The sequence below is a fragment of the Solanum lycopersicum genome, chromosome 5 (genome assembly GCF_036512215.1).
Source record: "Solanum lycopersicum chromosome 5, SLM_r2.1".
NCBI classification, from domain to species: domain Eukaryota; kingdom Viridiplantae; phylum Streptophyta; class Magnoliopsida; order Solanales; family Solanaceae; genus Solanum; species Solanum lycopersicum.
Window position 1 is genome coordinate 12,018,692 of NC_090804.1, and position 72,089 is coordinate 12,090,780.

The window sequence follows — 72,089 nt, forward strand, 5'->3', positions numbered from 1 at the left end:
AAACATTACATTACCAACACTTATCAACATATATACTGTAAAATGCAACTACAAAATTCAAAATCTTCCTTGTCAACAATTAACTGAATATCATAAACGACTCATAAGAATTTCATCTTCTAGAACACAATTGGGCATTAATCATACGGATCTAACCTATAGGCCTCATTCGATATTATCCAATAACATAAAACCTACACATAAAGATTAGTTAGCACCACATACCAACAACATACTCGAGATACATATACATACTATTAGAATCGAAAACAAGGATAACTAAGGAGATGGACGTTCAACAATGTCATTGGGAACAACCCTAGTTTTGATATTCTTGAATTCATAAAACGTTTGAAAAGCCTCTTGGGGAAAGGAATACAAGAGAGAAAACCCATACATTATGTAGAATTTAGTCTACTAAGATCACCTTGCACGAAACCTTGAAGAAAACCTTGACAACGCCTAAAAGAATCGAGAGAAACTTTTCTGTTTTTCGTTCATTAGCTTACTATTTTACGTCATGAATTTTTCTAGTGTTTGAACGTGAGTCTAAGACTTAAGAACTGATCATGACTCATTCAACTTAGCCTAAATTGACTAATTATATGAGAACATTTGACTAAACCAAATCTGGAAATTAGCTAAGGTCTCGGTCAAATTTTGACATTTTTATTAATTAATTAAATTTTGAATTTGATTAATTAAGGGACATATGGTAATTACTGTCACGACCCAAAACGGGGCCGCGACTGGCACCCACACTTACCCTCCTATGTGAGCAAACCAACCAATCTAAACCTTAACATTTCAATGTAATATCAACATAAAGTAATGCGGAAGACTTAAACTCATTAATAGAATCAATAATCAACTTCTATAACTCAAAACTTATCATTATCCCCAAAATCTGGAAGTCATCACCACAAGAACATCTATGATCAAATGACTAAACTAAGAGTATTCTAAAAGCTAAAACAAGTAAAAGATAGTCCATGCCGGAACTTCGAGGCATCAAGACAGGAGGAAGAAAGTCCAGTCCAAGCTAGAAGCATTAGCTCACCCTGAAGATCCGGTGTGACGAAGACTGGCTAGAATTACTGTTGAGTTGAAGACGACGGCACGTTTGCTGCACTCCACAAATAACAAAGAAGAAAACATAAAAGTAGGGGGTCAGTACAACCACAAGTACTGAGTAAGTATCATCAGCCAACTCAAAATAGAAAAACAGTATATATCAGACAATATCATAAAATCAACTAATATCCTTAGCATGCAGCATTTACAGTTACCATAACCCTTGGTTACAACACCAAGCACATCAATGAGGACTCACGCCTCCTCATCATACTCATTTGGGAATTAGGTTCATTAGATTTGAATATATTATCAACTTTCAAGATTCATTATCTTTATTCCCCTCGTGTCGGTACGTGACACTCCGCTCCTCATATACTATCCTGGTGTCGGAACGTGACACTCCGATCCTCATTCTATCTTGGTGTCGGAACGTGACACCCGATCCATATTCTATCCTGGTACCGGAACGTGGCACCCGATCCATATACTATCCTGGTGTCGGAACGTGACACACCGATCCTCATATTATATCCTGGTATCGGAACGTGGCACCCGATCCATATACTATCCTGGTGTCGGAACGTGACACTCCGATCCTCATTCTATCCTGGTACCGGAACGTGGCACCCGATCCTCTATTTCTATCCTGGTACCGGAACGTGGCACCCGATCCCCTAATTCATCAAGCCTTCTGTTATTCCAAGGCATCATCAATCTCATTATATAATTTATCAAGCCTTCTTTTATACCAAGGCATCATCATTAACATGTGAATTAGGGTTTCTTTCAAGATTTTGGATTCAATAACTTCGTCATGCTTATTTTATCACAATCGCATAATCATATTCATGCAAGCATACAACTAAGCATATAGAAGGGTTTACAATACTACCAACACATATCATTCGCTATTAAGAGTTTACTATAAGATAGCATAAAAACCATAACCTACCTCCACCGAAGATTCGTGATCAAGCAAGCAATTTCCCAAGCTTTGTGTTTTTCCTCTCATTCGATCCTCTCTCTATCGTTTCTCTTTCCTTCTCTTTGTTCTTCTATTTTCTTTATTCCAACCCTCTTTCTTTTACCCTAATTAGTATATAATTAAGAATAAAAGATGGCAATAATACCCACTAATTAACTTAAGGTTACCTCTTTTAACCCCCAAGTAATTAGACTTATTAACATTAACCCACTAACTTTATAATTAAAGCAGGAATAGTCAAAAAACGTCCCTTAAAACGTATCAAGAAATCCGACCCAGACTGGGATTACGCAACCTGCGACGGCCCGTCGTGCCTGCGACGGTCCGTCCTGCAGGTCGTCGCAAGGTTCAGAGACTGGATTTCCACTGAAGACTCTGTGACGGTCCGTCACGCCTGTGACGGTCCGTCCTGCCATTCCATCACGAAGTGCAGAGAGTCGATTTTCAGTACCCAATTTTCAGATTTTCTAAGTGTTTTGAAACGAGACCCTGCGACGGTCCGTCGTGCCCATGATGGTCCATCGTGGGGTCCGTCGCCTCAGCCTGTTTTTCCCAGAAATAAAATCTGCTGTTCAAAACGACTAAACAGGTCGTTACAATAGATACCAATTTACCCATCGTTCGTCCCCGAACGATCACAAGAAGGAAAACAAGGGCGAAAAAGAGTACCTGAATCTGTAAACAGATGTGGGTATCTTTCTCGCATGTCTGTCTCCTTCTCCCAAGTGGCTTCTTCAACGGGTCGATTCTTCCATTGAACTTTGATGGATGCAATCTCCCTTGATCTCAACTTGCGAATTTCTCTATCTAGAATGGCAACAGGTTCCTCCTCATAAGACAAGTTCTCATCAAGCAAAACTGAATCCCAACGGATAATGTAGTTTCCATCCCCATGATATCTTTTCAACATCGACACATGGAATACCGGATGCACTCCGGACAGCCCTGGAGGCAAGGCTAACTCATAAGCCACCTCCCCTACTCGCTTAAGTACTTCAAATGGACCAATATACCTTGGGCTAAGTTTACCTCGCTTACCAAACCGCATCACCCCTTTCATGGGTGAAACCTTCAGCAAAACTTGTTCACCCTCCATAAACTCCAAGTCTCTAACCTTTCAATCTGCATACTCTTTCTGTCTACTTTGAGCCGCTAACAACTTTTCTTGAATAAATTTCACTTTATCTAACGATTCTCTCAGAAGGTCAGTACCCCAAGGTCTAACCTCAAATGCATCAAACCACCCAATGGGAGACCTACATCTTCTCCCATATAGTGCCTCGAATGGGGCCATATCAATGCTTGAGTGATAGCTATTGTTGTAGGAGAACTCTGCTAAGGGTAAGAAGTTATCCCACTGACCACCAAATTCTATCACACATGCACGAAGCATATCCTCCAACACTTGAATTGTTCGCTCAGACTGACCATCGGTCTGAGGATGGAACGCAGTACTAAGGTCCAACCTAGTACCCAATTCCGCATGCAATGTTTTCCAAAACTTAGAAGTAAACTACGTACCTCTATCTGATATAATGGAGAGTTGAACCCCATGCAATCGCACCACTTCTGAGATGTAAAGTTTGGCTAACTTCTCTGCATTGTAAGTCACCTTGACCGGAATGAAGTGAGCAGACTTAGTTAACCTATCAACAATTACCCAAATGGAATCAAACTTTCCCAATGTCTTTGGAAGACCAACCACGAAATCCATTGCAATCCTTTCCCACTTCCATTCGGGAATGGGCATTCTCTGAAGTGTTCCTCCGGGCCTTTGGTGTTCATACTTTACCTGTTGACAGTTTGGACATTTGGCAATAAAATCCACAATATCACGCTTCATTCTACTCCACCAAAAGTGTTGTTTTAGGTCACGGTACATCTTGGTTGCACCCGGATGTATCGAATACCTTGAACTATGAGCCTCTGTCAGAATAGTGTTGATTAAATCATCGACACGGGGTACACATACCCTTCCCTTGATTCTCAAAACACCTTCCTCATTGATTTGTGCTTCCTTAGCCTCTCCTCGCAATACCTTATCTTAGATTCTACTTAGTTTCTCATCATCAAACTGTTTTCCCTTAATCTTGTCAAGAAAGGAAGATCTTGCCTCCACACAAGCTAAAAATCCTCCCTTCTCATTTACTTCTAATCTCATAAGGTCGTTAGCCAGAATCTGAACTTCTCTAGCCAATGGGCATCTAGAAGCTTGCAAGTGAGCTAGACTTCTCATGCTTCCCGCCTTTCTACTTAAAGCATCCGCTACAACATTCGCCTTCCCCAGATGATACAAAATAGTGATGTCGTAGTCCTTCAGTAGTTCCATCCATCTCCTCTGTCTCAAGTTCAAATCTTTCTGAGTAAAGACATACTGTAGGCTACGATGATCCGTATAGACCTCACACTTAACCCCATATAAATAGTGTCTCCATTGCTTTAATGCAAACACTACCACGGCCAATTCCAAATCATGAGTTGGATAGTTACGTTCATGCACTTTTAATTGTCTTGAGGCATAAGCAATCACATTCTTCTCTTGCATTAGCACTGCACCCAAACCCGAATAGGATGCATCACAATAAACAATGAAATTCTTACCTTCCACTGGCAGGGTAAGGATTGGTGCAGTAGTCAACAAGGTCTTGAGCTTTTGAAAGCTTTCTGCACATTCATCCGACCATACAAATGGAACATTTTGCTTAGTCAAGTTCGTCAGTTGGGAAGCAATAGAAGAGAATCCCTTGACAAATCGGCGGTAGTAGCTAGCTAACCCAACAAAGCTCCTTATTTCTGACAACTTAGTAGGTCTTACCCAATTCTTCACTGTCTCGATTTTAGAAGGATCCACCATCACTCCATCCTTAGAAACCAGGTGCCCCAAGAAGGACACTGCATCTAGCCAAAACTCACACTTAGAGAACTTGGCATAAAGCTTTTTCTCCCTCAACATTTCCAATACCATTCTCAAATGCTCCTCATGTTCCTCCTTACTTTTAGAGTATATCAGTATATCATCAATAAATACGATCACAAAGAGATCCAAATATGGCTTAAAAATCCCGTTCATCAAACTCATGAACGCAGCAGGGGCATTCGTAAGACCAAAAGACATCACTACAAATTCGTAATGCCCATACCTGGTTCTAAAAGCGGTCTTTGGCACATCCGTTGCCCGTATTTTTAATTGATGATAGCCGGATCTCAAGTCAATCTTAGAGAAGACACAAGCACCTTGTAACTGATCGAACAAGTCATCAATGCGAGGAAGAGGATACTTGTTCTTTATGGTTACCTTGTTCAACTGCCGGTAGTCTATGCACATCCGAAAACTCCCATCCTTCTTCTTTACAAACAAAATCGGAGCACCCCAAGGAGATGCACTTGGTCTAATGAAGACTTTGTTCAACAACTCTTGAAGTTGGGCTTTTAACTCTCTTAACTCCGCGGGAGCCATTCTATAAGGGGGTATAGAAATGGGGTGAGTACCCGGTTCAAGATCAATACAGAAGTCAATATCTCTATCCGGTGGCACGCCTGGATAATGCACGAAACTTAGCCTCATATGCAGTAACCGACATCCTACCTTGCTCTAGGCTCAAGAAATCATCTCTTTTCCTATCCCTCAAAGTCCGGGGAATATACTTCTACATAAACAAGCTAGAGAATGATGCCCAAGTCATAGGTGGCGCCTCTGTTGGTTGACACTCATCATGTGACCGCCACCACATTTTGGCGTTCCCTTGAAACTGATAAGTCACAAACTCCACACCAAACCGTTCTACTATACCCATCTTGTGTAGTAGCTCATGACAGTCAACCAGAAAATCGTAAGCATCCTCAGATTCAGCACCCTTGAAGACTGGAGGTTTCAATTTCAAGAACTTACTGAAAAGTTCATGCTGATCATTTGTCATTACAGGCCCTGTAGTCAGACGAGGAAATGTGCCTATTTCTAATGAGGCATCCATGCGGGGAGCCACAGTAGCCGCATGTTGTACCTCCGGAGCCTGAGGTGCTGGTGCAGAAAACACTGGAGGTGTCTGACCTTGATCAGATAACCCACTAAGATAAGCAAGAACCTGATTGATCATCTCTGTGGTAGGTTGGGGAGGCAATCCCTCATTCTGTACTTGTTCAGTTTCCCCTTCCTCACCCTCTCTTACTACTTCTTCAGTCGGTGGAGGAGTCACTGCCCTAGTATCAGAAGGGCTAGGTGCTCGTCCTCTTCCTCTAGAGGACGTCCTCCCACGACCTCTACCACGGCCTCTTGCCGCTACTCTTCCTCGAGCTACAGCCCCAATGGCTGGCTCAGATGCTTCTTGTCTTGCCGATGTTGATGTTGGCGCAGTCGCTGCTCTAGTTCTAACCATCCGCGAAATAGAGTGAAGATGGTCGGATACCAATTTGTATCACCTAGATACCAATTGGATCCAAGTAATAGCACGAAAGAAAGAAAGAATGGAATTTTCCTAAAGTCTTATAGCCTCTCAAAGAAAAGTAAAGGCGTCCCCCTACCGTTCCTTAAGACTCTACTAGACTCGTTCTTGTGTGATGAGACCAACGAACCTAATGCTCTGATACCAAGTTTGCCACGACCCAAAACGGGGCCGCGACTGGCACCCACACTTACCCTCCTATGTGAGCAAACCAACCAATCTAAACCTTAACATTTCAATGTAATATCAACATAAAGTAATGCGGAAGACTTAAACTCATTAATAGAATCAATAATCAACTTCTATAACTCAAAACTTATCATTATCCCCAAAATCTGGAAGTCATCACCACAAGAACATCTATGATCAAATGACTAAACTAAGAGTATTCTAAAAGCTAAAACAAGTAAAAGCTAGTCCATGTCGGAACTTCGGGGCATCAAGACAGGAGGAAGAAAGTCCAGTCCAAGCTAGAAGCATTAGCTCACCCTGAAGATCCGGTGTGACGAAGACTGGCTAGAATTACTGTTGAGTTGAAGACGACGGCACGTTTGCTGCACTCCACAAATAACAAAGAAGAAAACATAAAAGTAGGGGGTCAGTACAACCACAAGTACTGAGTAAGTATCATCGGCCAACTCAAAATAGAAAACAGTAAATATCAGACAATATCATAAAATCAACTAATATCCTTAGCATGCAGCATTTACAGTTACCATAACCCTTGGTTACAACACCAAGCACATCAATGATGACTCACGCCTCCTCATCATACTCATTTGGGAATTAGGTTCATTAGATTTGAATATATTATCATCTTTCAAGATTCATTATCTTTATTCCCCTCGTGTCGGTACGTGACACTCCACTCCTCATATACTATCCTGGTGTCGAAACGTGACACTCCGATCCTCATTCTATCTTGGTGTCGGAACGTGAAACCCGATCCATATTCTATCCTGGTACCGAAACGTGGCACCCGATCCATATACTATCCTGGTGTCGGAATGTGACACTCTGATCCTCATATTCTATCCTGGTACCGAAACGTGGCACCCGATCCATATACTATCCTGGTGTCGGAACGTGACACTCCGATCCTCATTCTATCCTTGTACCGGAACGTGGCACCCGATCCTCTATTTCTATCCTGGTATCGGAACGTGGCACCCGATCCCCTAATTCAACAAGCCTTCTTTTATTCCAAGGCATCATCAATCTCATTATATAATTTATCAAGCCTTCTTTTATACCAAGGCATCATCATTAACATGTGAATTAGGGTTTCTTTCAAGATTTTGGATTCAATAACTTCGTCATGCTTATTTTATCACAATCGCATAATCATATTCATGCAAGCATACAATTAAGCATATAGAAGGGTTTACAATACTACCAACACATATCATTCGCTATTAAGAGTTTACTATAAGATAGCATAAAAACCATAACCTACCTCCACCGAAGATTCGTGGACAAGCAAACAATTTCCCAAGCTTTGTGTTTTTCCTCTCGTTCGATCCTCTCTCTATCGTTTCTCTTTCCTTCTCTTTGTTCTTCTATTTTCTTTATTCCAACCCTCTTTCTTTTAACCTAATTAGTATATAATTAAGAATAAAAGATGGCAATAATAACCCACTAATTAACTTAAGGTTACCTCTTTTAACCCCCAAGTAATTAGACTTATTAACATTAACCCACTAACTTTATAATTAAAGCAGGAATAGTCAAAAAACGTCCCTTAAAACGTATCAAGAAATCCGACCCAGACTAGGATTACGTAACCTGCGACGGCCCGTCGCGCCTGCGACGGTCCGTCCTGCAGGTCGTCGCAAGGTTCAGAGACTGGATTTCCACTGAAGACTCTGTGACGGTCCGTCACGCCTGTGACGGTCCGTCCTGCCATTCCGTCACGAAGTTCAGAGAGTCGATTTTCAGTACCCAATTTTCAGATTTTCTAAGTGTTTTGAAAATGAGACCCTGCGACGGTCCGTCGTGCCCATGACGGTCCGTCGTGGGGTCCGTCGCCTCAGCCTGTTTTTCCCAGAAATAAAATCTGCTGTTCAAAACGACTAAACAGGTCGTTACAATTACTAAAGTACCCCTAAGTCTTTGGAACCATAACTAACCCTTTTGGACCATCCTAGGTTATGTACTAGGTTGTCTCTTTAACTAGTTACTAGGTTAGTGTCACCCAGTTAAGTCTTAGGTTGTCGGGTGCACTAATTGCTTTATTTCGGTAAGTCCTAGGATAATTAGCTAGTTAGGTCAGTTAGTTAGAGTCTAGAGTTTGTTAGGGAGTTAGTCCCCACGTGGAGGAACCCTTGCACACGCCTCCCCCCTAACTACCCTAACCGAATTCGGTTAGGGTGGTCCCCTCCCTTGGCCTTTTCTTCACATGTGCTTGCACATGTACTTCTTGTAATTTCCTAACTAACATTTCATGATGGTTCATTTGGAATGTTTACTTATTGTCCCAAGGATCCTCACTATGTCCTTGAGAACTACTTAATCTACATATCTATTTTAATTGGTCATGTGCCATGGTGCCTAGACTTAACACATGGATGCCTCATATCTATTATGAAAATACTATGAAACATATGTTTTTACCTTAGGGTCTTTATTGCAGGTTCATTTCTTAAACAAGCTCATTAATACTTAAAAATTGGGCTAACACCCTTTAAGTCAAATATTTTCTACTATGCCCAATATTTCTAAATTTTGGGCATTGGGATGCCTATTTACCCCCATTACCTATTCTTAAAACTTACCTATTATTAAAAATTAATAGGCTCATCACTAGACAAGTATATTTTTCTGGAATGTTACATACATGGCTGCAAACAAGACACCTATAGGAACTTCTCCCTACCACATCGTATTTGGAAAATCATTCCACCTACAGACAGAACAGGAGAATCAAGCTTATTGAGATACAAAGAAGTTAAACTTGGACCAAGAGTTAGCTGACAAAAAGAGAGTGAATCATCTCCATGAACTTGAAGAGTTTCGGCTCCACACCTATGAGAATGCCAAGGTTTATAAAGAGAGGTTAAGAGGTGGCATGACAAGCACATAGTAGCTCGTATCTTTAATATAGGAGATAAGGTATTACTCTTTAACTCGCGACTAAAGTTGTTCCTCGGAAAACTCAAATCGAAGTGGTATGGTCCTTTCGAAGTGGTGAGAACATGGTGCAGTTGAACTGCAAGGTAAAAATGGCCTCACATTCTTAGTCAATGGGCAAAGAGTGAAACACTATTTTTGTGATGATTCGGATATTGATCGAGAGGCTCTTGAGCTAAATGATGAATGATCCAAGTTGTGTCGTGCCGCGACATTACATCAAGCGCTACATGGGAGACAACCCATGAATACTATGTAATATATAGGTAGTTTGTTTTTCAATTTTAGAAATTGTGTGTTTTAGCTTAGTCTAGATTTTTAGATTATAGGTTAGCTTGAGTAACTTGGAAAGTATTCATTAATTGTAACTTAGTAAAAAAAATGGGAAAAGAAATCAAAGGCAAATATGGAGCAATAAAGAGGTGTTAAGTCATGAATTGTGTCCTAGATAAAAAGATTAGTATGAAGGATGGTGTTCGCTAAATGATAACATATGCATAAGGGAAGAGTAGTCACTATAATGAATTCCAAAATTCCCTCCATTACCTAAAGCAGACAGTACACCAAATGAAATTCCTCTTGATTCCTTGAGAAGTACAATTTGAAAATTGAATTACACTATTGGCAAGCATATGGCATGTTGAGGAAAGTAAGAACTTTACTTGTGAGCGTGAGTTGATCAGGTTGAAAAAAATAGGCCTTCTGATTTTGACTCTGCTTGAGTGAAGGCTGTATAAAAAACATAGACAAGTGAAGGCATCTATAATATGTAGGAGTATCCAGTTGATGTATTGGTATGAGTTTGCATTAACCCAGAAAAAATAATAATAAATAGTCATTCTTTGAGGATGTGTTTTACTTGGCATATATGTGGAATAGTGTTCCATCCAATGTGAACTACACAATCATGATTAAAAAGGTTTGGTTAATTTTAAGATGAGTTGATAAAGCCAAGGTTATAAAAAAGAGTTGATGGTCTAAAGATTGTTTGAGGATAAACAAAAGTCTAAGTGTGGGGTGGTGATCTTAGACATATTTATATGCCTAAGTAGTCGATATTTGCCCTTATTTTGGAGGTGTTAAAGGGCAATCTTTTGTTTATTAGCTTGATTTTATGGTTGTTTGTGGTGATTATTCACTTACATACATGATTAGTGATTTTAGGAACTCTCGAAGAAAGTGGAGTTTGAACGAAGAATAAAAGAACAAAGACGAACGTGAAAATGGCTAAGTATGAAAGCACCTAGGCGAGGCGCGCCACGCCAAGGCCTTACACGGAGAGCTAGGTCGAGGTGTTTTGCTAGGCGCGCCGCGCCAAGACTAGACGCTCAGAGGATGTTCCCAGACGCGATGGTGGCATGTCGCGCCATGTAGTACCTGAATACCATATGTTGTTAGGCGCGATGGAGGCACGCCGCCCCAACCCATTTACGACTTTTCAAAGTTTTAAACATCAACTAGGAGTTCTAATTTGAGTAGAATTTGTTCTTAACTTTATCCACCATTATAAATAGATCCTAGGGCTGCCATTGTTAGGGTTCAACTTTTGTTTAGTGTGAAGGGTAAGAATCAAGTTTGTAATTCTCTTAACTCTTCTACTTTTTGAATTTGTTTGTGAACAATTATCTTTTCTTGATTACTAAGAGCATGAGTATATAAACGCCCTAGTTCTGGTTGTAGCTATGAATGGATTGTTGAATATTTGAGGCTTTATGAATTATTTTTCGGTTGTCAATTCAAATTACTTTTATATTCTCGCTTTACTATTTTATGATTGCGTATCATAAAATAAACCCTGTCTAGTCTTGAATTTACCATAGGAGAGATTACATAGACTAGAAAATATAGAGAGCTCGGTCCATCCATTAAATTGAGGAGATTAGTGTTCAAGAGTAACGCCCAAAGACAAACTCCTTGCTTGGTTACAAAATAGGATGAAATATAAATGCTCGTCAGTTAGTCTATTTATCACCGCTTAACTATGTAGTTAGATAGTTAACTGGGGCAGACAACAAGAGGTGTGTAACCCGGATCATACTATTAACCCTATAAACCAGTAACTTGACAACTGAAGTTAGTTCGAAGCAAATAATATGATGCATGATGTTCATTTTATGTAGCAGTCCTGAAATTGCTTTTAATCTTGCTTGAAACATTATATCAAAGTCGTTCCCATTGTTTAGTTTAGATTAATGCTTATTAGTCGTAGTTAACCATAAATCATAATCTCTTGAAGTAGTTACTTTTCTCTTTAATTGTGTAATGAAGTGTGGATATAAGTTGATCATAAGTCCCTTGGGAATGATAAATCGTTTCTAAAAAACTATATTACTTGGGCGACCACGTACACTTGCTTATGAATTTGGGAGCAACACCCATCGATTTCTTTTAGTTTATCAATTGTCTTTGTAGATACATACAAATCATGGATGAACAAACTTCTTCCAAGAGTATCACTCGAGGTATACAAATGCATACACACAAATTGGATGGTTTTCCTTTCTTTTTTTTGGTTTGTGTCTAACACAAGAATTCCAAGAAACTTGTGGATCTCTTGCTAGACTTAGAGTTAATCAACAAGAACTTAGATCTAAGCACCGCAATGACCCAAATAAAATGCAACAACTTATGCATGTTCTTAAACATCTGAAGAATAAGATGTTGATTCTAGGTTAGTGGACCGAGATGATGGTGAAGATATTGAGTTATTTATCTAATTTATTTTGTATATTTTATAATTTGTATTTCTATCAATGAATTTCACATTGGACTTAGTGTATCAGTGTTTATTGAGATTCTATTACTTTGTTAGACGATCGTATTTGTATAATTTCAACAATTATATACACTTACATCTTTTCTATTTCTATATTATCAAACAAGTATATGTTCCAACTATTATTTGTATAATTTCAGCATTATTGAGAAATCTGAAAATTTATTTTGTATGTTTTTTTATGATTTGTATTTCTATCAATACATTTACCTATTTAGACCATATTATGTTTTCAAAAATTATAGAGAATTACTTCTATTGTATTTGTATGTTATCTTCAAGTAAAAGTTCTTGCTATTATTTTTATAGTTTTAACATTTATATACATTGTATATTTTAAACAATTGTATTGATTCAGAATTATAGAAAGAACGAAATGAATTGATTGTATCATGTGCACTTGTATAATACGCAAGTTTATGAATGGATTGATATATATATATAAAACTCTTTGTTAACACATAGTGTTCTCTGATTCTCCACGCTTAACTTGGTTTCTCATGTTATCATCTCCTCTTTAGGTCTGAAATTGACACTTTAAGAGGATAGATCTATTTTATCATCTCTAAACTGGTCTACATTCTCTTTACTCTAATACTCGGGAAATGCTACTCTTATTGCTACTAAACATTCCACATGCAGGCACTAAATAAAGGTGAGCATATAATTTTTTGGGTTTGCACTAATTAGTACTTATATGTTAGTCATGACTCATGATAGAGATCAATGTATCAATTCTGCATGTTCCCTGCAAAAGAGTAGCTGATATGCAGACCACTTGTATCAATCATCACTATAAGACAAACTCTAGTTAGTTTTCTTATAATGGAGTTAAGTTTTGGTGAAAATATCAAATCCTACAATGTTTACCAGTTGTGGATAATTGGTGATTGTACACAGTGGTGGAGCCACATATAGTTAACGGGTGTCAGATCGTCAGAAAATTACAATGTGTAACTAGGATAAAAATTATTTTTTATGTATATATATTGCATATTGACACTTTTTGGCTTCTACACAATTTTATTTCTTAATATTATGACACCCCTTAGATAAAATTCTAGCTCGCCAATGACTGTACAGTTAGGATCATGATCCAGAATGTACACTTTATGCCTATTTAATGCACACTAACTTGTCAGCCAATAACTTCAACTCAGTATATACATGGTGAAAAAGCAGTCTTCCCCGGTGTGCTCAAGACTGTACGGATTTGTGTCTTCAACAAGAAGGAAATATATAATTAAATTTTAAATAAAACGTAATTTTTGGAAGTAATAAATAATAGGAATAATTAAAAAAATCTCACCTTTTAATTTATGTTTTACCATTATCTCCTATAAGTTTCACAAATCTCCAAAATCCCTCATTTTTCTCTTTTGAGACAAAAATGTCATTAATGTATCCGCCCTCTTTTTAATGTATCAGCGCATGTATCATACCCTTTTTTTAATGTATCAACGCTTTGATTTTTTGGCCATTAATGTATCCGACCCTCTTTTTAATGTATCAACGTATGTATTCGGCCCTCTTTTTAATGTATATGCGCTTTGATTTTTTAGCCATTAATATCCAGACCCTCCGTTAATGTATCCGTTCGAGGAATTTCTGTAATTATAAAATTCAAGGGATAGATTGTAATTTTCTCTTAAAATATATATGATTTCTGTAATTTGCCCATAATATTTTGACGGATATTTGCCACTAATTTTTATTTTAATATATTCGTTCATATAATTAAATTTCAAATGGAAAGTAGCAATAAAAATATGACAGCGAAATGAAACTGCCACTAATTTCTTTTTTAGAAAAAAAAAACATAAAATTATGTTGTAGCGGTCGAAAACTTTCATATAATTTTTTTAAAAAAAATTAAAATTATGTTGTTGAGTTTTATAGACCCCCCACAATTTTTTTTTTGGTAAAATTATGATATATTGTGGGAGTTTAAAAACTCTCGCACGATATTTTTTGAAACATCAATATCATGTCGCGAGTGTTCTAAACTGTCATTGATTAATTTTAAGACCCCCACAAATTCAAAATTCATTTTGTGGCATATGTCATAGAAGTTGGCAAAACCATTGTCTGCCCATGGCAAGGCAAATTGTGGCACTTTTAAAAACCGCCATAATTCTTTTTGTTGCAGTCAACAAACGTCACAACTTGAAAAAAAAATTAACCACAATTTAATAGTTTTTTGATAGTGTGTGATTAGGATATGTAGGATCTTTCAAGGATTAATGGAGCTTTAGGGGCTAATACAAAGAGGAGAACGTAGTCACAATTCAAAGAAACACGTTTGAAAAGAAGCATGGAAAAAAGTACATGGAAACCCTGGTGCACTGGCTAACGTTAGGTGCCAAGCCCAAACTACGGAGCTAAAGTCCTGGCGCGCGCCACCCCCTTACCTAGAAAGCGTGACGATTTTAGAATTGAATGATTCATCCTAAACTCTTCTTGATTCTCAAACCCAACAGAATTTCTCAACAGGATTTACCAAAGATCCACAACACAAGAACTCACAATCTTCATTGTTAAAGAATTGAACCAAATTAAGAATTATTGAAAAATCCTTTCGATACAAAAATTTTGCGGATAAATTAGATGTATGGCGTGAGAATGATCAAGTACATCACTGTGGAAAGTCTTACATTCAAGGAAAGAACAATTTTCTTGGCTAAAATTGACGGGATCTTGACGAACGCTCAAACCCTAGCTAATTAATACTTAATTAGAATTCTTTTTCATCACAAATTGATACTTAATTATAATTCTTTTCATCACAAATTAATACTTAATTAGAATTCCTTTTCTAAAAAAGGGATATTAACGTGTTTATCTTTAAATATAATTGAGCAACTTTAACATATATTAACAAATATAAAAATCTTATTTATATGTTATTGTTATAGTTTGCATAATTGCGCTCCGTAGCAAACTTTATGTTTGCTATGAAACTTTTGATTTGTATAATTCACTAGATACATTTAATTTTATACAAATTGCTCGGTTTTGTATAAATTCAGTTATATATTGTAATTTGTATAATTATAAGTGTATAGGACAAAATATATATATATATATATATATATATATATATATATATATATATATATATATATATATATATTTGTATTTTATATACACTTTTCTCTCACTTTATATAAACACAAATGCGTTTTATACATTTTATATCGAAATGTATAAAATGACTAATTATATATCGAAAATGGCTAATTGTATACCGAATCAGATGGCAAAAAATAAGATGATTGCTGCGAATTTTAAACAAAATAAACTATCGCTATGAATTTTAATTTGAATTAATACTTTGTTATTTCATACAATTTTCCCTAAATTTCAATAGTGAATTTCTTATTTTATTGTTAAAAAAATAAAAGAAGAACAATCTAAAGAATATTTTAGAACTTTGAATAAACAACTCAAATCTTCATATTAATAAACTTCTCTATAAAACGCAAAGAATTGTCTCTAAAAGTAGCACTAGATTGAGAAGAATTATGTTTACTAAAGAATCTATCCATCTCATATCACAAGAATCAACAACAAATTATTGCAAAAAAAAATACTCTTAAAAAGAAGAACTTAACAATTTATGCAGAGATAATAGGAATGGGACTTTAATATGCAGTGAAGAATTAATACTTGTAAGTTGTAGATTTTCTAGCAGACTTATATTTTGTTTAGAATTGTACTAGGAAAAATTAGTTTTATATTTTGTTTAGAATTGTACGAGGGTTTTTATTTAATTTTTTAAATTCAATTAAGAAAGGGACGTGATTGGATGGCAAAAAAGGGTGGTTAAGAAAGAGGGTGGGGACAGATGAGGTAGCAAAAAATGAGTTTTAATAAAAGCAATTTTTAAAAAAAATTAAGCGGTAAAGTTGAATATAAAATTAAAAAAGGTTAACTTCGGCATGAAAGGATGTGCGACTGCAATCGCGCTGTGAGTTGGTAAATTCAACCAGTGCACCACCAACAACTTTTGATTGTTAGAGTGCATAATTAAATATATTATCATTGCACTGAGGAATACTTATCTCAGTACTAAGATGTATGTATGTATATATATGTGTGTGTGTGTGTGTGTGTGTATATATATATATATATATAAAATCTCTAGAAAGTCATTTATTTACTTTAAAATTAAAATTATCTTTAACATATACATATAAGAATTCTGTAAAAACGCTTAGAGAAATTATTAGACAAAAACCAGAAACAAATTAGTGAAGAATTAAGTCAAATAGAATTTGAGATAAAAGAAGTAATTGAAAGAATTAAAACAATTAAAAATAATCCATATTATTATAATTTTATAGGATAATATATGAGAAGACCACGTAAAAATACTAAAGAATATAAAAAAGTTAAAAAAGAATTACAAGAATTATATGTAAAAGCAGATATATTACTTAAAGAGCTAAAAACAACTAGTTTTAAAAAGGAAATAACTAATAAATTAGATCATATATTTTTCGAAGCTAGAAATTTAGAACAGAAGTTAATAAAACATCTTAGATCAAGAAATATCCCAATAAAACATACTTTATGAGAACACATCCATTTGCCTGGAGTATAAGATTTCATAACTGGATAAGATATAGACATATAGAAGATAAGAAAAGATTAATAAGAATAAAAAAATCTATAGAAGCTTACATATATATATACGAAAATGAATTTTTTACACCTAACTACATTTATTTCGAAAAAACAGTAAATAACGAAGAATATATAAATGCTTTAAAGTGGGAATTACAAGGACTTGAAGAAGAAATAAGCTATATAAGTAAAAGAATAAAACATTTTTATGAAGATTACAAACCAACAACTTTAGGATAAAACAAAAATAGCAAAAATAGCTTCATTAAAAAGTATAGAATATTTAGAATTACAAATCCGTATAGAAAAAAGATTTCAAAGGGTAAAACCAGACAATATTATTAAGTGTAATTTTGAGAACGGAAATCATAGCCTACATACTGAAGATGCTCAATATAATACTTTAATAGATTTGATAATCAATCTTAGTGAAAAGATAAAAGAATCAAACAATAGAATTATAAAAATATTAAGCGAACAAGAAGAAATACAAATTAAACAAAAACAACTCTTTAGTAAGATAGAAAATAACTTAGACTACCTTAAGGAACAAGGAATAGATTTAAACAAAAAATTAAACGAGTTAAAAAATAGATCTAAAGAAGAAATTAGTAATACATTAATAATAAAAATACAAGAAATAAAGACAGAAGTAGCATCAATAAAAGAGATAGTTCTTTCATGATAGATTTAATAGAATCAGAAACACATAGAGAAGCAATAAAATTAATAGAAAAAAAGAATAGTCCTCCCATTAGATTATAAAGAATTTAATCCACAATCAAAATCAGATCAAATTATTATACAACAGAATAATATCATAATAGCGCTTTTATTACAACTAAATAATAAGATAGATAAAAACATTAAAGAAAAGGTAGAAAGTAAGAATATAGATACAACAGGAATAGAAGAATTAATAGAAAAATTAAATAAAATAGAAATTACTTCTCAAAAAGAAAAAATAATTAAAAAACAGAAAAAATGGACATTTTTCCAACTAGATCAAGAGAAGAAAGACCAAGACCAAGTTACTCTAGGAATATGATAAGTAATAATTTTTTATCAAGAATATTAAATAAAAAGACAAAAGAAGAAAATAATCAACAACTAGAAGAAATAATAGATGCAGATAAAGATATACAAATCTTTCAACAAAATCAATTAAATTTATTAAATCCAAAAGTTCTATATAATACAAACTCAAAATCTCAACTATATAGACATTATAGAGAAGAACAATTATCAGTACTAGGGAAAACTTCTGTATCTCTACCACTTATAAACTCTGAATCTGTAAAAGAAATAATACATTTTAAAAAAGATTTAATGCATTTAGGATTAATTGTAATAGGAATTAAAGGATTAACCAGAAAAAACTTAGGAACAAAGACATTAATTACAATATATGATAATAGATGGTCAGACATAAAAAGGGCAATTATAGGACTAACAGAAGTAGATATGACTAATAATGGAGGAATTTTCTATATAAGTCCAGATTTTATGATGAATTTAGAAGAATTCGGAAACCAAATAAAGATAGGAATACAAACTAAAGGATACGAAGAAATGCATAGTGGAAAGAATTTATTAATGTGTGTAGGATTTTTAGGAAAAATGACAGATAATAGCAATACTAGATTTAAATTAAAAATAAAAGATGTAGTAGAAGTAATGGGAAATAAAAAATAAAAGATGTAGTAGAAGTAATGGGAAATAAAGGGATAAAACTAATAAAACCTATAAAAATAAGTCCTGAAGAATATGCAGGATTAGAATGGAAATTAGGAGATTTTAAAGAAAAAGAAGCATTAATACCAGATGCTCATTTAATATATACAAATTCCAAGGGAGAACCTTCAATTAGATTTACAGATTATAATTATGAAGCTCAAAAAGACTTTGAAAAAGAAAGTATGGTAGAAGAAATACCTTTACAAGGAATGAATATAGAAATAATATTAGAAGAAGATTTTGCAGTAGATTTAGCTATAGAAAAAGCTAAAGAAATAAGTAAAGATAATAAGAATAGACGATTTACATGTAAAGGATGTAAATTAAAAGACTTAAATATAGAACAAACAATATCTCATTTTAAGCTATGTGAACAAAGAACTGATAATAAAGGATATAGATTAGAAAAAAGTTTACAAGATAAATTAGAAAAAAGCAATAATATAATGACACAAATACAAGATAATAATAGTGAAATATCTGAGTTAGAATCTATACTAAGTCAAAAAGAATTAATGGAAACAGCAAGTTCTAGAAGTCCATTCCAAAGAACAAATGAACAAGGATATACTGCAGATAATAGCACAGGAAATATACCACGTAGAAGAGTATATAGACAAGGAGATACTCCAATAACAGAAGTTAAACCTATGGGAAAAAGAATGCCTATAGAAGAACCAATAATACTCCAAGAAGGAGGAAGTAAAGGAAAAATTCTAAACATAGCAGCACATGATCCCCAAAGATGGAATTCAGTAATAGACTTATGGAAAGGAATAGTAGTAGCAGACTTTATAAAAAATTATACAGAGACCGATGCTGAAACTATGTATAAATATTTAGAAACATTCTTAGGAGAATCAACTAAAGCTCTATGGGAAGCTTATAAAGTAGAATTCCCATCAGAATTTCAGTATTTAGTATCCTTAGGACCAAACTCATATAATTTTACAAATAAAATACATACATTAATAACAGGAGAAGACCCAAATAGTGGATTAGTAGCTCTACAACGAACTGCAGTGATAAAATTAGAACAATTAAGTATAAGTAATTGGTATTATATAAAGAAATTCTTAAATGATTATTTCTATTATTGTACAATTAGTGGAAACGCCTTTGACCAAGACCTAGGTAAAAAAAATTTTAACAAACTACCAGGAGCATTAGGAAGAGAAATAGAAGAAAGATGGATTAAAAGAGAAGGAGTAGCACAAAACCCTCAAGCTAAATGGTCAATAGGACATAGAATACAACATATAATGGAAATATTACAAGAAAAATGTACTAATCTACAAATACAAAAACAATTAAAGCAGAATGAAATGAATTTCTGTAAAGACATAATATATACAACCCAAAATTATGATAGAAGTCAATATAAAAAGAAAAAGTATAAAAAATATAACCCACAAAAGAGATATAATAAAAAAGGATATTTTCTTAGAAAATCTTCAGCTAGAAAACCATATTTGAATAGGGATAGACATGTTAGAAAATATAGAACAGATAGAAATTACAAAAATAAATTAGAATGTTTTACATGTGGAAGTATAGAACATTTAGCAAATACTTGTCCTAAAAGATATAATGCTAAGACTAGAAACGCTCAATTAGTAGAAGAATTCAATGAGGCATTATTAAATGTAGATGAATATATGTCAGATAATGAAAGTATTTATTCTATAGTAAGTATTGATATAGATGAAGGTAACAAAGAAGAAGACTCTTCTAACTCAGAAGGAGAAGAATTAATTAATGAAATAGGAAAAGAAAACTTAGACATAGATGAATTAAAGATAAATTTTATGAATATAATAGAATGTGAACATAATTTTGAAAAAGATACAGGATTAGATAGTAATCCATGTAATTGATGTAGATGGTATCCAAGTAAATACAAAAGAGCTAAATGTAATAAATGTTTTATAGAAGGATGTATAAGCTGTATAGAAACACAATTAGGAATAATAACTCAGAAAAAGAAGGAGCTACAAACAAATGAACCATTAATGAATTTAAAAGTATTAGTATTAGAAGCAAAAGTTAAAGAATTAGAAGAAAGAATAGTAAGATTAGAAAAAGGAAAGAATGTTGAACAAGATCTACAACTAGACAATCAAGAGTTAATGAATGAAGAATCTAGTACTTTAATATGTAATGAAGATAAAAATATTAATACTGTTAAAATATTAGCAAAACTCCAAATTGAAAAATATGAAATAGAGACATTAGTATTAATAGATTCAGGATGTACTAAAAGTATTTTAAATAAAAAAATTGTACCTCCAGAATTAATAAAGACTTTAGAAAAACCACTTGCAGCTATGCAAATGGATGGAACACATAACATATACAAACACTACATAGACAAAGCACAAATAAGTTTTCTAAATACTTGCTCAAGATTCTATAAACCTACCTATAAAATAGATAAAATATGGATAAGAGATTTAGATATAAGAGTAGATTTTGTGTTAGGGTTAGATTTTATACTAAGTAATAAAGGAGGAACTTTAATAACCAAAGATGGAATACTTTTTATGAAAAATATTACATATACTTCAGTTTTGACTAATAAAATTGATACTAAAGTAAGACATAAAGAAAAATGTTGTGAAAATTGTGAAAATAATACAGAATGTACTAAAAATAATTGTAATATATTATATGAAAATATACTAGAAATAGAAAAAGAAGACGAAATAATTGATAAAAACTATGTTTTAATAGAAATGGAAACAGAGCTATATAACTTTAAGACAGGAATTCAAAAAATAGGAGAAATAAAAAATCAGCAAGATCTAGATAATATAGTAAAAATTTTAGATCAAATAGAAATAATAGGAGAAAAGCCTTTAAAATATTGGGAAAATAATCATGAAGTATGTAAGTTAGATATAATAAACCCAGAATATATAATAAAGACAGCCTCAATAGAAGCTACAAATCAGGATCTAGAAGATTTTAGAATACAAATTAAAGAATTATTAGAATTAGGAGTAATAAGAAGATCTACTTCAAAACATAGATCAGCAGCCTTTATGGTTAGAAATCATAGTGAAATAATTAGAGGAAAAGCTAGAATGGTTATAAACTATAAAAGATTAAATGATAATACTAGAACAGACGGATATAAATTACCTGATAAAACAGAATTAATAAATAGAATACAAGGAAAAACAATCTTTAGCAAATTCGATTGTAAATCAGGATACTGGCAGATAAAGATGCATCCAGACAGTATAGAATGGACAGCTTTTAACTGCCCTGAAGGACATTTTGAATGGCTAGTCATGTCATTTGGGCTAAAAACAGCACCTCCAATTTTCCAAAGAAAAATGGATAAAATATTTGGAGAATATAAAAGATTTGTTTTAGTATATGTAGATGATATCCTAGTATTTAGTAAAAATATAAAAGAACACTTAGGACATTTACAAACAGTTTTTAGACTATTTGTTAATAATGGGATAATAATTAGCAAAAAGAAAATGGAACTATGTAAAAACTATATAAATTTTTTAGGAATTATTTTAGGAGAAGGAAAAGTCAAATTACAACCTCATATAGCTAGAAAAGCTCTAGATATGCCAGACAAATTAAATAATTTAAAGGATTTGCGAAAATTCTTAGGAATAATAAATTATGCTAGACCTTTTATTAAAGACTTAGGAAAAATAGCAGGACCTTTATATTCTAAGACAGGAACTAAAGGACAAAGAAATTTTAATATTGAAGATATAAAATTAGTACAAAAAATAAAAGAAAGAATAAAAAATATTCCTGATCTTAATATGCCACTAGAAACAGACTATTTAATAATAGAAACAGATGGAAGCTTTGAAGGTTGGGGTGCAGTATTAAAATCTCGACCACATAAATATAGTTCTAAACAAGAAGAAAAAATATGTGCCTATCAAAGTGGAAAATTTAAAGAAAAAGGTAATAAAGCTAGTATAGATGTCGAAATTTTAGCCGTAATATATGGTTTAAATAGTTTTAGAATCTATGTTCTAAATAAACCAGAAATATTAATAAGAACAGATTCTGAAGCCATAGTAAAATTTCATCAAAAAATTAATGATAAAACTAGTAGTAGAAGAAGATGGTTAAATTTTTTAGATACTATATCTATTTATCATTCTATAATCTTTGAACATATAAAAGGAAATGATAATAATATTGCAGATCAATTAAGTAGATTACTAATCAAAGTTTAAATTTTACAGAATGAGACCTCTACTACCAGACAAAGGTAAAAAGGTTCAACCTTCAACCTCAGGTTTGGCAGACTCTTATAAACAGACAATGCTAGCTAATTTACATTTTAAATCATTAGACAAAATCGATGATGTTAAAATAGAAAGGTTGCAATTTGGACAACAAAATTTAATTGCATATGGGCCGTCCAATTGGACATTTAGATATTTAGCTGACTGTCAATTAGACAAACAGCAGACATGTCTTATAGACAACATATGGATAGCACATAATAAAAAAGACACTAAATATGTAATTGCAGTCTTAAATGCTTTAGGATATTATTTTACTAATAAAAATAAAGAAAATAGATTTAAATATTATGTAGTAATTCATGGTAAGACAAATGGTGTTTTTCAAACATGGATAGAAGTTTTAGATTCAATCAAAAATTTTCAAAAACCTCTTTTCAAAGGTTTTAATGATTTTACAGAACCTTAGATTATGCTAGAGGAATACTAGGACCAAATTATTATATTTCTCTAGCTCTCAGACAAAACCCAAATAAAATTTCACAATACAACATCCAGAAAGACACAGACAAAGTTATATTTTGTGACCATTGTTCATCCATGACCGAATCATTCAAGAGGCTAAACTTGAAAAATGAGGCCTTAATGCAAGAAAATGCCAAGCTCAGGGAAAGACTTAACAAAATGGAAAGCAAAGGTAAGAATGTAAAAAATCAGACAGATACTCAGGGTTCTCCATCCCAAACAAAAATGGATGAGATGGGTGTGCATTCCCCACTGAATGCTAAGAAATCCACTGTATCGGATGAAGATACAGCTAGTCCGGTTCAAACGGTGGCCGGTAAAGACTTCTCAAACCCGTTAATGGCTGTCACTTTGCCAAAAAGTGAAAAAGATGAAGGTTCATCTTCCAGAAGAAGATTACCACTTTCATTCAACCAGACAATTAGACAGAAAATTAAAAAATCCCAAAAAAATAATGACTTAGAATTTCTAATAACCCAAACTGTAGAAAAACTACTTAAACAAAAACAAGAAAAAGACAAACATATAAACCCAAGCCCAATACAAAGCCCAAGACAAGATTCTACTCCAAGCCCAAATAATTCCGATAATTTTTTTGACTCAATGCAATTTGCCCAAGACCCAAATGATGATGATTCCGGAATGAGTTTTGATTCAATTGCATTGCATAATTTAGACACTTAAAAAAAATATGTATATATATATATATATATATATTTATATATATACATATTATTGCTATAGTCTTAAAAGAGGAATGCCTCTTTTGTCAAAAATGTGAGTCCCGCTTTACTCACTACCACACATGTGGAAAAACTGTTGGGACGCGTCTTATTCAGGTAAGAGATAAGATAGACAAATATATCAGATTCCAAGGACAATAATGTAAGAAGAGATAAGATAGACAGATATCAGTTTTCAATATCAGATTCCAAGGACAATAATGTAAGAAGAGGGACATTATTTCACGTGACGATGGGGCTCATATGTGTACCCGGCTGAGATAATAAGATTCCCTTTTCATTTGAAATCCGGAGTTTGAAGTCCGTCCGAAGACATCTATAAAAGCAGATATTATCAAGACAAGAAGATAGAGAGGCGAGAAAAAGAAAAGACAATCACTACAAAAAGCTCTAAAAATCCTCATACCAACATCTTTACCATAAGTTATCTTTTGGTTTGTAAAAAAGTTTTCAGTTCTTTAGTACTTTATTTTAGTAAGTTTGTTTAAGAAAAGCTTGGGAGCTTTTTCGGGTTTCCCGAAAGGGAAACTTCACTCTATTCTAAAATGTAAGTTTTCATATTTAAGCTTCTAGTAAACTTCCCATATATGTAAATTATGTGTGTTAAATTATGCGTGTTTATAAAACTTTAATCTTGTAAATTTATGTAAATTTATGAATATCATCATGAATCTATATTACTTAGTATATGGTTAGTCTCTTAGCTTCTTATTTGTATCGATGGATTAACCTGTAAATTCCTAGGACATTGTCAGGTTAAATGTTCTGAGAAAGGAACTATGAATAACCAAATCCAGGGTGTGGTTAAAGAAGAAAACTTTTAAGAATAAAAGCTAAGAGAAAGAGATGAACAGTAATATTAGATTCGTGAATGGACAAAGTCCATAAAAAAAAAAGAAGGAGGAAGTTAAACTAGAACCTAATATGATAATTACATAATAGAATAAGAGAGTGAAGGAGTACTGAGTAGGATTTTACAACATTAAAAGATTTACGAAATTATTGAACCTTGTATCACCTTATTTTGAACCAAAAATTATTGAACTTTATTTTATTGAAATATCACCCTAGATTTTACAACATTAAAAGATTTACGAAATTATTGAACCTTATATCACCTTATTTTGAACCAAAAATTATTGAACTTTATTTTATTGAAATATCACCCTATTTATATATATATATGATTTTTAAAAATAAAAAAAATTATCGGGCGCATGTGGGTCCCTCCAGAATTGAGGAATACTTATCGTAGTACTAAGATGTAAATTGTGAGATAAATAATGTCAAGACTATCGAATATTTCCAGTCAAACGCATGATAAAATAATCCTACATTTTATCTTGAGATTATTATACCTTATCTCTCATACCAAACATGTCTTCTTTTTCTACATAAAAAAACTCCAAAAATATATAAAAAGAACCCTAATAAAATAAATACAAGAAAGATTTTCTTAATATTGAAATTTGGTAGTGCAATAAAACTTCCGTCTGCAAAATATTGGAGTATGAATCTAAATTCGAAACTCTATCCATTTACTCATATAATCAAAGCTCATTGCATATGTCATATAATATATGGAAAAAGGATCGCTATTCTTTTTTTTTAATCTTAAAATTTTAAAATTCTGTCTTGGAGATTGTTTCTTCATTAGATCTTTTTTAAATCAATAATTACATAATTTTCATCTTGGGGACTAACATGAAGATTCAAAGAAAGAAGTATTACATAATGAGATTAAGAGAAAAGAATTTACATGTATTATTCTAATAATTATTATTTGTATGTCAATTGTTGAGAATCTCTTTTCATATAGTTCCATTCAAGTTTTTAGAAATTTTTGTGTTAATTGTGATTTAATCTGTTTTTATTTACTGTTTATTTAATTAAATAGATTTTTGACTATCCATGAGAAATACTTTTAGTAACAAGGTCTTTTTTTGCCAGGAAGATTTTCATTTGTTTTCTATATTATTTGTATTGTTAAGAAAATAGAGCTGGTAATTTATTTGGACAAAAAAGATATATCAAATAACATTTAAAAGTAAACAAATATCTTGAGAGTCATATATGAATTATATGGAACATGATTTTCAGTATACAATTTTCTCCAAATAAGGTTGTAAGTAGACCATAACAAAATTTGAAAAATAAATAAATATTAAAACACAATTTGTTAAAAAAAACCACAAATTTCAAGTAACTCATCTGGAAAAATAATGGATATATTTTTTTACAATTTTTTTTTTTAGAATTCTTTGTTTTTTAACGAGGTTCTTATTTAAAATAATAACACCGGTTATTTGGATAATTTTTACACAGAAAACATATTGGTGATTAGAGCTGTTAAAATGGACTGACCCAATCCAACCCAACCCAATAGACCAATACTAACGGGCTAGAGAGTCAAATGGGTTGGAACAGCCTGACCATTTTAATCAAAGAATCTATAAAATAGCAATCCAACTCAACCCTAAGCGGGCCACAGGTTGGCCCTTCAACAAAAAAATAAACAATATTACTATCTTAGAAAGAGTATCTAAGAGTATTGAATGTTGATGTTTATGAACACGACATAAATACATACAAATTTTAATTTATGAATCACATACTGCAGTGAATACTTACAAAAATACATTTAAAAATCACTCTCTTTGATATTTACATAAAAAAAAATACATAATAGTCAACCTAATATTTAGCGGGAAAATGTTGATCATTCCACCATTCCTCCAAAAAAGTAGGTAGTTTAAAAGACTTGATTTTTTTTATTTTTAGAGATATTTATTGATAAAAACTTTACAAATAAAACACTACTAAAAATATAATAAAAGTAGTTTTAAGAATTCATAGCCCATGGGCTGGCCTCCGAGGCTTGCGGGTTGGACCTACGAGGCTAGCGGACCAAATGAGCTGGGCTAAAAGTCTCGTTCCTAAAGGAGCCAAAAAAGTTTAAATCTAACCCCATTTAGTTCAAGGATTGGGTTGGACTGGATTAGCGGGTCAAGCCCATTTTGACAGCTCTATAGGTGATAAAAGAAGAACAATGAGTATGTTTAATATATTTGATTGACGTGATAAAATATAAATTGTCATTTAAATATCTTCATATTAATTAGGAAATGTCAGTAGATGACCATTATCAATATTTTAACATTTAAGAGAGTTCATTAGCAAATTTTCAATATTTAGTAAAAATGTCAAATTTTTAGTTTATTATATATATTATTTAAGTTTTATTATTTGTTTTTATTTAAAGAATACAATTTTATATAACAGACAAGAGAAATTTAGGGGAGAGAATTTTTTAAAAGAATGAACAAATGCTTAACGTCTCATTGCAATTTATCAAAATACACCAACTTCCATCCTTTTCTTCTTTCACCATGTTTTAAAAACACACATCTTTCACCATTGTTCTAAAAAAATTTAATATCCAAATTTCTCAATTTTTTTTTGTTTCTAAACACTTTTATTAAACAAGATAAATATCTAATTTTCACTAATTATTGTTAATAAAACCACGGAATTAAAGAAGTGTCACATCTATAAAATTTTCAATATCCAATTTTTACTAATTATTGTTATGAAAATCACGGAATCAAAAAATTCAATATCCAATTTTCACTAATTATTGTTATGAAACTTTATGATAATACATTATAGTTTTATCTATTAAATTTTTAAAAAAATTGAATTTAGAAATTTGTACACATATAGTTTTATCTCTTATTTGACATACTCTTCTCATAGTGTATTTATTTTTTCAGAAGTTTGTATCCTTGCTTAAATCGTATTCATTCCAATATGTATTTCATTTGTATTTGTATTCATTCTAGTTTTCATGTTGTATTTTGTACAATGAAACTTGTATCTCTTGATTAGTTTGTATTAATTCCACCGTGTAATCAGAAAAATATGTAGCTACTTAAGAAACATATTTGTATTTATATATTTTTTTCAATATTTATTTTCTCTTCAAAATTTTATTTTCTTTTCTAAGTTGTATTCATTCAATATGTATATTATTTGTATTTGTATTCGTTCTATTTTTTATATTGTATTTTGTGAAATGGTGTATAAAGTAAATAAAATGAAGGAAAAGTGAGAAAGAAATATAAAATTGAAAAAGAATATGAGAATATTAGTTGCAATCATTCTTAAATAAAATACATCACTAGTTGGCTTACCTTTGAGATGAATATAATTAAGAACAAATAAGATTCATAAACTATATGCAACATGAGATTTTGAATGAATACATAAATTAATAGCATACATAGTAGTTTGAATACGAATTGAGAAAGGATACAAAAATTTGAATAAAAAACTATAAAACAAAATAAACTAATAGAAAGTTGTTCTTTCTATAAATAAAATACATAACTAGCTCATGCAACATGAGATTTTTAATAATTACAAACATTGATAGTATACATAGTGATTTGAATACAAATTGAGAAGGAATATCAAGTTCTAAAAAAAGAATTATAAATACAAAATAAACTAATAGAAATTGTTCTTCCTCAACTTGGTCTTCAACAAATTTTTGAAATCTTCTATACCCAATTTTTTTTTCTTTTATTGATAATGATACAAAAAGATGCAAACACCAACTCTTTGATCATCTCTCTTTCGTTATTTTAGCAATGGATCCTACATTATCCGTTATTTCTTGAGTAATACATATGTGTGTGTGTGTGTATGATATATATATATATATATATATATATATATATATATATATATATATATATATATTAAAATTTAAAAATCGCTAGAAAATTGTTGATTAAGTTGCATATCTCTTGCAATCCTTTTAGATTCGACCATTAGAGAATGATTTTATGATTTTCAAATCCTAAACAAAAGTTGATCGATTTAATACTCAACTACAAGCAAAAATTTTGAAAAAAATAAACAAAAAAGAATAGTAAATAAACCTAAATATCATATGAAGATGCATACTTAATCAAAAGGATTGTTGTGAATATCTTTAGAGATATATTTTCCAATTTCTGAAGAAAAAGAAAAACAAAAAAAAAATGGAAAAGAGATGTGAGAGTTGAAAGATGAAGAAGAATTGGAAAAATCATTGAGAGAGAAAATATTTTTCAAAAAATAAAAACTTATGAAAGAGAATGAGTTGGAAAAGGTATAATTAAGGTGAGATAAAATAGGGTCTAAATTAGGATACATAATATTTTCAAAAATATTGACATTTTGACATTTTTACTAAAACTTATAAAATATATATATTTTTAATAATTATGTTAAAATTTTGACTAGTTTGCTAATTTATCCTATTTTTAAAACTCTATACAAACACAAGTGTATAAAAATTGAATCGAATTATATATAGCAGAGAAAATTGTATAAATACATATATTTTTGTTCCCATCTCTCCCCTCTTCCAGATCTCGCTCGCCACTCTCCCAAATCTCGCTCGCCACCCTCGCCTTTCTCACTTATACAGACACAAACGAAATGTATAAGTTGTGTTTCTGTTTGTATAAAGCGTGAGAAAACTGTATATACACATGTAAGTACATATATTTTCGTCCTATACACTTATAATTATACAATAAAAAAAGGATAAATTACCTATATACACATCTTTATTTTCCATAATTTCTATTATTCCCTACCATTTCAAAATATTTCTAAAATCTCTTATTTTTTTCAATTCTCAAGTCAGCAAGACACATAAAATATCACAACATTAACACATAATTATCTTCATTTTTTCACTTCTTTAATTTCTCCCTAATTTCATTCCATAATCTTATCAGTTACAATTTTCATATCAGTTTAATTTCTAAAAGGATTCTCTTTCCACTAATTCAAATTCAAACTACTCAATAGGTATGGTGCGTCTCCTTCATAGTCGTCTTCTTCAATTTTATTATTTTTTTCTTTTTTATTTCCTGATATAGTGTGTCACCTCCATGGTCATCTTCTTCAATTTTATTTTTTTTTCTTCTTTATTACTTGATACATACAGATTAAGATCCTTATTTTAGTATTGATATTACTCAACTAGTCGGAGAAGGATGCATCTAGGACTTTCAAATAGACTGTGAAAAACGCTCAAAAAGACGGAAAATCGATCTATTGATGGCTTTGGTAAGGACTTTTGATCGAGATGCATGAATGACGTCTATGTTAATAGTTTTTTTAAATAAAAAAAAGATACAAGAGTAAATGAAGAAAAAAATGAATGTACATTTATCTTAAAAAGTGAAAATTGAGAAGAAGTCAAAATAGATCAGATTGTTGATTTTCTTTCTCGATTTTTCCTGTTCATCTTTTTCTAATATATATGGTTCTGATTTTAATATATTCAGTTGTTTTTTTGTTTCTTAAGTTAATGTATGATCTTCATTTCTACATTATGATACATTACAATTTCATCATGTACGATGTATCGTGTTTTAATACTAAATTATCTTATGGTTATTGTTTGGGGATACATTTGATTTTTAATGTATCTAGTTAAATTTGTTTTTTAAATTAATGTATAATGCATTTGTTTCAACACTTCGATACATTATAATTTTATCATGCATAATAAATCGTGTTCAAATATTAATTTTGATATATAAACTTAATTAGTTTTGACACTTGATACAAAACCTCTACCAAGTGTATCATATATCTAGGTGTTGCTATGTATCTTCTATCCTGTTCAAATTTAGAAGGATATGTATCTGTACACAATACATGATACATTAAAGTACCACACAAGTATGTATCGAATTCATAAATGGTGAAACGTAAATGTTGTCATCAAAAGTTTGTTTAGTTTGAAGTAAAATGTGAAGATCTTGAAGATCATGTACACAATATTTTTTCATTTAAACTGTGCTAATATCAAATACACTTTTATTAAACACAACTGTACAAATTGTGTTAGATACACAATTTTATGGAATACAATATTACATCTGTTAGACCATATAACTAGTACACGATACTCTTATAATGTATCGGATACACAACATTCTATTCTTGCATGAACAAATATACAATTTTTTAGACATGATACGTAAATTTGAATTTATACTAATGGTATCTGATTCGTAAAAACTACCACAAAGTAATGTATTGATCTCAAGCCTAACATCTTATGAACAACAATTACTTATTTAATGTATCTAGTAGATATACAACACTTGTCAATTTAAACAGACACAGAAATAGTAATGTATTTATAAATCTATCCATATCAAAATAAAATTTAAAAAACGATTACGCAACATTATATTATAAAAGGTATGAATGATCTATGAAAGTTATGCATCTCTTTAGCCTTTATATTTGTTGTATTAATGCATAATGAATACGTTGAAAATTTTAACTCTTGTTTCTTCACCTCAGCGATGTATTAGATCACCAAATTTTACAACAACTCACCGATCTTCAATTTAAATGCAATGATTGATTTGAGATTCACAAATTGATATTTTGATCAACAACAATTTCATCACTTTTGTATCCTTCATACCGCACTTCACTTTCTCAGATTTTTGAATGTCTCAACAACATCGACATGTTCTTGTTGTATTAGTACAATTTATCAAGTTTGATTAAAAGAGATTTTTTAGAAAAAATCAGAAGAAGAATTTTGGGATGCATTAACTATAATAATGTATTATGAAATACAAATTGAAATGGACAGGCTTATTTAATCATCTCCTACTATGGTGCCCACGATTGAGAAGAGATGAACAGGATGTCAATCAACATAATCAACATTTTTCTGTGATTTTCTTCTACTATATATCGAATTTCCATGTTTTTTTCTCATCTCATTGATATACTGTAATGGTGGATTTGAGATTCACAAAAAAGTATTTGTTCAATTACTATTCATTGTGCATCTTATTAAGTTTTCGACAAATTTGAGTCTAATTTGAATGATTATTTGATGAACAGGAGACAATGAATAAAAAGAAATTGAATTTGTTGACTCTGAAAGGATTTGCATCTGACTGAATATTTTGGAAGAGAATTGATGGAAGAAAATTTGAATTTTGAATTGATTGAAACTATTACCATTTGGGACAGATTGACATCAAATTGATTAGCATGATTTGGGAAACTCAGATTCAAAATGGATTCTCTTTCCTTTAAAATTGTAACTGAATTTGTTTTAATGTATCCAGCTCCGTTTTCTATGTATCCGGATAGTACTTATTTTGAGGAATTTTTGTAAATTGAAAATAGTAGGGATAGAATGCAATTTAGGTCATTACACTATGGAATTTAGATTAGTTATACAACTTGATAAAAATTGTAGATTAACATTATTAATTTGTAACATTTATTTTTTGTTCTCGTCTTTCATTTCCATATTTTATTAAATATACTTGTGATTGAACTTAATGGGAATATATAAGTGTGCTTTGAATAATTTAAATTGTAGAATATTTTAATAGTAGATTTTTCTTTGATGATTTTTTTTCATTGACCCTTCTTCTCTTTTGCCATTAGAAACAAGTATAAAGAATTAATATAACATATATAAAAGATGCAAATTAAAACTTAAACGGGGCACGACAAGGCAAGGTGTAATCGGGTGGGTCATAACATTAAAAAAATTCTAAGTGAGGCGGGATAGGGAAGGTTCAAATCTTAGGGGATTGAGGATTGCCCCGCCCTAACCCACCCCAACCAGCCCTATTGTCAATCCTATTACTGATGTTGTTAAGACCTCACCGGTCTAGTTATTTTGTTTCAACGGTTTATTGTGATGGCTTTGTTGACCGTCATTTCTTTTCCATTATGTTATAATGTTTGGTGTCAGTTTTGCCTCCCCTAGTTTGGAGCGTGGCAATCCTCTTTGTAGACCTCCCGCAGAAAAAAGACATCACGCGTATTCCTCAGAATAAGGCAATCTATAAGCTCACAGTAGACTCATATCACCCTCCAATAAAATAAAAGAAACCTCTAATTCCCGTCGACGGCAAAAAGTTCATAAAAAAGGAGATATGTAAAGTTCATAACATATGCAAAGTTAAGGAGGAACAAATGCAAAACAAAAGTTCTTTCACTTTCGAGATACATTTTATTTGTTATCAAAAAAAGAGGGACTCATTTGCTTGGGATGAAATTTTCCCTCGACAAATGGGTAAACTAGTCTAGGGCACGGGGTTAAATCGAAATTGAAGAAACATCGATTCTTCCTACCTTAAGTCGAAGAAAGTTTTAAGATCGCGTCTCCTGACATGACCAAGGTCAATATGTCCTTGATACAATCAATTGGTCACTCCTTAGTTGGACAAACTCCACGTTCTCTCATCGAAAATAAAGAATTTTATAGTTGAAATACTCTCATAATGATCATCAATTAGATCAACAACAATCTATTTCAAGTTTAGTATTGATCTAGTCCTAAATAAGTTCCTAACCTAATGTTAGAGTTTAAGTATGTGCTACCAGGTAGCCTTTTTTTCAAAATAAATGTATAGTCTTTTCATGTTATGACTTAGACTTGATCTTTTGACCTATAAATGAGCTCTTTCATATGAAGGGATAACATTAGAACTCTCTCTAAAAATATTAGTAGATTAAGGATTCATTTGTTTGCACTTAATGGAGGTCCAAATCTTCATCATTCAGATTCAGCCTATTAAGTACGTTTGATTTTTAGGTCTGAAACTGAATCATTCAGATTCAACCCATTAAATTCATTTGTTTTATTTTTTAAAAAACATCTTAATGGGTCTGAAGAGGTATGAACGAATCAAATCTGTAGGAGACTCTTAACAACTTTCAGACTCATTTGATAAGTTACAAATAATAAATCATAACTTCTCTGCTTTTGGCGTGCTTTTTTATCTCATAATTAAAAACTTTCTTTCTCACTTTCGTCAATCAAATCAACTAGTAAGTTTTCATAAATTCTTTCAAGTTTTTTTAATATTAATAATTTTCTTGTATAGATGTGTGTCAAGACTCAAGAACACTGATTCACTACAACAAATTTGATTATTACGGACAAATAATTTCGTCATTAATAAATCATATTTCGTCACTAAAAATCTTGTGTGACGAAAAATAATTCGTCTCTAAATATGTGTCTCTAAATGTATATATGATAAATTTTATATAATGTATATATTATCCCCCCCCCCCCCCCCCCCATTCCGGGCCAGAAGCTCACACATTATGTTGCCTTGGGGAATTGAATTCACAACCTTAAGGTTGAAAATGAAGAATGCATACCTTCAAACCTCTCTCTTGTTGTTCATTTTGTTTTATTTTATAGTTTATTCACTTCTTTCAAATTTAACTTTTGTAGAAACAATATATTATATGATTATTTATACTCATCCACAAATACATGAAATTTTTAACCACAATTCATTCAAATGTAGATTATACTTGAAGTAAACTGTGTATTTTTTAAACATGTTAAATATATTCAGTACAATTTTGTCATTTTATTTATTGATTTTTGTAAATTTTTAAAATTATTCAGTACAATAATAAATTTATTTAAAATTAAACTTTTGATTTTATTTTAAAAATAAATAATTGGTTCAAGTTGAACATCGATACCAATAACTATAGTCCTTCATCATAATATATTTGAAATCCTCGTTAATTTCTAATTTCTGTTATTTGTGCTTTTATTTATTAGTTTATTTCAATTTTCACAGTGATGGGAAAAGTTAATAGAAATTCAATTGCACCTTTGCAAAGTCTAATTTTATAAGCCCGATGTTATCTTTGTATGGTTACTCTACGTACGTATGTGGAATTACTTTAAATATATACATATTTATATACAAAAACAAATAGATTGACTTAATTTATGTAGTTTACCAATCACAAATCAATAGACATTCACAAAACTTAGCACAAAGACTTGACAATTTTTTTTTTTATCGTGCTTATCAATGAAATTGTATCAAATAAAAAATAAAAGTGCTAAACAAACAAATATCAATGATCTAGTGGTAAAATTGTACCCACACATAATACCTATAACTCGGATTGTATTTTTCAATTGATGCATTTTGTAATTGCGCAATTTAAGAAAATTGATGTATGGAACTTTTTCGTTTTTACAAAATCGACCGAATTTATCGATTTTAATATTTTCACTTGCCAATTAACGAATGGACTCTGTCTACTTCTTATGAAGCACTTGTATTATTCTTTTTGTAAGTCGACCCTTGTAATTATGAACAATTGTAGAAAAAAAATTGTATCTAGCTATGTAATTTTTTTTGTAACAAATAGTTTAATTATTCACTACAAATTTTAAGTCGTCGCTATTTAACACCTTACATATTTTGTGATAATTTTTTTGTTTTCACTAAATCATAGATTTATTAGAGACAACAAAATATTTGTCACCAATTATTTATATTATTAGTGATGAAATAAATGTCATAATTAAATTTAAATTTTCATAGCTAAAATTTACAATATTTAACTACGAACTCAAAGTTATCGATATTGTAACAACATATATTTTTAGATGAAATTTTTTGCGTCCAAAATTTAATAAATTATAAAACAAAATATATTTTGTCATGAATTAGATACATTATTAGTGACGAAATAATTTGTCACTGATAACTTTAAATTCGTGATGAACATTACTTAACAAATGACGTCAATTATTTTTTTGGTGGAAAACTTTAGTGAACAAAACTTTGCTACAGATTTTGTGTTTCGTCACTTAAAGAATGTGTTTCATATATTTAAGCATGAAAAGTAAATTTCGTCACTAAAAGAATGTGTCTCATATATATCAGCACAAAAAGTAAATTTTGTCACTAAAAGCGAATAATTAGTGACGAATTTGATGTCGTAGTCTATTTTAAATTACATACACTATAAGTGACGAAATAATGTGTCACTGATAACTTTAAATTCGTGACTAACACTATTGAACAAAATGACGCCAAATAATTTTTTGGTGGAAACCTTTATTGGACAAAATTTTGCTTGGAATTCCTATGTTTCGTCACTAAAAGTATGTATCTCATATATTTAAGCACGAAAAGTAAATTTTTTCACTTAAAGCGAATAATTTGTGACGAATTTGATGTCGTAGCTAATAATTTCATAGCTATATATCATACTTGTTATAGTAATTGCAATAATAATTTTGGTTTATTGTTGTTTATCAAGATTTTTGAATGAAAAAATACTACCTAAATCATGATTATTAAAACTTTTAGGACTTTTTTTTAAACAAAAGTGATATATTTTATTGAATGGAAAATTTTAGGATATTTTATTAATATAATGTTCAATTTCACATTTACATTCAGCTATTAAAAACAAACACATTAATTATTTAGTGTTCAAATTTAGAGACCACGATTTAATATTCATATGTATATTCAAATCAAAACTCTTATATCTTAATACAAATCTTAATATTTAAATATGTATTTAAATTTAAAAATTTAATCTTAATGGAAACAAATAAGGCCTAATTCTCTTAAAGTTACGATAAAAGAAGACTCTTACCTTTCTTTTCTGCTGTACTTTTCTTTTCGTTTCTTTGAATAATTTATACTATTTTACTCGGTCTCTACTTTGTTGATTCAAACAAAAGGAAATTAACTTAATCGATTTAACCCACTTATCTTTTAACCCTTTTTAACAAATTCTATTATTAACTAAAACGACAATCTTATTTATAAACGACTACACTAAAGTAAAAGTCATATAATTAAAATAAGAGAGTGTGAATTTGGGTTACAACTATTTAGCTCTAATTCTGAATTGAGCTTTAGTGATAAATATTCAAATTCAAGGTTTGCACTAAACTAATAAATAAATAAATAATACATATATTTTGCAAAAAAAAAAATTATGGTTATAACAATATTCCTACTTAAATAAATAAATTACTTCATTCTTTTTAGTTTGTTTCAGTAAAAAAACTATTATTCTTTTTGCTATATGTTTAATTTCAATTTTACATGTATGAACCACAAAATTAAAAGAATGTTAGTATATATTCTTTTAACAATTTTTGCCCTAAAATTATAATAATAATAATAAAAAAAAAGCGTTGATTTGACGCCACCATAGGCGGCAGTTGGTATCTATAGTAAAACCCTTGTTGGTTATCGTTGATCGGGAAATGGACCCTAACGACCTAGCGAAGGCATTTGTGGAGCACTACTACTCCACCTTCGATAGCAACAGGGCTGGGCTTGGAAATCTGTATCAAGAAGGTTCCATGTTGACATTTGAAGGCATTAAAACTCAAGGTTCACAAAATATTGTCGCTAAACTTACTAGCCTTCCCTTTCAGCAGTGTCATCATACCATCACTACCATTGATTGTCAGCATTCTGGTCCTGCTGGTGGCATGATTGTTGTCGTCTCCGGTAATCTCCAGCTAGCCGGCGAACAGCATGCTCTTAAGTTTGGCCAGGTTCTAAAAAAATTTCTGATTTGGGTTTTGTTTTGTTAACTGCAATTTATGATTTACGAGAATTTTCTATTCAAGGGTTGCTTGCCTTCAAGTTGAATTTTCTTTGGGAACAGAAAAAGTTGAGATACATAATCAATATTATAATGGAGAATTCATACTCTGAATACTCAGTGGGTGGAAATGATAATGCTGAGCCTTTAGCTTTAGTTGAATTTTGGTATTTGGATTAACAGTTTCTCCGAGCAATTTTTAACAATTCTGAGCAATTTTCATTCTGAAGAGGGTGAATAAGGTTATTTGATTCCTAATATTGCTTGCTGCTAGAGTCTTTTGCTCATAAAGTACTACGAACAGAGTTAGGCTTGTACTTCTTGCTTGTCTATTACTATCTTCAGATGACATTTATGTGCAAACATAGGCATTATTCATGCTAATAACAGAGGGCAAAAATTGCTTATTTTCAGAACTTACAAGTTTGCATTAATCTGATAACAATGACTCTACTTCAATTCGAACATCTTTACAATCCGTTTCGTGTCATTTCAAAGTACATGGTGTATGTGATGTTCTTTTCATTTATCCAAGTGTAATACTGTATTCTTTTTTGTTTCCAGTGCTTGTAACAGCCTCTAACTACCATAAAAGGGTTGGTGTTTTCCTTTACCTTTCAGAAGATAATACAATGTCGATAGGGCGCTTGGTTAGTGTAAATTGAGCTTGGTTTTGTTAAGTGTCATATGATCGACTCCGTTGTAGACTCGTAGTAGATTTTTTTGATTGGTGACTCTCTCATAGTAGGTTTTTTTTTTTGACAATTGGTAAGTTGTGTTCTTCAGCGTTAGGGAATGCTGGCCACCATCAGAAAAGAAAAGGCTACTTCCCAAAAAATTTTACAACTATACATCTTTTATGCAAAATTGTTTACACCAAAAGAGTAAAGATACTGCACAATTCCGTTTGACTTTGTGGATGAAATTGTTTCTATCTTGAAGATATCTATCAGTCCTTCCTCTCTAGACATTCCACTAAATACACTAAGGAATCAATTTCCACCGTCTCTTTTGAGTCTTGCTGCCCCCTCTTCTAATACAGCAGCTTAAGAGGTCGGAAGTATGTGCTGGCATGGTCCATCTTTGGCCAGAGTTGTTTAGGAAAAGCTCCAATTGTTGGGTAGTGTACTTACAATGTAAGACAAACCTCATAGTAGACTTTAATGTTCAACTTGATTTAATTGATTTCTTATTCTAAAGACATTTTGTTGATGCACTCTCAGTGAGTTTATTGGACTTTAGCTTTGTTAGGGTTATCATTTTAGGGATAGAAAATCAGTTATTATTGCTAGATCTCTGTGGAACTTGTGCTTGTAGATTGTATCTCTTGTACCACTCTGGTGAAGGTATCTTTGTTCAATGTGTAAATTTTTGGGAACCTTTATGTCACATGTTATATAAGCCTTTGGGCAGCCTCCCTCCCAATAATGCGGTTTAAAGAAATAGAATCTTGACTTTGGCATGACTTAGTTTCTGATTTAACCTCTTTATTCTGATGGAAATTTGTGTGAACTTTCATATATGTGGTGAATGGCTTCTCTGATATTTTAGTTCCCTCAGCTAAATTTAACCCCTTATCGGCAATGAATTTAATTAAACACTAATTGTTCCAATATTACTTGTTACATTTAAAGCAAAGAATTCTGAAGAACTTATTACATTCCTGTTATGTGATTCGTTTCATAAGATAATGCATTTATTTTGTCTTTGATGACACATTGATTATTTGTTATTTTCTGTGGCTTAAACTTCCAAATTTCCTTTTCTTGCAGATGTTTCATCTGATGCCAACGCCACAAGGAAGCTTCTACGTCTTCAATGACATTTTCCGGTTGAATTATGGCTGATATGCACGAGACGAGTGCAACTCATGTTAATTTGTTCTGTCTTATTCAAGTTTGAGACTTTTGGATGAAATTCAAGTTTCTTGAAATGGTGCTATTGTGCCTCTCCTATATATACTTGTTTTAGAAAATGCCATGGTTTAATGTTTTAGAGTTGCTCAAGTTTCTGGTCTGTTGATGTTTTACTCATTGGAGAATTGACTTTTTGATCAAAATATGAGTGTCGTTGGTTTGTTAAGTTTATTTATGCTGAAAACGAATTATGCAAAAGTATACTGGTGCACTGCACCATGAATCCATGCTTCAACCAAACCAATCCTAATAATACCTTATTTATTCATAGGGTTTACAATATTACAGCATGAGTTGTTGGTGTTTTGAAATACTTGTGTAAGAAGTGAGTGAATGGGAAATGCTAGTCTTCTTCATTGATGAAGTCGAAAGACGGCAACTCCATATGTGGAAGCTCTGGAACTTTTAGCTTTGGGAGAGACATAGCTTCAACTTGATGTTTTTCAGAGTTGTTTAGATGGTCGTCTGGACCATTTAATAGAGGTGGAGGGCGTTTCATCCAGCCCGTAAGCATACTAGTAATGGATCTAAAGGGATGATTTAATCCATCTTTCATTTTCAAAATGATAGAAACCTCAGATAGTTGCCATGTCAAGGTGAGGAGAATCATGGCTGATAAAAGACATTGTGTGATAAAATTCTGCTTCTGTATCTTCCTCAACTCTTTTACTACCTTATCTTCTTCTTCAGATTGAATTTCAACTGGTGCTTCTTGTAAGTTGGTTGATTCATTCAATTGAGATTCTTCTTTTAGTGAATCCAGCTGTAAGTAATACATAAAGTGGCTCATGAAAAATGGAAAGAGAGAGTTACTCGAATAGTAAGCGGGGATCTGAAGTCTTTATGATCCTTAACACAGAAAACACAAATAGTTGAAAATAGGATACTCACCTGAGTTACAAGTTGTGAGAGGAGTTGGTGGCGGTGGTCGGCTTCTTCATCATCATCATTATCAACGGCAACGAAACTGTCATCAAGAAGATGACATGTTTTTGATTGAAGTTGTTCATGTTTGATTAATTGGTCGATTGCTTTCTGTATGAGTTCCACTTTCTTCACCCTTTCTCTTTCCTTTTCCATAATTTCCAGTTTCTTCTTCTTCTTCTTCTTCTTTCATTCAAAGAGAGACGTGTTGATTTGTGGCTGTTATGTGGTGGGTCATCATATATTTTTCACTACAAAACAAATGGTTTATAATAGAGTGTGAGAGAGAGTCAACAGCTACCGCAATCCCACTTCAGCTTCTGCCGTTAATATTAACCATTCACCTCTTCACACGTACCAATTCTTTTTGCAAATAAGTTTTAATTGCTAAACTAGTACCAAAAAAGTATCAAGTCATGTTGATATATTCATAACTCTTCTCTTTTATTCAACCAAACAAGGTATTCATTATGCTGAATTTAGTATAGAAATTACTTCAGGAGGGGTCGTTTGGTAGAGTAATTCATACCTTAGCTTTGTGTACAACTAATAGTTTGTTCATTACTTTTTTCTTAACTTATGTATATCACTACATCTAATATAAATATTAGTTATACACTTTGTCGTGTAAACATTAATAATAGTGTATTACTAGTATCATAAATTTCTAAATATTTGCAATGCAATGATTTTAATGCATGTATTATTACAACATTTTTCACATCTTTTCCACAATAATTGAGAAGAATATCTTTGTAAATATTTTTTTTATGCAATGCATGCTATCTTTAGTGCACCAACCCAAATGATGCATAAAAATAACCCATCTATACTAATACATTATTTTCGGGTTCACTCGTCAATATCTGAAGAAAAATAAATAAATATTTCACCAACCACACAGTAAATTTAGTTGCTTTTCTTTTTGTTTTTCCTATAAAGATAATGAGATGATAAATTTTTTAACTTCATTCAAGTTTTGAGTATCAGCAAGTGAGATACCACACGAGTAGTGAAATCCGTCATTTTAGAAGGGTTGAGATTGATTTTGTAACCAAATAGGCAGTCATGCAAGTGACTAAACCACAACCAACCCCTAGTATTTACCCTTTAAAATAAAACTTTCAAGCTAATCTTGCAGGCATACAATATTATAAAGTTCAAGTTTTGAGCCTATCAAACCTATACACATAATTATGAACAGCAGCACCTACAAAACACATAGCTTACAATGACTTACAAATAGCAATAACCAAACTTCAATGTATAATTTTTCAACCTACTGATACTAGTTTGGATGACAATGAAGAGGTCAGTTGGATTAATAACTAGGGAACTGGTATATGTCATCATTTTCCATGTTAGACATGTCTCCATGAGCAGTTGATGCTGTTTCACTGTCCGCTCCTTCAAGTTCAGCCTGCCGTCCAACAAAGATTATTAGCTATTCGATTTACCTGATTTCAAACTATGAAAGCAGAACTAAATGCTCCCTATCCCCCTCCTTCAAATAGAAAATTTTGTTTAAAAAAATGGAGTACGTTATGGACAAAACACATGGATCAAGAAGCTAATTATGTTTCCACCCCTATCCCAGATAGGCTGTAAATAATTTAGACACACAAGAACATTCATTCACTCATATTTTTACAGTTGCATACACACTGCCACCAATATCCTCATATTTGGATTTTAGTTTGTCCTTGTTCCATCGCATACGATGTAGCTACTCCAGAACCTGACTATTTTCACGACAATATCTTCTCTAAAGCCATGAAATCAAATATTTACATTTATGTAATACTAGGAGATGGGAATAACAATTTTTCCATCCTTTCAAGATAAGGTAAAAGAAAATTTAAAGCATAATGGAATATATACTTAATGAATCTGTGCCCCTAAAATCTCACAAAGGTGATAGAGAAGGATTTTGTTCAGTCCCACAATGTACATGATGAAGCATTCCACATGCAAAATACTAAGTACACATTCACCGATTGGAAGTTCACTAACTCATGTATATTAATCACAAAAAGGATGTAGTAGAATGATTCTTTAGCTTACCTTAGATTGCCGATACTTCTCAAGTATCCGATGATATTGCTGACGTGCCCCTGGAGATTCAACCATTGATAACACTCTCGAGACAGCCTCGTCAAGAGCAGCATCAACTTTTTGTTTGCGGAACACCTTCAGAATGTCTTCATCCTCAATTTCATCAATTGATTCTGTGTCATGTCGAAATCCCCGAAGACCAACACCTCGTCGACGCCACCTTAACACCACCTTCTCCAAGATTCCAACAGCCCAACATACCTTGTATTGCTTTCTAACCTGATAGCCTCGTACATGAGCCTGCCATGAGAATCACCTGGAAGTCACTTTCTCTGCTGAACAAATTATTTTCTAATCTCCAAACATCTTCCATCCTCACCCTCCCAAAAATCAAATAATAAAATAAAATTGAAGACTCTTCCCAACTTATATATAATTCATTTTTCCCCAGATAAATATGATTACACTTCTTTTTTAGTTAGAGATTGTATTTGAAGTCTATCACCACTTAACTATCATATGTTCGAGTATAATGAGGCTTAAAATATCAATCTTGATTTCAAACATTTAACGCACCTGTATCTTCACTACTTTCTGGCGGAATGCAAGGAAATCTTTCCGGCCTTTCCATCCTCGATATTTTTTCTGAATAGCTAAGGCTGCTGAGTTGTACTCTCGCGGGTTGCGGAATGCCAACTTTGATGCAGCTGAAAGCCCCTGAATATCGTTTGAGAGGATACCATATTCATCTCCACTTGTGGTAGCAGAAACACCAAATTCTCTCTGTTGTCTTTTGCGGAACGAATGTGCTCGGAATGCAGACTGTATACGAGCAGCAGCCTGAGCTGCATTACGGACTGCAGCTAAAGTGTCCTTTAAAGAACGCTGATCCTCATTAATGGTGGCACTTGTGTTTGATATACTACTAATAGTTCTCTCTGCTTCCACATCAGCAGTACCTTTTGAGAGCTCGCTCTCCTCTAAAGTGAGGGATGAAAGATGACTGGTGAGAGCTACCTCTGAAAGATATCCTGCAAGTCCCTTATGACCGCAGCAGGAAGCAATTGATGCAGCAGTTTTACCAACTGGATCTCGTGAAGAGGGATCTGTAACAGCTCCAGCCGATGCCCCGGATGCGATGAGCGAAGCAACCATTTTTTCCCTGTCACGGATATAGATATTTACTCAACTGGCTATTTATGGGTACCACACATAAGGTCCTTGTAGAGAATAGAGATTGTCAAAAAAAAATTCACTACGCATGCAAACATAGACAGACATATAAAGGGAGAAAGATTCAAGGAGTTCACCCTGATATCTCTCTTTATTATTATTGTTATGTTCCTTTCTTGAATAATCAAGAAAACCCTGCCAGCGGTGTAAAATTCGATACTCGGTGCCTAATGGGCCTGTGACGTGAGCATAACCCACACCACCCTGATATCTCAACATCCATGAAGTGTTCCAAAGCTGAATCTGTCCATTTGGTCAATATATTACTCCATAAATAATTTTTAAGGTTGAAAATATTGCCTAATGTGCTAAACTCTATAATTTCACATAGGCAAATTAGGAGCAACTATCTAAATTTTCACATAGGCAAATTAGGAGCAACAAAAACATACCCAATGTAGTCCCACACAGTGGGGTCTGGGGAGGGTAGTGCGTACACAGACCTTACCTCTACCTTCAGAGACAATTTAGAAAGGTTGTTTCCAATAAAACCCCAGCTCAAGACAAAAACAGTTTAAGAAGAGACATAACGGAAGTACAATAGACAATAAATAGTAACATAACAGTACTACAACAAAATACTAGTACAAACAAACTACATGAAATAATAGATAGTCACAGAAATTGAAGAACAGGAAACTACAAGAGTAGTCCTAAAACTACTAGTAAGGGCCACAAGACAAAGCACTCCTAAATCCTACCTAGTAGTATGGACACAATCCTACCTCCTAACCTTTTATCCTAATTTGTGTCCTCCATACCTTCCTATGTAAGATCATGTCCTCGGTAAGCTGCAATGTGCCAAGTCCTGTCTAATCACCTCTCCCAAACATTTCTTGGTCTATCTCTACCTCTCCTAAATCCATCCATAACAAACCTCTCATACATCAGCATTGGGGCATCCATGCATCTCCTCATCACATGCCCGAACCATCTCAACCACGCAGCCCGAGTCATAGGCAATTTAGGAACGAGACTAAAACTTACAGTAAAACTGCTACAACTGAGTGACTGAGGCAAAATTCAAAATATCATCCATGTTCATACTTTTTGTATGCATAAACAAAATAGAAGGTTAGTAGTCTTGCTTATCCTTTCTTACTAGTAGTCATTGTATATCACCAATAGTGCTTGTCCTCAGATTTCTAGTACTATCTCCTTTTACTTCAATTATCACACTATTTCTTGTAGCTACAGTTCATTTTTCAGAATGCTTTGTCATGCATTTTTCTAGTATATGCTTTTCCTTAAGTCGGGGGTCTATCGAAAACAACCTCAACACCTTCCAAGGTAGAGGTAAGGTCTGCGTACACTCTACCCTCCCCAAACCCTACTCGTGGGATTACATGTATGTTGTTGTACAGAGAGTGTAGATGTAAGATATGGTTTATTAATCTTTAAAATAACTGAAAAATCCATAGCCCGATGGTGCATGGAATGGAACCTTTTGGCTGATGCCCCTCTGCATTTCTGCACTTAAATGATAAACGTTTGCTTGTGTCAGGGTTCGAACAAGGGGTCATGTACCTAACCCTCATATCACGCATTGTGTCTCATACCACTAGACCAAAGCCCTGGGGGCCAGAAGCAAGACATGTTTGACTTTCTAAAAGTTTTTTATCCAGCTTCTATTGCTACTGAAACCAACATAACATTCAAACTGAAGTACAGTGAATAGAGAAGCCATTTACCAAACAACAAAAAACATAGATTACCTCCCGAAGCGTGCAGCCCAGTGCAGGGCCGTCCAGCCATTAATATCACGGAAGTTAGCACTGACTCCAGCATTTAGAATTGGGTGCAGCGCCCACTCAAATCCCAATCCAGCAACCATGTGAATTATTCCTTGCTCCTTCTTAGATAAAGAACAGTCTATCTGATTATCCTTTTGTTGCAATTTACTACAAAGCCACTGCTGGAACTTGTCTTTCAAAAGCTCTTGAAGAAGCCAATCAATGGTTACCATTGGCACTGAAGTACCAAACAAAAGAGATTCAATGATCTGGGACCATGAATCTTCACTTGCTTTGGATTTTTCCAAGAGATCATTGCCTAATTCAGAACTTTCTCGTTTTTGGACAGATAAGTCTGATAAAAGCAGCTGCACAAATCTGACAAGTAACAACAGTTCATCTGTACTTCTATAAGCTCCTTCTACATCAGGCTGATTATTTCGAGCACAATCATCAGGCTTAACTCGGTATTCAAACTCCCTCACCTCACTGCACGACTCCCGATTGCCACTAGTAACACAAAGCGTGACTTTACCAGGCAAGTGACGAGGAGCTTGACAACAGATGACACCTTCTTGAATGATCTGAACAGGAACTTCAATATCACCAAACATGCAAGTCCACGTGCACTCTGAAGGATTACAAAGAAAAGATCCAATGATAACAATCTGCATTGAACAGCTAGAACGTTCAAATTAATAATAATTTTAAACAACTAGATGAAAATCAGCTCAAAAATATTAAGTACAACCATAGTAACTAACTTGTTGATATCCGGAGCATGGTCATACATATAAGGTACATACAGAAGGATTAAAACAGCTTTCTTGCAAAACTATCAATGTTTACTGGGATATCTAAGTTTAAGGGGTTTTTGAGAATTAGCATTTCAAAGGTTGATAAAAGACAGTTGAATTAGCCATCATGACTTAGTTGCTGGAGCAAGCAGCAGATCTTCTTCATTTTGACCTTTCTAGTCCCTTAAATTGCGATAGTATTTTTCAGCATCCAGTAATAATGTGCCACATTACGCCATCCAATAAAAGCATTTCATCTAAGATATTGAAGTAAAACCATTTAAAGTAGCCAATTGCAAAATAATCAAGATATGTGTGCTTTGGAAGCCATAATAATCATAATACATTGGGGCATAGAAAATAGAAAACTTAAATTTGAAATGACTAAACAAACATATAAGCAATCCTCTCTACCATGTTAGGGTGAGGTCTGTGTATAGCCCCCACTCTCCCCAGACCTCACTTGTGAGATTATACTGTATATGTTGTTGTAAACATACAAACGATCTGCTGGGGAAATTTCGACATTATTTACATGCAGAAAACAAAGTTCAACGAACACCATAAGTCCAAAACCATGGAGCGCAGACAAATTGTGTTACAAACAGCAACAATAAACTAAATCATGACATATACCTTTGTTGGCTCAGATGAATACCCCCAATCAGGGGATATATGTCGAATTGTAAATTTCTGCTTCTGAGCAATAGTTAAACTCATCTCATCTTCAAGAGAAGTACCAATCTGATCTTGGTCAAATATTGTTGTATATTCGTCAGGGTTGGATCCAAAAGTAGTGATATCAGGAGGATATGTAGGATACTTGAAATCTTCGAGTTGCTTAAAAGCTTGTACAGGAGCTGCAAGGAAATACAAGTTCTCCAGAAATTAACTAATTCCTGACATTCTAGATGTAGTCGACATAAATTATCCTCTGAAGGTGAGAAATTATTACCAGTCTGCGTCTCCTTGTCACTGAAATCACGCCACTTGTAACTTTCATATGCTTCTATGGCCCTTCTCTCTGATAAGGTTTGAAGCATTGCCTATGGCACATAAGACATGAAAAAAGATGTCTAGGTTTTAAAATTGAATTGTATGGCTGATATGAGTATATGAGAAGAGGCAGATATTGTATTTGGCCAGAAGGCCCTGAAATAAGGTCAAATCTCGCACTGTATTTTGATGTTATATGCATCTACAGTCCTAATGAAACAGAGCTAACTACAAAGTATACATTTCTCACATTCTCATCCAGCTTGTGCAAATATTTGGTTTGTGATTCAGCAGCTGCAGAAACCCCATAGTGATCCAGCATATCCTTCCACACGTGAGCATCCTGGGTCAGATCTCGGTGATGAGATTCACTGCTCTCACCTACAGAGGCACACTCTTATCAGCATACCTTCACATTTATTGTTTCTGAACAATAAACCGATGAGAACTGCATCTAAAGATAAAAGCAAGTACAAGAAATAACGCATACAAAAGACGATGACATACGCAGTGAAATTACACAAGTGGGGTCTAGGGATGGTAGCATGGACGCAGACCTTACTACTACCTCGTGGAGGTAGAGCGGCTATTTCCGAAAGACCCTCGGCTCAAATGAAGAAAAAGGCAAAAGTGAAGAAAAGATAGTAAGCAACAAGAAAATGGTGCAGAGTCTACTGGAAGAGAGCAAAGACAACAAAAGAAATACTAAAGACACGGAAGTAAATATCCAAGAGGAAGCATCAAGTTGACTGGTGTCAGATCTTAAAAGTTAACACTTTCACTTCTTTCTATTTGATAAGGTAAATAATTTTACGAATAATGGGAAGATCTTCGCACAAGCTGTATTCCACAACATAATCATATGAATACAATATTCATTAGTGGACAACTAGAACATATAAAAGCCTAGAAAATGGTACTACTTGAATCCTATTTGTGCCATGAAAACCATAACTAGTTATGTGTTTAAATGCAATGGAATAACTTTACGGTGTATAGTTTTTCACTAACTCTAAATGGACCTTCAGATGCTGATGTACCAATTAACATTAAACTCAGGTTAAATGATTAGGTATTTTATATATATATATATATATATATATATATATATAAACACCCGGTTGCAAACACTTCAAAATCAAAAAAACTACTGTTAAAAGTCCAGGTCAACAGTTTCAAGCCCAAGAACAAGCACCTAACCACACCAAACAAATTGACAGAAATATCTACCTAGTTCATGAGAAAGCACATATAAGTATGAAAATCCCCAAGCTTTGAACTGCCAGTACTAGAAAACCAAAGCAGAGAATCATAAGGATCCATATGTCCAGAAGGTCTATCTTGCCTCAGCTTTTTCTTTAAAATCAGAGACACTTCCAATTTCCTACTGATATAGGAAAGCAGAGGGAGGAATAGATGCATGATTCTAGGCAAAGACAGGTTAGAATGCATTCATATCAAGGCATAAAAATGACACACCTGAATGATGTTGCAACAGCAGTCTATTTGAATTCCCCTGCATCTGGATAAGTGAGCTGTCGTCATTAATTGCATCACCATAGAGGGGATCAATTTCTTTCAAGCTGTCATCATTTAAACTTAACTGCTCCTCGAGCCTTCGCAATGCTTGACACATCTCAAGCCCCGGAGAACTGATGACCTCCTCTGTTCTCCCTATGGTGTCTGTCGTCCCGTTATTATTGATGATTGCATCAGAGCAAATTTCTCCAGGGCTAGATTGGTTCTGGTATTGCTCATAACATTCACTGGCAATGCCAGTAGAGCCCGTATGTGGAGTAGAATAGGAGCTTGGACTAGGAGAGAAAGCAGAAGAAATTGGAGAAGATTCTGACATGAAGGCTGGATTCTGCCTACCCTGTGCTCATATTTAAAACAAATGATGTTGGGACTTTCATTATACTTTTCACATATTATAATGCAACTTATGTAAGATTTAGATGATAAACAGATTAATAAGATGCATCAAACAGACATTTAGTGTTCCAATGTTAGCTGAACATACAGATCAATAGATATCATGGAAGCACCTCACAATATCATATTCTAGTGGTATTCACAGGGGAATTAAATTACATACATGATTGTTGAAACTGAAGAACATAAACTTAATGGAAAATAGATCTCCTTTTATGGAAAGTAATTTCAGGTGGTGTTAAGAAATCTTATCATGACATCATATTTGTGTATACTGGTTCCAGAAGACTGACCTCGATTATGTCTCTGTAGTGAACCAAAACAATGTGGTCGTACCCACTGCCCAAGCATGCAAAGTTGTGAACAATTAAAAGAGAAAACGACAATCAGTCACCGGTCAACTTTTTGTTCTGAGAGATTAAGAGAGAGAGAGAGATGACAGAAATGGAAGCTCTAGAATCTTAAGCTTAAGTGCATCCCACATTTCTTTTGTTCATTTTTTTTTGCAACTCCTGATAATTTTGCGACCATTTGGAACTATGGAGAGTTTAACGCCTCCTCCTAAAAAGTTATCATAACCATAAAACAACACCATTTTACAGATAAATAAAAGAAAGTACACTCACGGATCCAACATCCAATAGCTACGTCTCTGGAAGTTAGGATTTTGCTCTCCATGTGCATAATAACAATTCAGGGCTTCAGCATTTCCAACCTGGACATGGAAGAGAAAAATTGGAATTTCTCATTCAATGAAAAACTGTCAGAGAAATGGAGATGAACATCAGATGCACATTTTTGGGATTGATTCTATCCATGTAAAAATTACACCAAATTTTCTTATAAAGTCAATTGCAATATCAACAACATGAGTTTCATAAAAATGGTTACCTTAAGGCGTTCATGTGCCTCCCCAACAGTTCTTCCATCTTTCTTCTTGCGCCAACTATGACCATCTTTACGGAAAAACCTGAGGACTCTCTTGTTGTAGAGAAACAATGATCCGCCTGGTAAAAAAAACACTTTGTCAGATGATATAATGAAAGAGGATAACCATCTAACAACAAAGGTTCCAAGGTAAGAGGGTTAGGAGACTACTGGGTGGCTTTTGAGATGGCTCACTGGAGAGCTGGTGGTTCTCATGATTTCGCAGTATAAAGAGAACTTCAGCGGGTTTCAACCACCTAATTTGGGCTTCTTGAACCAAATCATTAATATCATATCCTGAAACATAGAATAACAGCAGTTGCTAAATCTTCTAGTTCAGCAGAAATATACAACTACACCCCATTCTCAAAGCGGCATAATTCATCAGGTCAATCAGTAGTTTCCAAGGAAAACATCTATATTTAAAAAGAAAAACTTTCAAGTGGTTCCTTGTGCAGAACTTCTACAAATGAGAAAGTTGAATCATAATAGCAATAGTAACGACAGGATTAAATTTGGTGTGCTGTGCACGACAAATTTAAATTAAACATATCTTATGCTTATTATTTTTATTTTTTTGGACATATGTTATGTTCGAAATTCAGAACTCTTGGTTTTTGTTCTGTTACATGTCTCTGAAATGAAGATCATAAGACGTTTGAAGCCTTTGTCAGAGTGTGTACAAGTAGTTCTTACAATCCTAGGACTAGCTCCAAGTACTGAAAGAGCCAAGATTTAGTTAGAAGTTGAGGTTGAAGTAACAGTTAGTTGATCAATTAGCAATTGGTTTCCAACCATTGGTTACCATTTCTCTGCCAGAATAGTTAAGAGGTAATATGTTGCTTTATTTGTCAACATTACAGGTTCATATTTCTTACCTCATTTATCCTCCCAAACTGTCCCATGTAGGCTCTTTCACTATACCAACCAGCATACCTGTAGTTTCACAAACTTGCAGCTAAGGAGTAGTGCGCTTATGAGGGAAGACAGATTTTTTGCTCTTTTTTTCTCTTTCTATGAATGCTGACAAGTAGACTTTGATTATGGCCACATCACACACTTTTGTTTCTCAAAGGAAACATGGCTTTTCCAATTTCAATCAGGCAAGCTAGAGTCATCAATGCTTCAGGACAATATCCCTCCACTTATTTATATTCAATGACATCCTATAAACAAATATATACACACTTTCCTAACTACATTGGATAACGCCCCGTACATTTATTCTCTCTCATTACTATTATCTCGTTATGATCTAGTAAGCACCAAAAATTTATCTGAAGAATTCATTAAGATAAGAATTTGGTAGGTCCCTTGAGCTTACTATATCATGATCTAATTAGCCAAGGGAAAAACATTCACTAAAATGCATTTCTTAGTGTGAAGTGGATATCATAGACAATAGACTTGTCAAGTGGGAAGTCAACCCATGGAACCGTTCATATAAGGGTTTCTAATACAAATATATCAGGCATCAAAAAATATTCAGCTAATGGCCGCATGTATATGTAATGTAACCATATTGTTTAAATAGTGTCAACCGTCTATATATGATGTATAACTACGTACAAAAAATATATATACACTGTTGTACAATAATTACACATTGTTATATAATGTATATGTACTGTACCTACACTGTATATTTTGTATGTATGATCTATATATAATGTATCCACACTATTATACACAAAATCAAATGAAGAAAAATGACCATTGATTCTAATATTAATTTAATGGGATAACAAATTTAAAGAAAAAATATTTAGAAAGTAATAATTTAAGAGTGGGAGAGAGAAGAATAAAGGCCCGTTTGGCCATAGATATTGCTAGCATTTTTTGGGAATTTTTTTGTCACAAATGTTTGGCCATAGAACCTATCAAGTTTTGGGATTTTTCTTTCGACAAAAAACACCTAAAATCTACAAGAAAGTGGTTTTGATGCAAAACATACTTGTTAAGTTCTTCAAAATTTTAAAACTTACCTCAAATTATATATTTTGCAAATAAAAGCCCATTAATTATAACTCCAACTATAATTCTACCTACCCAACCCCTCAAAGTAACAATGTTGCTTCGTCTTCTCGATCATCTAATTTGCATACTTACTGTGAAGAGATTGTTCTTCAAATGTGGGAAGATTACGTTAAAGAATAGTTAGTTACAACTATTGTTAATATTTATTTATTTTTGTATCGATGGATCTTCGTAACAAATTGTAACTTGATGAACGGTAATAGTTGGTACTTGTGTTATCAGTAGTTTCTATTAAAATATCGTGTTACGATTTTGGATAATTAATTACCAAGTTCATTATAAAAATGATAAGTTTGTATCAAATTTATGAGTATTTTTAATAGTTTTTTTGAACTTATGGGTATAATCACGTTTCATTTTTTTGTTAAAAAGGTGAAAAATATTTCCCAAAATTATGGTCAGTTCAAACTTCAATCCAATCTTCACCCAAATCTATTTTTTCAAAATATTTGGAAATCTGAGGCCAAACACTAGCTAAGAGTGGAGACAAAGTTTGGGCCATTTTCGATAATTAGCTAATAATTAGCTCATTTTCGTTAAAATAATGATCGGCTGGCCATACCCTTTAATTTTCTCTTAATATAACCTCTCAAACTAGGCCCCTAACTGCTCCTCAAACCCTAATTGATGTGACCCTCTAACTTGAGAGGTTTGAGTTGAGTCCATTATTTTGACCCCTTAATTGAATCTATTTAGGATCGGATCCATAGCCCATAGGCCAACAAAAACAACGACGGCATACCACGTGTAACCCACAAGTGGAGTCCTGGAGTCTAAGGAGGGTAGAATGTATATCTTATGTTAGTTGGGCTTTAAGCACAAAGCGCAAATAAAGTGTGGACTTTATTGAGAAAAGGTGCAAATGGAGAAAACATACAAATATATATATATATATATATATATATATATATATATATATATATATAATCCAAGACTAAAAATTAAAAGCATGAATAACAAATTTAGGACGAAGAAATTGATTGTTTTTACGAAAAAGCAAAATATCAATGGTATAGTGTCGCCTCTTCAGGAAATGCTCATTCACAAGGTAAAGTACGTCCTACAGCCTTGATGATGACCCTGTAGCGCACATTAAGCGAGGCAAAACGCTCAATGCGCATTTTGAGCCTCGCTTCCGGGTTTAAGCGCGCCTTTGATAACATTGTAGCTTACCCCTGTTTCACAGAGATGGAGAAATTTTTGATAGACCACACCTAAAATAAGGCTCACCAAACCTAGTCTATGTTAAATACGAAGATTCATTTTACATGGCACCAAAATCAACCTTTTGCAAGCCCATTTTCCAATCATATGTCCACATGTAAATCCCAAATTGGAGTTACGTGTACCAAAGGGTGTTGAGTTATATAGTGTCTCACATCAAGTACAAAATGACATCTAAAGTGGTTTGAAAATTGATGGTTCACTCCACTCTTTGCCATAAGATTTTAGATTGGCTGCTTAGTTCTCTTACTTCCAAAGGAAGCTCCATGTTTTATCATAACAAAGCCAGTCTATTATGTCATTATTCATGTGCCAATCAAATGCACGACTCTAGCTTTTCAAAAAGAAGGCATATGCCTTAGCCCCACCCCATTGGTGGAGGCCCAAATTTTTACATAATTATTTATGATAAGAAGTATTTTAGGAAAAAAATATATCATTATTTTATTCTCTTTAATCCCATTCAGAGAGAAGAAATCAAAAAAATGTTATTTTGCATCCTTACATTCTCTGTGCTGATGCTCGTATTATTTTATTCTTTTAACTCCCTTTGCACACTTCTTCAAATATTTGATAAGTTAGAGAAATACTCTGTCAAATATATGAATCAATAGTCGAAAAGAGTTAAAACTAAGTGAATTGCAAATTCATTATTATTTCTTTTTAAATTTAAAGTGAGGTATATCAAAGTTATCAATTCTTGAACCAGATTTTATGGTTCTAATTCTTATCTTTATTCAAAAATTTGCCAACTTATTACTTATAGAATTATGTTAACAATTCATATGATGATTGCCTTAGTGGAAAAAAAAATCTATGCTGATAAAATCCTACCTAAAACTACTAACTGAAAAAAAATATCGAAGAAATCATTTATAAAAAAATATTAAGTAATAATTTGCAGCTAAAAAGTAAACGAAAAATAAATTTTCAGTAAATAAATTTAAAGTTTGTTTAGTTAGGCCTCTAATAGAAATTTTGCTTTCGGCCTCCAAATATGTTGAGCCTCCGCTGATCATATGATGAGCCTTAATGTGAAATGACTTTACAAATTAATGGACTCCCCTTCATGCTCACAACTGGTATTGTTTATAATTTGTTTACTCATCTCATGCATGAAATGGTTTGGATGGAAGAAGAGACAAATCCAGGGGAAGGCATGAATAGGAAGAGCTCACTTGCACAAGAGAGATGAGGGGTAGAAGAGCTATCATATCCATCGCGGAGATGGATTTGAGCAAATGCGTATTACAACTCCATCTAACTTATGTCAGCATTAAGAGCAATATTTTAAGCCAGTCTATTATGTCATTATTCATGTGCCAATCAAATGCACGGCTCTACCTTTTCAAAAAGAAGGCATATGCCTTAGCCCCCACCCCATTGGGGGAGGCCCAAATTTTTACATAATTATTTATGATGAGCTTTAATGTGAAATGACTTTACAAATTAATGGGCTCTCCTTCACTGCTCACAACTGGTATTGTTTATAATTTGTTTACCCATCTCATGCATGAAATGGTTTGGATGGAAGAAGAGACAAATCCATGGAAAGGCATGAATAGGAAGAGCTCACTTGCACAAGAGAGATGAGGGCTAGAAGAGCTATCATATCCATCGTGGAGATGGATTTGAGCAAATGCGTACTACAACTCCATCTAACTTATGTCAGCATTAAGACCAATATTTTAGTGTTTAACTATTTACAAGTGAGGTTTCTTGCATGATTTGACAATAAGATAGCATGCCATCAACTAGTACTCTATTAGGACCTTTTGTTATTTCTAGGAGGGAGATTTTCCCTTTTTGAAGACAATGAGTAAAGGAATTTATTTTGCACCATTTGTAATCCATGCAATAAGAGGTGTTTAACCATGGAATACTAACTAGCTGGGATCCATAGGATTCTAGTGAGGGTTGGTCGGAGGCCAATCTTTTAATTAGCCCTTCCCATTGGACAAAGCCTAGATAATCATAATCAGTCACCTTGATTGACTGACTGACTAGGCAAGCACGAAGGAAATCCAAAGCCCTTCTAACATGGGATAGAGGAAAAAGAATCATGTTAAATCGGAAGTGAGTGTGCCCTTGTTGTGGCCTTAGTCAGTTAGCTGAATGAGACAACCTTTTCACTTTTAGTTAATCAGCTGAAAGTGACAAGCTTGTTGCTTTTATTTATTAGTATTCTCTTTCACTTGGGCATAGAATACTACAATTTTATTTGATAGAGCACAGAATCTGTTACTCGAAAGAGAATATATCACGATGGTAAAACGATAAACTCATTTCTATACAAGATTTTGCCGATTCTGTATGATCTTTTCAATCAGTAAATAAAGATTCTAAAACTTACAAAGCACAAGGTCATAGAGTGCAACAACCACGACAATCTACTCACCTAACACATTCATATTTTTCCAGTCTGACATGCTTTTAGCATTTGTGAACCACAGTATTCTAGATCAACACTCACCAAGGAAATCATGCCCATAAAATGGTCAATCTATCAACTATTCATACATCCGTCTCAAATTATTGGGTGTCAACTATGCTAATCCTCTATATCCATTTTGGTATACTCACGTTTATTTTTTTCCAATACTCGATTCCCCCCCCCCCCCCCCCCTTAAATTAGACAGCATATGGACCCTTAGATAGGACTTATGAGAGTATGGAAATCACAAATTAGCGTAGAAGGGTATTAGGTAGCAATACATTGTCTTGTTGTCCATTTGTATTAGAAGTCATAGTATTGCTTTCGTAGTTTCTTGTCCTTCGATTGATGTTACAATATGTTGATTACTTGTAGCTCGACTATCGTATAAGTAAATTGTAGTTTTGTAATGTGTTGTTTTTGTTATTATCTAATTTTTTTTACTTCCGTTACTTCTTTCCTTAGATTATTTTCCTTGAGCCGAGGGTTAATCAGAAAAATTCTATCTTCCTCCCCTCCTCAAATTGTATATGTTATTGTTGTAAGAGAAAAGTATATCCACCTATGCTGACAGAGGATAGCGGGTCCCATGTCCAGATAAAGAGGAGAATTTCATGATCAGTATATAGACTTTTGAAAGTCGTTACAAACGTATACTCGAGAAATGTACTTTGAGAAAGATGATTATTAACATCCATTGAAGCTCTTCTTCAATCAGGTATCTCAGATCAGTCAAAATTATGTCATTATAGTATTTTTTTAAAAAAATTGAACATACAAGGGTTTAACCAACTCCAAAAATACTGAAACGCACAAGTCAATTGATCTTAAACAAAACTAATCGAATAGAAAAAAAAAAAGTGAACTCACTTTAACAGTAAAACGCATTAGTGATCCAAGTAGAGTTTACCTGATTCCGCCATAATTTCTATCACTCAATAAGAAAATTCACAAGTGCAGAGCCGACCTTCATATCAAATTTTAAACCAAAGTTGTACAGATCGTATCGCCACCGCAAATCGCCTTGACGGAAACGCCAACAGCGGCAGGTGGTGGCGGTGGTGGCGGAGGAGAGAGAGAGAGTGTGTATTTTGACTGGAAAACGACGGCTTGAATTTTGCAAGTCTACCAAGCTTCAGAAATGGAGTTTCGTTTGTTATTTGGGGGAACAAAATGGACTATCTGAAGGTGTAAGTTCGCTGGTTTACAGCTGACTCCAGATTGTATTGTAACTGAAAAATTAATTAGTTTCATAATCTATAATATTGCTTGGTTGGTGAGATTACCCATAACAATTTGGGGATAAAGTAGGACTTTATTATTTCAATTTTTATCCCACATTTATCATGAGTATTAATTTATTTTAATTAATAATATTACTCTCAGAAATTATATTATGTATACGAATGTTGGTTCAAAATTATATTAACTTTTTTTTTTAATAGTAGACTTTTTTTTCTCATTTAATCTGTACAAATGTTTATTTTATTCTTGATTTATTTCGTATAAATTAGCTTCATAATCTATATAATATTTGCTTAATATCTCATTTTGTTTTCGTGCTACTTTTCAACAGTAGTGAACTTCTATTTTATTGAATAAAAAAGAAAAAAATATATAAGATTTCACCTAGAGAGGTACTATAAGCTTTTTATTTATTACTAAATTTTTTGAAATGTTAGATTTTAGGACCAAAAGTAAAGTTATAAATATGCGCTAGATCCGGTTTAATCGAAGGATTGGATTAATATTTTTGACTTCAACTCAAGTGCTTTTTTAAAAAATTGTCTTGTTATTTTGTCCGTTAAAAAAAATTACAAAAATAATTTTTATTTAGTAAAATTCTTTTAGATAAAGTCACCTCCAAACCTAATAATTTTTTTTAATAAAAACTTAATATTATTTCATTTTTAATATCTTGATAAATAAATATCTTTTTATAAATAAGAAGATTATATTTACCCAAAATAGTTACAGAGACCCGAAAAGCACAACAAATTTCAATAAACAATCTCAAGTTTTGCTTTAACAACTAATATATATGTGTATCTATATGAGACAGACCTAACTCACGAATACATATTCAAGTTTTCTTACCAATGTGTCATCCTAGGATATTGAGAACCTCATTGTAAAAACTCGTTAGATTTTCAGCATTAGGATTATGTTGATTCTTTTCATAAAAATTTAAATGGAAATTTGAGTTATTTGGTAACTACGATTATTTAAACAATGGATATTTATTAAAAAAATTAATATAGTTGATAGTTAATGGGTCAAGTCAATAATTTATTCAAAGAATGATTGTATAAGATAACAAACTATTACTTCAAAAATAAATGTTATAATCACAATTTCATTTAATTTTAATTCGTAGCAAACATTTTATTATTCACTCTTCTCAGAAATTTCACTCACTACTCTCCTTGATCTCGATCGCTATTCTTTATACAAACATAAATGTATAAATTGCATTTGCATTTATATGAAGCGAGATGAAATTGTATAATACAAATACAAATACATATATTTTCGTCATATACACATATAATTATACAAGTACAAATCTTCCCATAATAATTCTCTTTTGTCTTTCTCTCTTTCTCGCCTTATACAAACACAAATTATACAGATTACAATATAATTTATGTTGTATAAATCAAGAGAGAAAGATTTGATATACAAATGTTTTATTTTGATTCAATTATATGCAATTCAATTTTTATGTAGATTTACAAATACAATTATTGTTACATATTATATACATGACTATAATTATCTAATTGATATACATATACAACCATTGCATTTTTACACAAACGAGATACGTACAATTGTGATTTATACAAATTTATTGTTCCTTAACAAAATTATAGCTATAGAGCTTTAATATAATTTTTATATTTGTTAAATCTAAAATTTACTCTTTATTTAATATGTTTTACCACTTGACTTATATAATTAAATTAAGATTGTAAAAGTTATCACTTTTAATAACTAATTATTTTATTTAGAAAAAAAATAAGAGTAGAAGAGCAACTACCTACGGCGCAGACAATATAATCATTTGTATATTATGCAGCTTGAATGAATATCGAATTTTTTAGGATACAAAGTTAAATTTATTATTACTAAAATATTGTTTCGTTGCAAGAATAAGTGGGCCAATATGGTGCATTAATGGCAGGGTAAGTGTTAAAAATAATTGGGCAATAATTATTTTTCGGAAATTTTTTCAAAATATCAATATTTTAATATTTAATAAAATTTTTTAATTATATTTTCAATATTTATTAAAAAATATTAATATTTCTGTTTATTATGTATTTAATTCACAATGTTTTCATTTTATTTTAATTGAAAGAATACAATTATTTAATAATAGAAAGGAGAAAATTTAAGGGAGAGAATACTTTTTAAAAGGACTATATCACTTAAAATACTCATCATTTACAAATTTAACATTTTATAAAAGGAACATATCACTTAATATCTCTCATCTTTACATAAAAGAAATCTAAAAAAATTCCAAAAAAGTAAATTATTTGTCCTCTTCATCATTCTTGCATGAATTTTGGTGCCAATCACAATAGAGAATCCAAAAGTTAAGCTAATGTGTTCCTATGGTGGAACAAGTTGATATACCGTGGTTTCACGGTATTATTAATACTTTTTCCTTAAGTTTAGTGTGTCCAAAAGCCTTTTTGTGCTAATTTTTATATAAGTTTCTCCTTATTTGCAGGGAATCTGTCCAAAGATGAATGCGGAGGTTTTTGAGCGAAGAAATGCAGAAGAGACCACCTACGGAGCTTGTGACGGTCCGTCATGCTCGTGACGGTCCGTATGTGGCAGCGTAGTACAGCTGCTGAAGGAAGATGAGGAAGTCTGACCAAGTGTGGGGTTACGAAAAGCGCGACGTACCGGCGTAGCCATGACGGTCTGTACTGCAGGTTCGTCATAAAGATCAGAGAAGTAGTCCCTGTACAAATATTCCAAGAGTTCAAGTGTTTTGGAACGGAGACTTTCGACGGACCGTTGTGCCTGTGACGGTCCTTCATACCTACCGTCAAGGGTAATGAAGAGAACAACAGAAGAAATTGCATCAAGTATGGGACGACGGAGTCCATGACGGTCCATCGTGACCATGACGATCCGTCACGATGTCCGTCGATCCAGCCGCATTTTGACAGATTTCCAGCAAATAGTGTCCTTATGTAATTAGGTTTTTATTTTTTTATAAATAGTTCGAAAAACCTCATTTTTGAGGTTAGACTGCGTATTATTTGGTTAGGCCCTTGATTATTGTTAGACTCTTGATTATTTTTTTAGACCTTTTGTGAGATTCTTGATTATTTTTAGATTCTTGTAATTGATTGTTGGTGATTTTTGTTGATTAATCAAGCGAACTTTCGGATTTTACTCTTTTTCATTGAAGTAAGTACATGAATTCTTATACCATATATTTGAATATTTTGAATATTTTGATTGTGACTATGGGTAACTAAACTCCATAACTAGGGTTGTGGGAACCATAGGTAAATAATGAGGTAAAACCTAACTAAAATAACAATTCTAGAATAGTGTCTTGCATGTATTGATAATTCTTTCGCTTAGAAGTCTTTTTAACGGATGACCAACGTTAGAACTTGCCTTAATGCTACTTGCCGGACCAAGGAGGTAGATAATAGGAAAAGAATTATCAACATAGATTTAGTGTATACTATCTAATAGGCTAGTATTGATTGGTACGAGGTAATAACTTAGTCAAATATCAAATACGATGCTTAATATGAGGTAAAAATAAGGGTTATGATAGCAACACATGTAGCCGGACCAAGGTGCGGAGTGAAATTTGCTAGCTGCCGGACCAAGGATTTAGAAATACATAACTTATCACTTTGCATGCATGATACTAGGAAAGAATTGTTATAGTTAGACTTATCAAGTTATGAACCTGTGGGAACACGTTAACCTTAGTTACTTTCATTAATTGATTAAACTCCAACATTTGAAGCTGTTAAATGTCTCTTTCAATTTCGCTAGTTATTTTCATTTATTTAGAAATAGAAAACCCCTATTTTATCATTTTTGCTTTCCGAGGAAGTAATTGACTGAACAATAGTAATAATAGATTGAAGTTAAGTCTAAACTATTTTCCTCGTGGGAACGATCCCAACCTCATTAGTTGGGTTATTTACTTGACACGATCGCTTTACTTCTTATTTGAGAAGTAAGTTTGAGCGTATCAAATTTTGGCGCCGCTGCCGGGGAATGTAGCTTTTAGATTAACTTAAACTTATTACTATAGTTTAGTGTATATTTTCTTGATTTTACTTTGTTTTATTGTTTTTGATTCGTGCAGAACCACCCTCCTTGTATGCCAAATACACGGAGAGAAAGAGAACCCATGTTTCCCTACGATCACGAATTAGAGCGTACACTATGCAACATGAATAGAAACTTGGGAATTAATGATGATGATCCAAACCAGAACATCCTAGCTCCGGTTGATGTTCATGGTCAGTTGTTACCCGATGCTCCGGGTAAACACCAACAGAGGGGACAAAATCCCGCTCCACGGCCCCAAGCATACTACAGAGGCTATTACAACATAGCAAACTCCGATGGGCCACTTATCTTGCCTCCTCTACCACCAGGCCACACCTTCGTGGTAACTAGTAGCCTGATGCAAATGCTCACTGCCAGAGGTTTTTTTCAGGGCTCCCTTCTGAGGATCCACATGCCCATATAGCTATGGTAACGGCAGTTTGTAAAAGCTGTGTAGGGAGGCCTGACTTGGACTTGGATGTAATAGGGCTTAGAGTGTTTCCTCTCTCACTAAATGGGAGGCTGCTATATGGTTCACTGAGCTCCCTTACAACTCAATTTTCACTTGGAACCAACTAAGGGATGTTTTCTTAGCACACTACTATCCGGTCTCCAAGAAACTAAACCACAAAGACAGAGTGAACAACTTTGTGGCACTACCAGGAGAGTCGGTTAGTAGTTCTTGGGATAGATTCACCTCATTCTTGAGAAGTGTCCCAAATCACCGTATATATGATGAGTCACGGAAGGAATACTTCTATCGGGGATAGGATGATATTTATAAAGCAGCGTTGGACACTATAGCAGGTGGATCTTATGGGGAGTGTCCTTATGCTAAGATTGCTGAAAAATTACAGAAAATCTCTCGGAATAATCGAGGTGGTAAGCAAACCATTGACCCACCTATGCCGTCCAATGAGAAAAAGGTGAGAAAGGATGATGATAAGGTGGTAAAGGGTAGTGGTGAAGCAGAAGAGAGCACTGGAAAAGATGCAGAAGAGTCCCTATGAAGGTAATTCCCATGCCTAGACCACCACCACCCTTACCTCAGAGATTAGTGAAAAAGACCGAGGATGGTAAATATCGGCATTTTATAACAATGCTGAAGCAGCTTTCTATCAATGTCCCTTTGGTAGAAGCTCTAGAATAAATGTCCGGTTATGCCAAGTTTATGAAAGATCTGATTACAAAGAAAAGATCGTTCACTTTTGAGGATGATGATAGAATGCAGCATTGTAGTGCTATTGCTACAAGATCTCTCGTACAAAAGAAAAAAGATCCGGGTGCGTTCACTATTCCTTGTATAGTCGGGTCATTACATTTTGCGAAAGCATTATGTGATCTGGGGCCAAGCATAAATCTCATGCCCCTCTCGATTTACAAGAAGTTGGGTTTGGTGATCCAAAACCCACTGCGATGCGGCTACTGATGGTTGATCGAACAGTGAAAAGGCCTATAGGGATACTCCATGATGTGCTAGTAAAAGTGGAGTCATTCATATTTCTGGCAAATTTTGTTATTCTTGATTGTGAAGTCGATTTTGAAGTGTTTATTATTCTTGGGAGGACATTCCTTGCTACAGGTAGAGCCTTAGTTCATATGGAAAAGGGGCAGTTGAAATTTCGGTTGAACAATGAAGAAGCGACCTTCAACATTTGTTGGACCATGAGGCAGAGTGGTGAGCTCCAACCGGTATCCTCCATATCCCACAAAGAAAAGATGAAGAAGGAGAATGAACAAAAATGTGCAAAAAAAGAGTTTATGGTTGGGGATTCGGTGCTTTTAGATAGTTCTGGGTTGCCTTGTCTTCCGGGCAAGCTCAAGTCCAAACGGACTGGCCCTTACTTGATTACCCAAGTATTCCCTCATGGAGAAGTTAAGTTAAAAACCAAGGAGGGAGTGCGGTTTAAGGTGAATAGAGAACGAATAAAACTATATTTTGGGCATAATAGCATCGGTGAATGAAGTGATAGAGGCATATCATCTTGATGAAGGCTGAGTAATCAAGTGTCCTTAGTCGTTCCGCGACGTTAAATCAGGCGCTTGTTGGGTGGAAACCCAATACTTATAGTTTTTCTTTCTAGTAATGGTAGCATTTTCTTCTAATGGTTTTAAAGTTGCAGGCACATCACCAGGAAATTCTGCAGAAAATTACTCTGCAGTAGTCACTGACGGATACAACGACGGACCGTCGCATGAATCCGTCGTGCCAAGTACGTCTTTCTGTTATTTTCAAACTAGGGCACACACGACGGAATCAACGACGAACCGTCACAACCGAGATGGACATTCATCGGGGAATCATCGCATCTTTAATGAAGCGTACCCGACCCGACTGGGGTTTTTTAGAAATTCATCATTTAAAACCCCCACCCTTCATTTCACCCAATTCTTTCACTCTTTCTCCCATTTCCCTCCCTTTTCAACTTCCAAAATCATCTCCCTCTTCAACGGACCATTTTCCCCAAATTCTACAAATTCCTAAAATTCATCATCTACTAGTCGGAGCTGCTGTTGTGGGTGTCTTCTTGATCACCAAGTACCTTTCCTTCTTGTTTTTCTCAAATTCTCAGGTATGTGTCTCTAATTTGTACTCATCTATATTGCATTTTTGTTTATCAATTAGTAGTAGCCTAGTTCTTCTTGATATGTTCATTCTTTATCAAATTTTGTCTGACCTAGGTTAAAAAAATCCTCGAAATTGCCGTGTTAAAACACTAGAAATAGGTGCTTTAGCATTGCTAGTTTACTAGGTATTTGGGTTAGACAAATGTAGGTCAAAACACTACCGATTCGATTTGGGTCATAGGGGATGAATGGGGCACCTCCAGTTCTGTCACTGAGTTACAGAACGAGACCCCGATGACAGACCGTCGTACCCATGACGGACCGTCATTGGGTCCGCTCCAACCGCCCTAACACCCTACTGTCCAATTTTCTCCAAGTGTCCACCAACGGCCACATGCGACGGACCGTCATTCCAACGACGGTCTGTCCTGCACAACTGTTCTGGTTGTCAGATACCCTATTCCTAAGGGTCTCTCACTTTTTCTAAGTGTCCTCCAATGGACACATGTGACGGACCGTCATCCCTACGACGGTCCATCCTACAAAACTGTTCTGGTTGTCAGAGACCCTGTTCATAAGGGTCTCTCTCTATTTTTCTAAGTTCCTAAAACGGACAAGTACGACGGACCGTCATACCCACGACGGTCCGTCCTGCATGACTGCTATGATGGTCAGAGACCCCTATCCTAAGGGTCTCCATATTTTTTTTCAAGTGTCCTCTGACGGACACCTACGACGGACCGTCGTACCTGTGATGGTCCATCCTGCACATACCGTCATACTTGTCAAAGACTCTCCTTCAGGATTCTCCATATAAACATAGTCTAAGTAAGACACGACGGACCCCATGACGGTCCGTCATACTCACGACGAGCCTTCACCTGGTCCGTTATGTTTCACTGTTACTATAGCAATGTCATTTTATTTTATTTTTTCTATTTATTTTGTGTGGTTTTGCTTTTCTTGTTTGCTCCTTCTAATACTAATATGGATCCTTTACAGGTACTATCTACTATGACACCAAAACAAGATCGAGTCTATGCACGCGGGTGATCGAAGTCTTGTCGCCCAGTCTGCCCGCCTGGTCATTGGCATTGATGATGAGCGTGACCCCGAGTACGTGCCCCCAGACACTTCCACCCCATCCCGTGCTGCACATGCTTCCAGAGCCACACCCAAAAAGGTGGCGTCTTGCGTAGTCGTTGCCTCCCAGTCTGATGAGGAGCGCACACTGACCGGCACACCTTCTGGGTCAGCCATTAATGAAGAAGGAACGTCTGGATCCTTAGGTTTTTCGTGGTCGGAGGAAGCCTCCGGATTTGCTGAGGTTCCTGTACCCGCCACCGCTGTAGCGTCGGCCTCGTCTGATGAGGCTGACAATTTAGAATCCACACCGAGTTCACCAGCTCGTGCTCTCACTTCGGTTACTAACCACCCCAACTGGTGGTGTGTCGACGGGCAGTTTCAAGTCTATTCCGATGCAAAGTTCCTAAATGACAAAGGTGTTATGACTCGGACACTTACATTGGAGCGGCGGGTCCTTACAGGAATTCTCCAGACGATGCCTGAGATCCACAATCTCTTCACCAGACATCGACTAGAGTGGACACCACGTCCGTTGGGACGTTATAGTGAAGAGCTGGTCCGAGAGTTCTATGCTTCCTACGTAGCGACTCTCCGATCACAGATTGATAGGCGGGCTGCCCCCGCCAAACAGGCCCCAGTGGAGCAGGTCCGAGTACGTGGCGTTTAGGTTGATATCTCCCTACCTGCCATCCGCCGGTTTCTATACGGCGAGGATGTTGATGCTAATCGGACCCCTTTGACTGCCGAGTTTGACTACCGATGGCAGATTGTTAAAGATGACCAATTCCTGCGTGAGCCATCGCTGAGAGAGACCACCAAGATGTAGATGGCCCTGCACTTGTCCGTTGATGGAGAGGGTGCCGACTGGGTTACCGAGCCGAAGGGGGCCATCAAGAAGGCCAACCTGACTTTCACGGGGAAGTTTTTGTGGTTGATTGTCCGCAACTGCCTTTCCCCCACAGGCGCTGATAATATCGTCACATGGGATCGAGCAGTACTGATGGCGACGATGATAGCCGGGTTTGAGGTGATTTTGCGTGGCTTTTACAAGCGGTAATGCACGATAAGGCTTTTAAGGTCACAACTACTTACCCTTTCCCGTGCATAATATTTTCTCTATGCAGGTTCACAAGTGTACCTATATGGAACGTTGATCAGCTCAAGACCCCTCTGGGCATTGTTGATATCGGCCTCATCAGGGATGAGGCCAATGAGTTGGCTCCACGCAGAGGGCCCCGTCCAGAGTTGCCTCTACTTGTTGACAATCTGGCTGATACGGTAGCACAAGCCCGCACGGCTACGCAGGAGGCTTCCACTGACACTACCCTGATCGAGTCTATCCCGGGTAGTAGCACTGCCCCGAGCTCCTCTCGCTCAGCCCCTTTACCCGCTCTGGTCCCGCTTGCTAGGGTCCAAAAATTAGAGGAGCAAATGGCTACACTTCTGCATCATATCCAGCCTTGGATGAAGAGGTCTATTGCCGAGGCAGAAAAGCGCTTGGAGCGGAGAATGGTCCAGCACACAGAGCGGAAGATCGCTGAGGTTCATCAGCGCCTGGACACTTTTGAGTTGCGGGTGCTAGCCCGTACAGCCCCTCCGGTGGATGTGTCGACCCTTCAGGCTGCGGTTGACAGTCTTCGCGCAGATATTAATATGATCTTAGAGGCTAGGGTGCATGAGTCTGAGGCCCCTTCTGCAGAGCTTGCTGAAGACACAGTGATGGCGGCCATATTCGCCACTTCACAAATTTCACCACCTCCCCTTAGAGAGCATGCCAAGAGGTGTAGGGGTCGAGAGGAGGATGAAGCTCGGGCACGGAAGAAGGAGCGCCGTGAGATGGAGGCTGCGAGGAGAGCCTCACTTGCTGAAGAGGAGGCGCTCAGATGAGAGCAGGAGAGTTAGCTGCTGGGGCGTCTAGCTCCAGAACTGTGGAGAAAGCGGGAGGCACTGCTGATAGTGTTGCTGATGTTGAGGACACCACTGAGGGTGTCCAGATTACAGAGGTAGTGGGTTCCGGGGAACCGGACCCACCAGCTTGCTGATCGTCGGTGCTTTGTGCCCCAAGTTTGCTTCACCTACTACTCTAGTATTTCAATTCTTTTATGCATTGGGGACAATTGCATGTCTTTTTGTTGGGGGTGGGGTAAATGGAAAGTGAGTACTAGGGTGAAGTCTGAGTAGCCCAATTCACTATCCTCTTTTGGGGTTTTCTTGCCTGTGTTCTTTTTCCCCAAGAGACTGATTACTTTTTCTGTTGAACCGGCATTTCTATATCTTGTGTACATAGTTTAATTATGGAGCATGATGGCTAAAATGATATCCTGATAAAATGAAAAATAATGCATGACTAGGCATAGTAATCGATAAATGTGTGGCACTAAGCATGACATAGAGGTACACCACTGCATAACCCTAAGTCTAAAATTCGAACTAGGTGTCTGATAATCTGGTAGAGTGATGAGATGTCAAGTGAGTGTGAGGAAGATTTGAATAGTCCACTATTTGTACTAAGCTAGAACTTGCCTGGTTAGTCCTGCTAAAAGTAAGTTGTAATAGACAATTTGGAAAGGATCATAAGCACTTATTCAATGTATCCCATTTTTAGCCTCAATAAAAGAAGACCAAATGAAATTTATCCTTCTTTGATCCAAATGATTTGAGCTTAAATTAGACCTTTCTTTTTCACCCCAACTGATCTTTTCTGGGAATAATGTGTTGGCCCTGGTCCCTCCTTGGACATGTGCACCTCAGCTTATGCCAAAAGCATAAGTTGAGGGTGGCTAATGCAGTAAACAATCTTTTTATGGCCCTGACCCAACTATGGGTATTGTATACTTTGACTCATGGCAAAACCATGAGTTGAGGGTGGCTATTATGAGGAATGCTCTTGAAAGTGGGGTTGAAAGAACAAAGAGAAAGAACGAACAAAAGTAAAACGACTCAAGAATTAGTTGAAAGAAAAGTAAAAAAAATTACAAGAAACACAAGCAAGAAAAGAAGAGAGTCACTTACACAAATGAAGAAAAAAGGGAAAATAACAAGGTGAAAGATATGGGAAACTGGGCAAAATAAAATGATAGAAAATGGTATGTTAGCCGATATGTCAAGGAGGGCAAAAAGCCACTAAAGTATACCTAAATATACCCTACCTGACCCTGAGCTGTGTTACAAGCTAAGAAAGTCCTATCGTGATCCTAAGGGTTGTATAGCGAACTTAAATCAGTGAAAATAAGGGCAAGCTTATGGCAATAGGTATGAATGAGTGTGAATTTGTTTTGAGAGTGAGTGTTGAAAAGTAATCCTTATACTCAAACTGAAATCATTGTGTGAAAAATGAGGATTTTGTTTTGAAGTGAGGACACTAGTTGCAGTACCGGAAATATTAGCACCTCAGTGAGAAATTGAAAAGGATAGGTGTTAGTGCATGGTGAGTCTGTGTCATGGTCTGATTCCACATAATTCAAACCTAATAGTGATAGCATGCATAAATATGATGAGATTAATCGGGATTGATAGCGAAATGATTGCAAAGGATAAAACATGCATACTATTGTACAAAGATTTTGTATTGAGTCATAGTGCGTCGCTTGAGGACAAACAACAAATTTAAGTTGAGGGTGTTGATATACCGTGGTTTCACGGTATTATTAATACTTTTTCCTTAAGTTTAGTGTGTCCAAAAGCCTTTTTGTGCTAATTTTTATATAAGTTTCTCCTTATTTGCAGGGAATCTGTCCAAAGATGAATGCGGAGGTTTTTGAGCGAAGAAATGCAGAAAAGACCACCTACGGAGCTTGTGAAGGTCCGTCGTGCTCGTGACGGTCCATAGGTGGCAGCGTAGTACAGCTGCTGAAGGAAGATGGGGAAGTCTGACTAAGTGTGGGATTACAGAAAGCGTGACGGACCGTCGTAGCCATGACGGTCCGTCCTGCAGGTTCATCATGAAAATCAGAGAAGTAGTCCCTGTACCTATATTCCAAGAGTTCAAGTGTTTTGGAACGGAGACTCTCGACGGACCGTTGTGCCTGTGACGATCCGTCATACCTGCCGTCGAGGGTAATGAAAAGAACATCAGAAGAAATTGCATCAAGTATGAGACGACGGAGTCCATGACAGTCCGTCGTGACCACGACGATCCGTCACGATGTACATCGATCCAGCCGCATTTTGACAGATTTCTAGCAAATAGAGTCCTTATGTAATTAGGTTTTTATTTTTTTATAAATAGTTCGAAAAACCTCATTTTTGAGGTTAGACTGCGTATTATTTGGTTAGGCCCTTGATTATTGTTAGACTCTTGATTATTTTTTTTAGACCTTTTGTGAGATTCTTAATTATTTTGAGATTCTTGTAATTGATTGTTGGTGATTTTTGTTGATTAATCAAGCGAACTTTCGGATTTTACTCTTTCTCATTGAAGTAAGTACATGAATTCTTATACCATATATTTGAATATTTTGATTATGACTATGGGTAACTAAACTCTATAACTGGGGTTTTGGGAACTATAGGCAAATAATGAGGTAAAACCTAACTAAAATAACAATTCTAGTTAGTGGCTTGCATGTATTGATTATTCTTTCTCTTAGAAGTCTTTTTAACGGATGACCACCGTTAATACTCGCCTTAATGCTACTTGCCGGACCAAGGAGGTAGATAATAGGAAAAGAATTATCAACATAGATTTAGTGTATACTATCTAATAGGCTAGTATTGATTGGCACGAGGTAATAACTTAGTCAAATATTGAATACGATGCTTAATATGAGGTAAAGATAAGGGTTAGGATAGCAACACACGTAGCCGGACCAAGGTGCGGAGTGAAATTTTCTAGATGCCGGACCAAAGATTTAGAAATATATAACTTATCACTTTGCATGCAAGATACTAGGAAAGAATTGTTATAATTAGACTTATCAAGTTATGAACCTCTGGGGAACACGTAAACCCTAGTTACTTTCATTAATTGATTAAACTCCAACATTTGAAGCTGTTAAGTGTCTCTTTCAATTTCGCTAGTTATTTTCATTTATTTTGAAATAGAAAACCCCCCTTTTATCATTTTTTTCTTTCCAAGGAAGTGACTGAACAATAGTAATAATAGATTGAAGTTAAGTCTAAACTAATCTCCTCGTGGGAACGATCCCAACCTCATTAGTTGGGTTATTTACTCGACACGACCGCTTTACTTCTTATTTGAGAAGTAAGTTTGAGCGTATCACAAGTCAAATTCGTCCTCACATCATCAACGATCTTATGTTGGCGGCGATATTAAAATTCTCTTTTTTGAAGTGAGTTTGATCAAATTTGAGCTTTTTTTTACGAGAAGATTTTGGAAACGAGTATAATATCATTGACAAACAACTTTGGAGAAGGAGTTTTCAACTGAAACTTCGATGTAATATGTGAAATATAATCGATCAAGTATTCGTTAATTGCTGAATCATTAATTTTTATGGGAATCTTGACATGAACATTTTTTTTTGGTAATTATTATTTTTTGGATGATGAGACAGTGTTTTACTAATGCACAAGTTAATACAGATTTGTATTTGAGTTTGGAGAAAAAAAATCAAAAAAACCACAGCAGACGAAGAAGAAAGAGAGAGTCAAAGAAAGAAAATTGCAAAAATTGTATTCATACCAGAATCGTATTCATATAATTTTTTGTTTGTCAATTAATTTTTCTGTTGCTCAATATTTGTATTTTTACTAAGATATTATATTTCTTTTTTAGTTTGTAGTCATGTCAACAGGTATGCCAAATGATGAATTTGTATTTCTTAAGTATAAACATATCATATTTTTTTCAGAGTTAATTTGTATTTTTTAATAATATTGCATTCTTCCTCAATTGATTGTATTATTTTCACTTTGTATGCTATTTTTTTAAGAATTGTGTATCCTTTCTTAAAACATATTCATAAGAATGATTGGATTATATTGAGATACAATTAATAATGTTTTTATAATACAAATAATAGAAATATACATTTGACAGACATGTAATGCAATTTTAATCACTGAGATACAATTTTTAGTTTTTACTATGAAAGTATAATATCAAGTTTAATTTGAATGGTAAAGTGAGCACATAAAATACAAAAGTTGTTGGTATACCATTATGATGAAAACATAGTAAAAAAGAAATACAAACTTGTTGTCATTGAATTGATGTTAAAATACAAAAATGAACACAATAAATACCAACTTTAATTGAAATACAAAAGTGACTTTATTAGTATATCATTATGATAAATACAAAAATAAAAAGAAATACAAACCCGTCTATATACAATGTGAGAGTTAAATACAAATTGATCACAGTACAATATTCACCTCAATATGATATTCAGTTTTAATTTGAATGATAATATGAGCACATAAATACAAAAGATGCATACCTTCATCAAAAGGATTGTTATGAATATCTTTAGAAATATATTTTTCATTTTTTGCTAAAAAAAAATAACAAAAGGGAGAGTGATGTGGGAGTTCAAAATGGATAATAATTGGAAGAGGTAAACATGAGAAAAAATATTTATATAAAAAAATATGAGAGAGAGAGAGTTGAAAATGTGTAATTAAGGTGAGACAAAATAGGATACAAATTGATCACAATACAATATTCACCTCAATATGATATTCAGTTTTAATTTGAATGATAAAATGAGTACATAAATACAAAAGATGCATACCTTCATCAAAGAGATTGTTATGAATATCTTTAGAAATATATTTTTTATTTTTTGCAAAAAAAAAAAAAAAACAAAAGGGAGAGTGATGTTGGAGTTCAAAATGGAGAATAATTGGAAGAGGTAAATATGAGAGAAAAAATATTTATGTAAAAACAAATATGAGAGAGAGAGAGAATTGAAAAATGTGTAATTAAGGTCAGACAAAATAGAAAGTAATTAGGATACAAAATATTTTCTAAAATAGTTACATTTTGATATATTTACTAAATTTTATAAAGTATAGAGGTTTTTATTAATTATGTTAGATTTTTTTTCACTAGTTTGCCAATTTTTCGTTATTTTTTTAGGATGTTTCAATTCTTCTTTAGTAATAATCCTAAGATTATAAATTTAGTTCAAAGGATGAACTAGTCACTATGGATAACATATAAAGTTTTTTTTTTAGCTCGCTAC

The 72,089-nt window shown here is 33.8% G+C and overlaps 3 protein-coding genes across 4 annotated transcripts; 1 reads left to right on the forward strand and 2 right to left on the reverse strand.

Moving 5' to 3' along the window:
- Nucleotides 1–37,184: 37,184 nt before the first annotated feature.
- Nucleotides 37,185–39,827, forward strand: LOC101248576 (nuclear transport factor 2B). The gene is made up of 2 exons (XM_004239179.5): nt 37,185–37,695; nt 39,518–39,827. The coding sequence occupies exons 1-2, from the start codon at nt 37,399–37,401 to the stop codon at nt 39,590–39,592; spliced, it is 372 nt and encodes a 123-aa protein (XP_004239227.2). The 5' UTR covers nt 37,185–37,398; the 3' UTR covers nt 39,593–39,827.
- A 64-nt stretch (nt 39,828–39,891) lies between these two features.
- On the reverse strand, nt 39,892–40,979 carry LOC101248296 (uncharacterized). The gene is made up of 2 exons (XM_004239178.5): nt 40,553–40,979; nt 39,892–40,424 (listed from the first exon to the last, which is right to left on the reverse strand). Exons 1-2 carry the CDS (start codon nt 40,739–40,741, stop codon nt 40,005–40,007), a joined length of 609 nt encoding a protein of 202 aa, XP_004239226.1. The 5' UTR covers nt 40,742–40,979; the 3' UTR covers nt 39,892–40,004.
- Nucleotides 40,980–41,664: 685 nt separating this feature from the next.
- Nucleotides 41,665–57,352, reverse strand: LOC101055568 (calmodulin-binding transcription factor SR2L). Of its 2 annotated transcripts, NM_001279206.2 has the most exon segments (14): nt 41,947–41,955; nt 41,958–42,005; nt 42,650–42,940; nt 43,217–43,802; nt 45,589–46,274; nt 47,040–47,263; nt 47,359–47,449; nt 47,650–47,780; nt 48,879–49,275; nt 49,628–49,673; nt 49,961–50,049; nt 50,226–50,341; nt 50,433–50,558; nt 56,867–57,168. In NM_001279206.2, coding segments are annotated over 14 exon segments (2,853 nt in total). In that variant the 5' UTR covers nt 56,880–57,168.
- Nucleotides 57,353–72,089: the final 14,737 nt, after the last annotated feature.

Coding starts and splice junctions, on each gene's coding strand:
- LOC101248576 (XM_004239179.5), top strand. CDS start 37,399: ATGGACCCTAACGACCTAGCGAAGGCATTTGTGGAGCACTACTACTCC. Junction 37,696..39,517: donor ATGCTCTTAAGTTTGGCCAG/GTTCTAAAAAAA, acceptor CTTTTCTTGCAG/ATGTTTCATCTGATGCCAAC.
- LOC101248296 (XM_004239178.5), bottom strand. CDS start 40,741: ATGGAAAAGGAAAGAGAAAGGGTGAAGAAAGTGGAACTCATACAGAAA. Junction 40,425..40,552: donor TCTCACAACTTGTAACTCAG/GTGAGTATCCTA, acceptor TATTACTTACAG/CTGGATTCACTAAAAGAAGA.
- LOC101055568 (XM_069297518.1), bottom strand. Junction 49,276..49,627: donor ACTACAGAGACATAATCGAG/GTCAGTCTTCTG, acceptor ATATGAGCACAG/GGTAGGCAGAATCCAGCCTT. Junction 42,941..43,216: donor AGAAAGTAGTGAAGATACAG/GTGCGTTAAATG, acceptor TTCTCATGGCAG/GCTCATGTACGAGGCTATCA.